The 72,089-nt window shown below is 45.5% G+C and overlaps 3 protein-coding genes across 4 annotated transcripts in view; 2 read left to right on the top strand and 1 right to left on the bottom strand.

Moving 5' to 3' along the window:
- The window catches only part of LYSMD3 (LysM domain containing 3), a 15,410-nt gene extending 9,903 nt beyond the window's left edge, over nt 1-5,507 (top strand). Inside the window, exons 2-3 of the mRNA XM_066602991.1 lie at nt 487-767; nt 3,630-5,507. Coding sequence (XP_066459088.1) covers nt 498-767; nt 3,630-4,133 — 774 coding nt within the window. The 5' untranslated portion in view covers nt 487-497 and the 3' untranslated portion in view covers nt 4,134-5,507. The remainder of the gene's footprint in view (nt 1-486; nt 768-3,629) is intronic.
- Nucleotides 5,508-14,038: 8,531 nt separating this feature from the next.
- On the bottom strand, nt 14,039-40,396 carry POLR3G (RNA polymerase III subunit G). 2 transcript variants are annotated; one of them, XM_066601899.1, is made up of 7 exons: nt 40,280-40,396; nt 38,849-38,978; nt 23,005-23,073; nt 19,787-19,840; nt 18,586-18,650; nt 16,625-16,759; nt 14,039-14,165 (listed from the first exon to the last, which is right to left on the bottom strand). In XM_066601899.1, the coding sequence occupies exons 1-7, from the start codon at nt 40,394-40,396 to the stop codon at nt 14,082-14,084; spliced, it is 654 nt and encodes a 217-aa protein (XP_066457996.1). In that variant the 3' UTR covers nt 14,039-14,081. The 2 variants fall into 2 exon arrangements, with proteins under 2 accessions (XP_066457996.1, XP_066457997.1); XM_066601900.1 differs by lacking the exons at nt 19,787-19,840; nt 23,005-23,073.
- Nucleotides 40,397-53,847: 13,451 nt separating this feature from the next.
- Nucleotides 53,848-65,104, top strand: MBLAC2 (metallo-beta-lactamase domain containing 2). Its single transcript, XM_066602990.1, has 2 exons — nt 53,848-54,354; nt 64,124-65,104. Exons 1-2 carry the CDS (start codon nt 53,904-53,906, stop codon nt 64,507-64,509), a joined length of 837 nt encoding a protein of 278 aa, XP_066459087.1. The 5' UTR covers nt 53,848-53,903; the 3' UTR covers nt 64,510-65,104.
- Nucleotides 65,105-72,089: the final 6,985 nt, after the last annotated feature.

Genomic DNA, 72,089 nt, shown 5'->3' with positions numbered 1-72,089 from the left:
GCTACTTCCCAGAAGGGATGCGGGGCGGTTTTTATATAAAAACGCCTCACATCTGCGCGGATATCACACTCGCTCGTGTTAATTTAGCTGTATAGGGATCGCAAAAGTGTGATCTAAATCTACATGTAATTACAAAGAATACAATATCTTGCACATCTTCCTACACCCAATTGTTTCTGAGATAGGAGTTATCAAAAGTTATAGTTCTCAGCGATCTTCAGAAGATGAAACCTGTTGTATTTCTTGACTACGTGAGCTGATGGGTTAGAAAATTGAGATTTTTATATAAATTTCAGTAACAAACAAATGTGCAGAGTTTCATAAAAAACTGAGATGGGTGATTATGGATGATTTGTCCTGAAATGACCCTGCATTAAAATGGTAGCATCCGCCTTTTCATCGCCATTATGATCAAGTAATCAAGCTCCATCCTAGTTATCGATGAATGATTTTGCCTCACTTGTACATTTTTCCTCTGTCCTGCAGTTGAGCTGAAGATGGCCAGCAGACATGAGTCTCGGAGTTACCTGAAACCAACGTCGGTGTCGTCTACGACATCCGGTCACAGCTATCACTTTGCATCCATGGCTAACGCTGAGAATGATGGGTCAGAGGAAGAGGCAGAGGAATATGAGCTCCGGCCACGAGGGAGAGAGAAGACGAGAAGAAGCACATCTAGAGAACGTCTTGATGATATTATATTAATAAATAGGGACATTGTAGAAGGAGACACGCTGAACTCAATAGCCCTGCAGCATTCTTGTACTGTAAGTGGTTAAACATCTGTAGTATACGGAGCTCCCTCCTTCCATGCCGCTCATTCTTGCCAATCAGACTTTTGTGGCTTATGTAATTGATGGTTATTATTTTTTTTTTCTGGGTGAACCAATTTAACACACCCTAAAGGTCATTAAAGGGTAACTAAACTTTCAGTTAGTGACATGTCAGAAGCAAACTAAGGTGAGGTCATCTAGATTTAAATCCCAGGAAACCTCTTTAATCCAATATGGCAGGAAATGCCATGAACGTCTGATTGGGGCAGGTCCTGCCTCTGGTCCCTCCCTGGCTGAATGCGGTAGCTGGAAGGGGTCAGGCATTAAAGAGATAGTGTGGAACAGCTTGCTTAGCAGTTTATGAAACTTTAATTCACTTCTATTGGCGTTAAGGAAACAGCTGAAGATGGCTTGCTTGGCTCTTTCTGTAACGGCCGACCAACCGCCTCGTACATCAAAACGTTCCCATTGCAGCCATACTTGGCCAAGATGAGAATTTTCCTTTAAGGGTAGGTTTAAGCATAGCGGAAATAGTGCGCAATCTGCATAATTTCCACTTCAAAATGTGCAAATCTGCAGCAGACGTTACCCTTTATATCGAAACGGTGAAACGGCTGCAGATCCTCTCCAAAGTCTGTCAAAATCCACATAAATAGTGCGGATTTTGATGCAGATTTTCTGCTGCGTAAAAAACACATAATTTCTGCTACTTGCACTTTGGGCTAATTCACATGACCGTATCTGTAAAATGCTGCAGGAGTCCCACAGCGTGTTACCGATCTATGTGTGCCAGCAGAGACCAGGTATGGCAGTGAGTGCCCTGCGCATGACCACGTAACTCAAGCACACGGTGTGACTTCTTTTTAAAACTTTCTCTTTCCCACTCTATTTCATAGCGGGGTTGCATATGAATCGTCGCCCATATGCAACGTGTTGCGTGTGGACAGCATTGCATACGGTGCCCATACAAAAGTCTAGGGCTCATGCTGCGCGATACTCTGAGAAATACAGCTTGCTGTGATCTATTTCTCGTGCGTATCTCCACGCTCTGTTTACATGCTAATGTGAAGGGATGAACGAAAGTCTGTTTACTTTCATTGACTCCATTCATCGTGGATTATGCAGCCGTAATATGTATTGAAATCGCAGTCGTGTGAATGAGCCCTTAGACTGCTTTCACATGAGTATTTTTTAATAGTAACTGCAGTTTTTTTTTTTGGTTTTGTTTTTTTTAAATGTACAGAATAGGTGATTCTAAGCAATTTTGCAATATGTCTTTTATTAGCCTATTTTGTACATTTTTCTTTCAGAACTCCTGTTCTGCTATGCAACTAGGAGAAGATGGGGCTGAGAAATCCATCTTCACCTCTACATAGTGGATGACTGCGCTCCAGCTCAGCCTGCACCTGTTCCTCTGGAGAGGCATCAGTAGTTAATGGACAGGCGTCTGCTGCTGAGGGCCCCCAATCCAGCAGCTGATCGACCGGCCCACTTACCAGTGCAGCGGGCCGCATGTCATCCTCAGCGGACAGGGGAAGAAGTATCAGCGTTTGCTTTAATCCCATTGAAATTAATGGGAGCACTAAGCTGATGCTGTTCTTCCTGCTTCGCTGCTGGTGAGGACTGGATGTGAAGTCATGACCAGCAGAGAAGCACAAAGTGCCATAGTAGCATGGCGCTTCCATTGATTTTAATGGGAGTAAAGCTGGTGTCAGCACTTCCTGCGGTGACCATTGATGACGACGTCCGGCCTGCTGCATTGATAGTGGGTCAGACGATCAAGTGCTGGAAGGGGTTTTGAAGCAACAGACCCCCATCCATCAACTACTGAGAGGATAGCTCATCAGTTAAATAAAAAAATCCTGAGAAATCTCGTCCACATGGCCGGCTAAGCCATGGATTAGCGGCCGCAGGCGGATTTGCCGTGGTGAAATTCCGGATGGAATTTCCGCGGCAAACCCGGCCTGTGTGAACCCAGCCTAATAGAAGCCAAGTAATCTTGTAGATATGGAACCTTTTAATGGCCAACAAAAATACATGATGTTACAGCGAGATTCCGAACCTCTCTGGGTTCTTCCTCGGGCATAATGAAACCGATCTGGATGGGGCATACATAAATACAAATGTACACACGTGAACAAGCACAAATATAGCGAGACTAATTTGCATTTAAAAGCTGCTAGACTCGTGTGAGTGCAGTTATCCCATACTACACTAATAATTATTTGAAGAAGTGCTTCATATGCAGGACGGTATAGACACAGTACAACGCATGGCAGTTATTGCAGATTCTGTGCTCCCCCATGACTGTGCTGTAAAGGATCCGTTTTTACCCTATGACCAGTGAGTAATTGGTGTTTAGGAACTAACGTTACCAGAATACAAACTACAGACATCTAGGTTCCAGTTGGCTTAGAACTCAATTAACATTAAATGAAAACTTGATAAAATTTTACCCCTTTCCCCTGATTACTTACTTTCTAGCTGTAGGGCTTCAAAGTTCCTATACTTGTCATTCTTCAGCCCATAATCACAAATCTTATTTTTTTCATGTTACATAGGCCCCTGGCACATTAACAGTTAGTGCAAGTTTCGCCCAGGAAGCTTGAGTACGACTCCCATCAGACAGCACCGGTCCGTGTGATGTCCAATTTATATAAACCGTGCACACTAGCCAGTCCTTTTTCATGTCCATAAAATGGATAGGAATAGGGAATACCATGAGATTCTTCACTCCGTTAAAAAAAATATCACACTGTATAGCCTCATAGACCTATAATGGGACCGTGTGTTGTCCATGTGGGCACCTAGTCTCAGCCTGTTTTTTAATTCCTCTTCCTATCTCTATTTCCACAGGTTGCGGACCTCAAGAGAGCCAACAACCTCATTAATGAACAAGACTTTTTTGCATTGCGGTCAATAAAAATTCCAGTAAAGAGGTTCAGCTTACTGACAGAGACACATTTCTCCCCAAAAGGAAAGCTTCCTAGGACTGCATCTACCCAGCCTCCTCCAGAAGACCATGACCACTCCCCAACTCTTCAAGCACTTTCTTCCGAAGCAGTTGACTCATTCTTACAAGAAGTAGACAGAGACATTGAACAGATTGTGAGAGTCACAGACATGAAGAAGGAAAACCTACATGAAGTGGTCTCTGCTTTTAGTCAAGAACTCCATTTTGAATTGGAGACCAAAGTGATCCGACAAAAAGATGCTTACAATGGAGCAGACTGTGGTTTGGGGTGGTGGACGGCGGTTGCGATTATGGTCATTGTAGGAATAATCACACCAGTATTTTATTTTCTTTATTATGAGGTTCTAAACAAGGAACCGGCTTCTAATTCATCCCATGGAGGTTGATGTGTGCAAAGTGATTTTGCTGTTTGAATTTAGTGCAGTGATTCTGGAGGACAGAACCATCTCCGTACTCTTGAGCGAAGAAATGAATGGCAGTTAATACACTTCATGGGCTCATGCCATGATACGGCTCTATTGAGTAGGGGTGCACAAGCCCTCTATTGTTTAGCAGTATGCCTCTGACTTTGTTTTTCTCCATTGGCCTCTGTACGCAGGTATTTCCCTTCTAGAATCATCTCTCCTTGGAGAGACTCTCTCTGTACACCTGGAGTCTAGAAAAGCCCGTACAGAAACTGTATGGCTCTCTACTAAAGGATAGTAGGCCAATATATTCACAGTGCATCAGGCTCGGCTGTGATCATTATAGGGTTCTGTCCTGATCTCATTTTGGCTCTGTACAACCTTAGGAGGTCAGGTTATTGCAATCGCAATGGGTTACTAAAATACAACCACGTTATGGTGGTCTGAAACCAGTCTAAAGGAGTAAAATACCAGTGAATGTCATTTAAGGGCATATTTATATGGCTCGATTTGTGGCCCTTGTTCTCTTCTGTATTTTTGGCATAAGCTATAAAACGAAAAAATACACTAAATGACCACTTTATTAGAGACTCCCATTGGGCCCATTTGGCTGATGAGTGGTTTATGACCACAGGATCCCTTTTCGTTGGATGTATTTCCTCGATCACACCATTCTTGGTATATTCTCCATACTGTTGTACATGAAAACCCCACAGGGATGGCAGTTTTTAAAATATATCAGCCGAGGCTAGTCTGGTACCGATGACCAGGTTTCGCTTAAAGATGCTCAGATTGTTCGATTTTGTTTTTATTTATATTTTTTTATTTATTTTTTTCCCCTATTCTAGTGTGAATTCGCTCTGAACCTGATCCTTGGAAAACTTCTCAATTGATTTTATTCTGTACTTGGGGGCACGTGTCTAATTTCCATACAGAAGCTCCCATTGAAAGGGACAGTATCTCTAATAAAGTGTCCATTTGGTGTAGACCTCGGTAACACGTTTGTATGTAGTTGAGCCCAAAGGTAATAACCTTTTGAAGATGGGATTCTTAGGCTGCCTTCCCACACAGCAAAAAAAAAAAAGCTTGCAGTTAAAACTCTACCCAACTACGTCTGCCACTAGCCGCGTGTTCTTGCTGATCATTCAGCCGTTAGCGGCTGGGAGGGGTTTTATTCGCCAGTGGTTTTTGTGGTGTGGGAACGCAGCCTGGTGTGAGGAGGTTCAGCGTTGCAGTGCAATGCTTCTTTGCGTGTGGTTGAACTTTGTACGTGCTGCCAAATTTCTACACTGTGGAAAATAACCACTTGTGTCTTATATTTCTCATCATACTAAAATCTATAATCTTCTATTTCAAGTTTGTGCTTTTGTATTCATTACTAAAATTTACAGTCTTGGGTTTGTTAACAAGTCAATGACGTTAAAGGGGTTGTTACTACTATGGCACAAGGGAGTCCTACGAAGAGCTTCTATAGTTACACCTTTAGTAAAATGACCTTTTAAGTGGAACCTGTGCTCGGGTTTATGCTGTCCTAACCATGGGCAGCATGAACCCGGGATAAGTATGCAAATTGGGCCCACGTATTCCTTTATCTGAAACACTAGCAGTTCAGGACATACGGCACTATAAAAATTTGACTCGGAACGGAGATCTGAGTCGCAGGGGAGGACTGGGCCGGTCTCTCCCTGCCCACATTATGCAGAGTGACAGTTCTCCTCCCTTTTGTGTATAGGGTGACAGCTGTCAGTCTACATCATGCGGGTGGTGGGTTCTTCTCTTGTGACTCAGTTCTGAGCCAAACTTCAAAGTACTGTATGTTCCGAACCGCCACAGCATTTCAGAATAAACCCTATATGGGCCCAATGTGTATATCTGGCCCAGGTTGATATTGCTTGTGGTTCGGGCAGCATGAACCTGAGAACAGGTTCCCTTTTAAGTTGCGTAATATAGTAAGTTTTGGTTACAACCTCCAAAATTTACTCCAACTGTATATGACAACAGTAGTCCTAAATGTCACTTTATTGTGGATCAGAAGTGTGATGGAAAAAGGTGAGTAGTGGAAAAGTTGTGGAGCAGGTCCTGACTCCTTTCCTTTCATATATCTCCTCTCTCGTAGTGAAGAGCAGTGTTTTCCAACTCCCTTGATAAAGTATCCCACAACAGGTCAAGATGTGTAGAATTTTCAAGAGACCCCAAATCCTGATGTATTAACACACACAATTATATAATCTTTACATTACAATCCTGAAATTAATGTGGTCTGGAGGTCAGAAACTGTTGGGTTACGTCCATACATTACAGATTTGCTACAGAAAATGTTGTCCCCTATCCCACACTGCTCTCATAATGATGCTTCCCTGATCCTTGCTCATCTCATCTAGCACCAGTGATGATATGTCATTGCTGGAGGTTAGTAGACAGAGACCAGGAAAGAATCAAGATGGGAATTGCCGGGGATAGTGTGGAGAGTAAACTTTTTAAGTAAGAGTAGGGATCAGCGGGGTTCCTAAGGGGCAGACCACATCAATTAACTCTTGATGACCTACCTTCAGGATAGGTCATCAATAGTAAAAACCCTGGAGAACCCCCTTTAAGCCAAAAATCCACACCAGCTTGTTGACCATGGAGATTTGTTAGTGGTGCATTGACGGCTCAAGATGTGCCTCTCAATATATTTGGTGCATCTTCCCCCAGGAGCGAGCTTCAGATTAACACCCAATTCAGATGACCGTATTTGGCATCAGCATTTGCAAGCTAAAACCAGATGTGGGTCCAACATACAGAAGAGGTGTAAATCTTTCCATTATAGTTTTTCTCTAGGTTCAGTTCTTGGTTTTCTCTAAAAAAATATGCAAAATACTGCTGTCTGAATGGGGTCTACGACTGCAGCATGAAACATCAGTGCTAATTCCTGCTATTGACTCGTGCCTGAAAGGGTTAAGCTTGACAGCTCTCTTGTTGTGTCATATGGAGATGACAAAACATACTTTTTTTTTCCCTCACTTGTGCCACCAAGTGATGTACTGCAGTATTGCAGTTTTCAGTACACAGCCTTTCTCTGTTCACTTTTTACTCTGTTTAACTGCAAAATGTCTAGAAATAGATGAGAGACCTGGGCTGCTCATTCAGGCTTGCTGGTGTAGAGTGTTGGGGGATTTTTTTTGAGCAAACAGAATATCTTGGAGTCAGTTATAGCCTACAACAGATATCCGTTTTCCCACTTTGTTTAAAACATGGACATGTTTAAAAATAAAAATGGGATAAAGGAATCTGTCACTACCTTTAAAGGGCTTTGCGGGTAAAAACTATTGATGACCTATCCTCAGGATCCCTGCAAATAAGAAGATTGTCTGGCCCACTGCACCGTCAATCATAGAGAAAGGGAGTATAAATTCTGTAGCTCGCTTTACCAGGCAGTTTTACCAGTGTAGTCAGCAGGTTTTAATTTTATAGAAACATATTACCTTCTGTTACGAATATTTTTAAAAAACTTGTTGCACAGTGTTATGTGTTGTAGGGCAAGGACATTCCAAATATCATCTGGTGAAATCTCTTGAAAGAAATGTGTAATTTGTAAAAAGACCTTCTGCATCAGATGTACAGAGAAAATTGTCAGAGAGAAATCCTGTACTTCCTTCGAGGGCAGTAGGCAAGAAGGACGTTAACCAATGTGGCTCGACAAGACTGTAAGGGGGGCAATAAATGAAAAAAATAAAGCATTTAAACTACTAAAACAACAAGGCAGTGAACAAACGCTAAAATCATACAGGAAAAAAAAAATATGTAAAGAAAAGATCAAAATTTCTAAGGAGGAGGCAGAAACACTGATTGCCAAAGAGAGCAAAAATAACCCTAAACTATTCTTCAATTATATAAACCGTAAAAGGATTTGCACTAAGAGCACTGGCCCTTTAACAAATAATGCAGGAGAAACCATAGAAGACTATGGGGGGGCGCAAATCTATTAAATAGTTTCTTTTCAAGTGTATTCACGAACGAAAAGGAAATGTCACATGGGATGCAGGGGAATAAACCCCCCCCCCCCCTCCCCCCTAAATATTGCATACCTAATGCAGGGCGAAGTGCAGAGCTGGTTAAAGAGGATTAAAAATCGATAAATCGCCAGGCCCAGATGGGATTCTAAGGGAACTTAGTGACGTGATAGACAGAGTGCTATTTCTTATATTTATAGGCACTATAAAGACCGGGGTTGTACCACTGGACTGGCGCATTGCCAATGTGGTTCCAATATACAAAAAGGGGTCCAAAAGGGAGCCTGGTAACTACAGTCCAGTAAGCTTCACTTTACGAATTGGAAAAATATTTGAGTGGTTTCTGAGAGACGCCATCCTAGAATGCCTCGAGGAAAACAAAACTATAACCCCTCACCAGCATGGATTCATGAGGGGTGGGATAATGTCAGACCAATTTGATCAGCTTCTACAATGAGGTAAGTTCTAGGCTGGACCTGGGAGAGTCTATTGATCTTGTATATCTTGATTTCTCTAAAGCATTTGACACCGTGCCGCATAATAGGCTGATATATAAAATGAGACAGCTTGGATTGGGTGAAAACGTGTGTATCTGGGTAAAGAACTGGCTTGGAGATAGAAAGCAGAGGGAGGTAAAAAATAGTTCGTTCTCTGATTAGGCCACTGTCGCTAGTGGGCTCCCCCAGGGTTTAGTATCGGGCCCCATTCTGTTCAATATATTTATCAACTACCTGATAGAGGGGCTGCACAGTAAAATATCAATATTTGCAGATGATACAAAATTATACAAGATAATCAATGCAACGGAGGACAATGTACGACTACAAACGGACCTAGATAAACTGGGGGCTTGGGCAAAAAAAATGGTAAATGAAGTTCAATATTGATAAATGTAAGGTTATGCACATGGGCAGGAGAAACGGATGTCACCAATATACACTAAATGGGGGTACTGCTAGGGAAAAGGGATATGGAAAAAGACCTGGAGGTACTAGTGGACTGTAGATTTAACTGGAGCAATCAATGCCAGTTAGCTGTTGCAAAAGCAAAAAAAGTTTTGAAGTGCATTAATAGAGGTATAGGGGCGAGAACATTATTCTCCCACTATATAAGGCACTTGTCAGGCCTCACATGGAATACTGCGTACAGTTCTGGACACCGGTGCTCAGGAAAGATGTTGCAATGGTTGAGGGGGTTCAAAGAAGGGCAACTAAATTGATAAATGGAATGGGAGGACTGGAATACCCAGAGAGGCTATCAAAGTTGGGATTATTCACCCTGGAAAAAAGACGGTTATAGGGCGATCAAATAACTACTGTCTGTATAAATTCATTAGAGGACAATACAAAGATCTCTCCCATGATTGGTTTATACCCAGGACTGTGATGGTAACAAAAGGGCATCTTCTACGTTTAGAAGAAAGTAGGTGTCATCACCAGCACAGAAGGGGGTTCTTTACTGTAAGAACAGTGAGACTGTGAAACTCTCTGCCTGAGGATGTGGTGATGACAAAATCCAAAGAGGAGTTTAAGAGGGGACTAGATGTCTTTCTAGAGCGCTATGAAATTACAGGATATAGACATTAGGTGACCAGCAGGGTGTTGAACTCAAATGTTGATCCAGGGATTACTCTGGGTACCATTATGGGGTCAGGAAAGATTTTTTCCTCCAAATGAGCTAAATGGCATTTTTTTTTTATTTTTGCTTTCCCCTGGACCAAGAAAGGGGGTGGGTGGGGGTTGAAACAGGCTGAACTAGATGGATATTGTCTTCATTCAGCCTAACAGGCTAGGTTACTCACCTCCACTGTCTCCACCCTCCCTTCCTCTTTAGTGGAAACGTGAAGTTAAGCCAGAACAGAATGAAGGTATGAAGGTAAAGTGTTTTTTTTTTAACAGAGTTTGACTCTTTCTCTGAGGCTGGATTCAGACGAACGTATATCTGTTCGGTTTTCACGCCGAGCCGATATATGGTGTCCTCATCTGCAGGGGGGTGGGGGGGATGGAAGAGCCAGGAGCAGGAACGGAGCTCCCGCCCCCTCTCTGCACTATTTGTAATGAAAGGAGGCGGGACAGGGTGGGGCTAAATTACAGGAATTAGCCCTGCCCCATTCCGCCTCTCCTCATTGCAAATAGTGCAGAGGGGCAGAGAGGAAGCAGAGAGGGGGCGGGAGCTCAGAGCACTGCTCCTGGCTCTTCCATCCTCCTCCCCCTGCGGCGAGAGACGACGTATATCGGCTGGGCGTGAAAACCCAGCCGATATATGTTCATCTGAATCCAGCCTAAGGATGGGTCTAGTTGCCCTCTCTGCTTTGCAGGAAAAAAACAAAAACATGCCCCGTCTCAAAGCCTTAAGGGCTAAAATGAAAATCAAGGATAATAGAGAACCCTCATCTGTCTAGGATCAAATGTTTCAAGCTGTGAGAAAAGGTAGAAAAAAAAAAAGCCATTTTCAAGTTACAAAAATGTCAGAAAGATAACTAAGGCCAGTTTCACACAGGCAATATAAATTGCGCGATGCGAGTGTGTGAAAACGCAGAATTATGAAACGCATGCTTTTCAATGCTTTCCTTCACATTTGCGATGTTGCGTGAAAAAAAACAAAAAAAAACGTGTGGCCTATTGTGTGGCTCTTTTTTAAAATCGCCCATGTTTCCCTATGGAGCCTTTGCTTTGTTCCATTAGAAAGTCCTGTTGTCTTTCTCGCAAGAAAATCACAAGCAGCAGCGAGGTTTTTGTGATTAAAAAAAAAAAAAAGCACTGATGCTCGGACATCTCATGCAAAATTGCAATATTGCCAATATTTTCTCACAGCGATATCGCGATCAACCACGTGAGACCATCCTACGGCGTGAAAAGATTGTAAAAGATGTTCAGCAAAGGCATTTAAAAGGAAAGATCTAAACACTTGGACAAAGAAAAAAAAAAAAAAAGAAATTCTCCTGCGGAAGAATCTGTAAGAAGGCCTCATGGCCTATTGAAGCTATGGGCTTAGTATGGGATCCTATGGGAAAAAAAGTCTTAATGGGAGGAGAGAAAAAAAAATCATTGGAGACATCTACAGCCATGCTCTGTCAAGATGTTGTTGGTCATTACTACCACCTCATGTAGTGAGGCATCTGCAGGTTCAACATCTGCACCCAACAGTCGACACTCGCTGGTAAAAAAAAACAAAAAAACAAAACTATGAGCACCGCAGTAGCTACCTATTGGTTGCTATAGAAGTGTAGTTTACATGCTGCTGTAGCAGCATGTAAACTACGCTCGTCTGAATGAGGCCCAAGGCTGTGTCCACACAGGGCTCATTTGCAGTGGAATTTCCATAGTGGGTTCCCTGTAGGGTTGTTCCAACCTCCCACTCTATAACTCTCCTCTGGGCCTTGACCCTGGTGATGGTAGTTCTTCTGGACACCTCCTTTAACTCCATTGAAGAATCTTACATCAAACAAGAATGGGACAACATTTCTCTCCCAGAGCTCCAGCAATTGGTCTCCTCACTTCTCAGACATTTACTGACTGTTGGAAAAATAAGAGGGGATGCTACACAATGGTAGACCTAGACCTGCCCCAACTTTTTTGAGATGTCTCACCGCCATCAATTTCTAAATGTTATTTTTTTTCCTTTTATAATGAAATGAGTGAAAGTTATACATTTTTCTATGTGTTCTATTGTGAATAAAATATAGAACAAAGTGGATGAGAATTTCAACATTTCATGCATATGCTGCAGAATCGATCCACACAAAGTCCATGCATAAATTAACCTGTGTTGCAAATGTGAAATCTTCAGAATGTTAATAGATGCAGCGGAGCGTTAGTGTAGATTTACAGAGCTTCCCTGCTAAAATCTGCAGTGGAAACATACCCAGAATTACTCAGCAACATGCAGTCAAATTTGCTGTCATCTAGAAGATTCTGCATATCTAGCCTGTGGGTTTTGATGAGGAATTGAAAATGGCTTCATTCTGCCAGCAATTCCACATCAAAAATCTGCATTTTGGTAGAGATTACCGCAGCAGCACAATTCCATTGACGCAATATGCATCTGAAATTTCTGCACCAAAAGCCGCACGTATATACGTGTGTTATAGAGCGGACATCTGCAGCAGATTAAGTTGCGTCTTTAGGTGCACATTGCGGAAATATTCAGTACGTGTTAAAGGTCCCTTGCAATTACTTGAAACGCCCCGACTACATCCAGCTGGTCTGCTTTCTACTTCTAAAACCCATTGATGTTGCGGAGAGGATGGAGGGGAGTCGCCATGCCCAGTAATACATGCAGCTGGCCTTTGTTGGCTAGAATGAACATAGAGGACTTTGCAGCGATTTGTTCTCACTGACATGAAAGTCTGTTGATCTGCATCAAACACACCATAATTGTATCCACTGTGATTTAATACGGCTCCACAATAAAACATCAAAAAGGCGGCAGGGAGGAATATTCTCCTATTTATAGGCAGTGGATGAAAGCCTCTGGTTCGTGGAAGGTTTGTGCACAAGGGTGAACATTTCTGCATGTTTCATAGAAACTGACACAGAGCTAAAAGTTATGTGCGGGTCATGAACAAAGGCTTTTGCACTATTTTTTGGAATAAAATGTGGGGTTTTGTGCAAAAATTTGTGACTTTCAGGCGGTTTGCTCTGGCCTCATCACTTTTGAAAAAAGTGCCTGGGGCTTTTCAGGAGGGGGCAACCAACCGATATAATGATTTACGGCAGAAACGTAGCAGGTGTCAGCCGTGCCTCTTCATGTATTAGGTACACCATGCACCAGGAAAAATTATGCCAAACTGGACTTCGGGTAGGTCTCAGTGGGGGAAACTTACTATCAGGCTCTGTGGAGGTATGCTTCGCTGGATTCTAGAAAATAATATCCATGTAGGTACAGCTCCTGACATCTTGTACGGCCAGGCATGGCTTTTATGGACCCTGTACACATTTCTTCTGTAAGTCATGTCCATAGGGCAGATTTAAAAGAACCCACAGAGAATTCTAGATGCTCAGCCAGTGAATAAGCATACTGAAATATTGCAGATCTGCACACAACTTTAGCACCATACACTGGGGCAAATACATGGGTTTATTCTGCAACAAGAATGACATGTGGGATTTTATTTTTTCTGAAATGCAGATTTTCAAATCTGCCCTGTATCAACAACTACAGCCCAAATTGCCACTGAAAACAAAACAATGGGATGTGGAAAACACACATTCACCTTGTGAACATAACCCTAGGTGGTTAAGCAGAGCACGGTGCTCTTACTAAATGACATAGTAGGTCAGGCTGGGGAAGAAAAAAAAAATATCGCACTAGGCACTAATATGAACCCCATTCTTTCGAATGGGGTCATACATATGAGCGAGGTTTTCCTGCATTGCACCACGATGCAGGAAACAATTCCCAGCATGTTCCATTTTGCTGTGTGTCACAGTGCCCATTGCTTTTATTGGGCCAACGGCAGCATTGCGGGGTCTTCTACTGAAAGCAATGGGAGAAACTCCACGCTCCTCCTGCTGCAGCTGACAGCCAGGGCAGGAGGATTGCTTCTTCCCCAAAGTGATACGAGGCTGTTTTAACATGAACACCCCTCACATCTTCAGGGAACTCACATAGTGGGGAGTGCAATATGGTGGTGGGATTCAGAGCCCCATATCACACTCCCAATGTGAAGTTAGCCCAAGTCTGTAGTGCAGCCATCAACCATGTGCACTCCCTACTCTATGGTAAAATCTGGAACACGCCAAGCATTCTGACATTAAAAAGGTGCTTCAATACATCCTTATGGTAAGTCTAAGCATTTAGTGCATTTTATTGAGCATCCCTCTGTAATATTTTGTATATATAAATGGTGGAACGAAAACTTGGCACATTTTCTTTTTAGAAAAAAACCCCCAATAATTAATGATAGAAGAGTACACACAACAGAATTGACACAGGCCTAATAAGTAGCTTCATCCATGTTGTCATCGCTGTTCCCATAATCATCTCCATCTTCAAAATAGGAGGCAATATAATCATTTTCCTATAAGGAAATAAGAATGTTGGTTTAGAAAATACAGAATTCATATGAACACAGATTTACAGCTACACAACAGAAGCCTCTTGTCTATCAAGAGAACCAAAAGCCAGAAAAATCATATTATAAGGGAATGTCCCCTGTATGTTCCCAAATGTCCTGGAAGTGCCACTTACTAAATATACAGTATAGTTACTAAGGGTTGAGCACTAATGTCCTCCTCCAACAAGAGCCACCAATTGGTTTGTACAGTCTTCTGCACTGACTGCGTGGCACTCTTGTTATGAACATGGCCGATTATGTCCATCCACAGCTTTCAGCTGAAACATAACATATGCGCAAGTTCCCCCATGTGTAAGGTTTAGAAAATAGGAGGCAAATTTTCAAAAGTGCTTAACATTGCTATACAGGTATAATGGTGAAAATGTGGCAAGATTTGGCGTAATGGGACTGAGCATGCTCACTGGACACTTGCTGGTTGGTTAATGCTCTGATATAAAAGGACAGATTTTAACTGCGTAGTGAGACGAGTGGCACAGAACTGAAGATTCAGAGCGGTGAGGGTAGGGGGAACAATGCTAACGGCAGGAAATGGGAAGAGTAATGCTTTCAACTTCAGATCAAGCAGTGAATCCATTCCAGGCAGGAGGATATCCAGTGCAAGGAACTGTAAGTGAGGTCGCCCTCTGACAAGAACTATATGTGGACATACGATGAGTTAGTGAATAATCAGCAGCATCTCTCCATTGTGCTAGGGGGAAATAGGACTGTAGAAGACCGTTTCCGTCGCACAAGCCCCTTTGGACTGAGATATTTCTTGGTGGGTGGGGGTGGGGTGAATAGAAAGATGGTTCTAGAGGCATCTGAGACAGGAAAAAGAGAAACACTTTGTTAAGCTTCATAATCTGGATTTCTATTAGCTTGTATTGGTTGTAACTGTGCTGTATTGCTGTTGTTCAAAACAGTATTACGGTGTTATATCTTACTGTAGGTACTGTCTATTAAGGTCAGAGGAAGAAAATCAAAAATTGTTTGCTCATTGCAATCCAACCTTTTACTTTTGTGTATTCTCAAATACTTTACACTATCTGCTGCATTGTATCCTGAAAAACTTACACCACCATACCCCGGAGCCAGGGGGCGTTACATAGACCTCCATCAGTGAGCACATTCATGATTGCAGCACCATGCAGTAGACTATACAAACAGGGCAGTGCTCATCACAGCCCGACATTCGCAGTGATCTAATAACTATATGCGAGTAAGTCGCCTAGAGTGCCTTAGAACTTCAAATAAAGTACTTCCACATGGATGGGGGTGAGCTGCGGTACCAGGCCCACCCACCGGTAAGGATAAGCTGCTGTGCTTGGATAAACACTAACAGGGACATGGCTATCCAGAGGGCTCCACAGACCCCCAGACTACAACTAATTAGCAGACTTCCAGCAGTTGTGCATTGATGGCCTATCTTAAGGATTAGCTATTAAGGGCCCTTTAAGACAGAACAAATTTTTGCTTAAAAAGAATATATACGTTTGATTGTACAATTGTTTATAATAACTGTTCAATGCAAACAATTTGTTTGTTATCCATTTTATGCAGACATAAAAATCATTGTTCAGTCGTTCGCAAGTTATCTGTAAAAGGTGATGGTTCAGTCATTCCCATTCTCTGGCACAGTCCCTTAAAGACCAATAATTGAGTGAACAACTGAATGATGAAAACATTTTTTTTTAAGGATTATCTGTGACAGCATCATTTTAAGGCTGAGTTCCCGCGGGATGGAAATCTCAAGGAATGTCCGCACGAGAATTCTGTGAGATTTCCACAGCAAAATCGTTGCTTCAAAACCCGGGCCATTTGGCGTCAGTTTTGAAGCAGCTTTTCAGCCTGTATTTCTTTGTGGAAATCTCTCCCTATAGAGAGAAGAGAGTCCGCAGGGGAAATGGCGACTAAAATGACATGTCAGTTTCCGCACGCCTTTTTAGCAGCGTGTGAATGAGGTTTTTGCAAATCTCATCTACTTTGCTGTTTAGTCTCAGGTTTAAAAATGTGTGTTGAATTTCCGCATGGAGGTTCGACGACAATTCCGCACCGTGTGGATTCAACCTTAAGCAAACAACTGTCACTGTTGGCTTGTTCGGACGATTTGTCGCTCCGTGTAAGAGGACCTTAAGGTGGAAGGTCCCATTAGGCTCCATTCACACAGGGCAGTTACAATTTAAAAAAAAACACACCAAAAAGTGCATTTGCAAAACTGCATGTTTTTTGCAATATTTTACTAAAAACATAGTAAACATACACATGGTTTCACCAAGGCACCTTTTGATGTGGTTCTTATTGCAACAGAACTGCCCGGTATAAATGGAGCCTTAAAGAAACATATAGAGTTACTCACTGGTAGAGGAAAGTCCAGAAGTGACCAGAAGGGCATTGTATAAAATATCCGCATATTAAGAAATTACCTCCTCATTTTCTTCATTGTCCACATCAACTTCAGCTTCCTCCTCCTCATCATCCTCCTCTCCTTTCTTCTTCTTCTTCTTCTCCTCCTCGTTTTCTTCATCAGATTTTTCACCATCACCTTTTTTCTCTAGTTCCTGTTCTCAATGAGAGAATATTTAGTGGTCAGCAAGAGGTTAAGTTCCAATAAAAAGGAGAGATACAAAACAGAGTAAAAGTCCTTTTACATTCAACAATTGCCCCAATGACTAGGGCGGATCAGTAAGTTGGCACCCACCCGCCTGGCCTTCATATAGACTCCATAAGAATATCATTGTGAACAGCACATCCAGTGTACATGGGGAATGCCGTATAAAAGATACGATGAGACATCCAGGGATTGCTCGTGCACTGGGTAATTTGGGAAATGTTTTGGTGGGCCAATTTCTGGGCAACCTAATGTTTTGGCGAACCTTTATGTCAGATAATTGGCCTGTGTAAAAGGCCCTTAAACTGCCAGACTAATATCTTATGTGCTTTTTGTGAGCAACTTTTAAAGTGCTCTCCTTAGAATAATATATCCCTCCAGATGTCCCCAGATTTAGGCCGCTTCCACACGGCCGTCAAAAATCGTGCAAGATTTGTGCGTTGCGAAACACACGAATATGAACCCCATTCTTTTTAATGGAGTCGTATACATGGAAAAAAAATTTTCTTTTTAATGGGACAGGAAACTCATTGCACGCCACACGTGAGTCTAATGCAAGGGTTCCCGGAGGATCGCTACATTACCCAGAGTGTTATGAGGAATTTTTTTTTCTAAACAAGAAAAACACTTTGCATCTGCAATTAAAGCGCACATTGGCAAGTATGATACCAGGCAGAGTCTCACAGACAGAGATCACGCTCGCCCGTGTGTACTGTAGGTAGCCTTAGTAGGTATGTCACACTGAAAAGTTTCTAATCTTTAACTCATTCTTACACAATCACATACGCAAAAGCGAGTCTCTACACAATACCACAAGCACGGAAACTGCGCCGAGCAATTAGCAATAAGCGTTGGCTGTAATATACAGGCGACATCCGCTGCAATGTCAGAAATCAGACATAACCCTCACCTTGGCAGTTTTACCCCTTGAATGCTGCAGTCAATTGCAACCAGGACCACAATCTTAGACTAATCTCTATATCTATCCATCCATCCATCCATCTAGAGCGAAAGCGCTGACTGACTTCACTCAAGCTTCTCAGTTTCGTACAAACGTGGAATTTGGCACGCCCATTCTTTAGGTACAAGGAAAAGTAAAAAGGCCACAACTTGATTATTCAATTCTAAGCGTGAAAAAAATCCATGATACATGACAGTTATTTTCTCAGAAACCATAACGCCTAGCAAAAGTATTTGTATACCGAGGAGAACCTACCTCACCGCTGTGTGCATATACCGAGGAGAACCTACCTCACTGCTGTGTGCATATACTGAAAGGCTGTAAAGTACATAAGGAAGCGGCTATGGACTGCAGGGAGGGAACATGCATTTAAGGCTAAGAAGGGGCTGCAACCTCCAGTCTAGGGGTAAATTTGAATAAAAAGGGGCGTTACCTTTAAGGGAAAAAAGTATGGAGTGTGTGTGGGGGGGGGGGGAAATGGCAGATTCTGCAGAGGGACATCGGTACATGTAGTCTGAGGAGAATCTAACGCTCCTCTATGTGTATACATGTTTCATTCCTCGGTTCCTCTGAAGTAACCACAACTTCATTGAATCTTCCATGCGAACAGGTAAACACCTTGGGCTAAGCAGAGTGGATCAGCTAGTATTGTTACATAGGAAAGAGCGTCTCCCAAAAATGCATTGCAGCACAAAGCGTTGCATTCTAAAAGCCCTGTGTCCATAAACTGTTGGTCGGTTGTAATAATTACTAATAGCAATCTACATGTAGATCTGGACTATAATACAGATTACGTAGACGAACAATAAACTCACCTCAATTTTCTTGAGGACATCCACACCAGTGCCAGGTTTAGCCATTTTGTCCTTTTTTGGACCTGCTAATATGAGAATGGAAACAGTAATAACTCCTCCAGATGGAACCCCATCCTATATAAATGTACTAATTGTCATCAAAAGGGCAATAGTGCCAGGCAGCTGTGATGTGGTCGTATGTTAGAAAGGGAATTATTGCACCTCCTATAATTCTTCTGAACCAAATTTATGTCAATACATGGTATTCTAAGTTTCGTTACACAGAGCAGAGCGGGTCAACATCCAAAGTAGACCTTAGACCTCACGAAGAAGGCAGGACTCTGTGCATAGAGGTTGGACGGATGTACATGGAGCCCCTATGACTCTGGACTGCAAGTTCCCCGCTTGCCACAGTATAGTACTCTGCACGAAAATGTACTGCTACATTATCAGCACCCAGAAACATGGCTTCCAGGGAAGAATAGGCCTGTAATGCAGAGATGGAGCACAGCACTGGCACCAAATTAAGAGACATATAGAGGTACAGTAGGGCCTGAGTTTCACAAAGTACTATTCAACTTGGGGGTTGTGCACACACTTTTAGGCTCAGTTATCACTGGCAGCAGAGGAATACATTCCAAAACTAGGAACCTATCCCACGTGATGGAACAAAAAAAGATTTCCTTTAAGGGGGTAAATTAATTTTTTTTCCAGTTTTCATCCATCCACTAGATGGGCGAAAACTGATAGATCAGTGGGGGACAGACTGCTGGGCTATGCTCGGCTATTTCCCTTAGCCACAATGAAGTGAATAGAGCTGCTACACGCAGGCAAAACTGATAGGTTCCTGGGTAAAGCAGCGCTGCAGAGGTGAGCGGAAGTAGGCCAAACAGGAAACCCATATTTTTGGTATTGGTGGAGCCTCCCCCAATCAGGCCCCTACCAGCGAATACGGCTTGCATGTAAGCACCCTAAAGTTCCAAAAATCCAGCATCCTTGAGACCACTGTGGTGCTTATTGCTTGACATTCCCAATTAGGTAGACAAAAAGGGGATAAAGCATTATCCATGACCCAGAGCACATTGTTTTCTAATACGATGTAATACTGAACTTCTCCTGCAAGCTTGAGAAATCTGAGTCTAGCAGGTCTACCCCTAACAGGAAACTTTAGACTACCTTGTATGTGTAGCACTTGCCATTTACACATACTGATTGTTTATACCTGGCTTTCTCTTCTTTTTGACAGCTTTCATTTCTCTTGGAAGTAATCGCCAATCTGTCATGACAAAAAAAACTGAATGTTTAATAAAGTCAGGCTGTATGGGGAAGCGGTCTTTTTTTCTCTAAAGTGTATATTCCTCATTTCAGAAAAGTGACAATTTTGACTTGACACATTTGCAGATATAAATTACGGTACTGCATTCTATGAAATCCCCCAATATACTGTCTGTATGTAAGAGGGTGGTTGAGATGAACCATCTGCAACTGTATTATTCCCTCCCTTAGTAAATGTCTGAACTAGACTGCAATTGCTCCAGTCATGTTGGCTGGCATTGGTTATGTAAAGTTATGCCATGCCTACATACTATAACCATTTTACTTGCTGCTGGTTACACTTGTGTAGATTTAGACACACACCTGAGTCACAGTGTTTTCTGGTCATGGGTGCAGAGTATCTATAGGGCTGCTTTATCTGCTCCTGAAATAGAATAGCAGGGTTGGAAGGGACCTCCAGGGTCATCAGGTCCAACCCCCTGCTCAGTGCAGGATTCACTAAATCATCCCAGACAGATATTTGTCCAGCCTCTGTTTGAACACTTCCATTGAAGGAGAACTCACCCCCTCCCGTGGTAAACTGTTCCACTCATTGATCACCCTCACTGTCAGAAAGCTTTTTTTAATATCTAAGTAGTGTCTCCTCCCTTTCAGCTTCAGCCCATTGCTTCTAGTCTTTCCTTCTACAAATGAGAATAGGGCTGATCGCTCTGCACTGTGACAGCCCTTCAGATATTTGTAGACAGCTATTAAAGGAGATGTCTCGAGGAAGCAGTTAATTTTTTTTTTTGCCCAGTCCCCCCCATTAAACACACATTACTAAGCCCCCCTGTAAATGACATTTCTAGCTGGTTCGTACTTACCGTTCCAGCGTTTCAGCAAGTTATAAAAGTTTCCTCAAGATGGCCGCCGGCTCTTTCCCAGTCGCTCGCTGCAGCCCGACGTGCGCGCTCCCGAGACGCCGCCAGCTGTGTCTCCATGGCAACCGGACGCATCGCAGCCGCCGACCAGACGCCCCGCAGCCGCCGACCAGACAGCAGGTAACCGGCGCTAGCCCCCGGCTCCCCAGCGCTAGTTCCCCCGGCGCAGCGACAGCCTCCCCCATCGCAGCGACAGCCCCCCCGGCCTAGCGCTAGCTCCCCCGGCCTAGCGACAGCCCCCCCGGCCTAGCGACAGCCCCCCCCATCGCAGCGACAGCCCCCCCGGCCTAGCGCTAGCTCCCCCGGCGCAGCGGCAGCCCCCCCGGCCTAGCGACAGCCCCCCCGGCGCAGCCCGGCGCAGCGGCAGCCCCCCCCGGCGCAGCGGCAGCCCCCCCCCCGACCCATCACTTACCTGGGAGGCTTCTCGGGGCTGCTGGGCTGGTCTTCTCCGCTGGGCAGCTCCAGTTTCTGCACCTTCCTCTAACAGAGGATGGTGCAGAATGGCCGCTTCAGCGCGCTCCCGAGCAGTGACAGCTCGTCTGCGCATGCGCAGAAGAGCTGTAGCGGGGAGCACACTGAAGCGGCTCGTGCTGAATGGAGAAGACCGGACTGCGCAAGCGCGTCTAAAAAAGCAAGCTGCCGGCGAATTTAGACGGAACCATGGAGACGAGGACGCTAGCAACGGAGCAGGTAAGTGGAATAACTTCTGTATGGCTCATATTTAATGCACAATGTACATTACAAAGTGCATTAATATGGCCATACGGAAGTGTATAACCCCACTTGGTTTCGCGAGACCACCCCTTTAAGTCCCCTCTCAGCCTTCTTTTTTGCAAGCTAAACATTCCCAGATCCTTTAACCGTTCCTCATAGGACATGATTTGCAGACAGTTCACCTTCTTATTATCTCTTCTCTGAACTTACTACAGTTTTTCAATGCCTTTTTTATGTTGGGGTGCACAGAACTGGACAGCATTCCAGAGAGGTTTGACCGAGGAAGAGTAGAGGGGGGGGGTGGGGGTGGGGGGGTGGGGGTGGGGGGGGGACAATTACTTCACATAGTTTAGATTCTATGCTTTTTTTAATAGATCCCAGAATTGTGTTCACCTCTTTTGCTACTGCATCACACTGTTGACTCATATTCAGCCTATGATCTATTATTACACGCAAGCCTTTTTCACATGTGCTGCTTAGACCAATTCCTCCCATTCTCTATGTGCCTTTTTCATTTTTCTTGCCCAAATGTAGGACCTTGCATTTCTCCTTGTTAAATACCATTCTGTTAGTCGCCGCCCACTGTTCAAGCTTTTCTAGATATTTTTTAATCCTCTCTTCTCTGGTGTTAGCCATTCCTTCAAGCTTTGTGTTGATGGCCAATTTGAAAGTCAAGTGGTTCAGCCGTTACATCTGATACTTCCTTTAATACCCTGGGATGTAATTCATCTGGGCATGGAGACTTGAATTAATTCCCCTTACCATCTCTCTGCTTATAGAGAATGGCCTGCATTCCTTCAGCAGATATTAAATAAAAGTTCAGCCTTTTCAACATCATGCTTAATCAGATAGGTCGCCGAGCTCAGTTATTGGCTGCAGAAACTGTGACGCCCCATAAACAGGCTAGGGCAACCTGTAAACATGACGTCAGATGGGAGATCCGGGGCAGTGGTGGGGGATACAGCTGGAGCCAGGAGAGGTGAGTATATGCCAGTTTATTAGGTTAGTGGACAAGCCCTTTAAGTTTACTGCTACATGCATGCCTCTTCACTGCACCATCCCCAAGTAGGGTTCCATGTTATAGTCAAGGGCTACACAAGGATCTGATCACATTACAGTATCTCTTAGGCTGCTTTCAGAAGGGCTTATTTTAACTCCATATTTGGTCTGTCTTTTGTGGAGTGCAATATGGAGCTAATGTAAGTCTATGTATCTATTCACATGGCTGTATTTTTCATGGCCAAATTTTAAAAACGCAGCATCAGCAATTTTTGCCTCTGTATGTGCATTTATTTAATGTAACCCCAACAATCTCTTACCACGAGTCATATCACATATAGTGTATAAGTGAAATCTATGTCATGATATATATTGAAATCTGCATTCAAAAGCTATGGCTCCCATTGTGATTTTCTGAATTTTATCCTAAAACCTGAACTCAATGCAGCCTGCTCTTCCTAGACAAACCATAGAACATGATCAATTCAATTCTTGAAGGGGTCTTTGATGTTAATTCCTAATCCAGCATTACCTGGTGTCCAGACTTCAGTGCGTTTCTTCTCTGCTTCCTGCAGATATTTTATACTGTATCGTTCAATGCCTGAAACGCAAGTTAACATGTTTGTACGAGTCAAAGACTATATTCAGTGGACGCCAAGAATTTTATGCAGGAAAGATCCTAAGTGACAAGGACTGTAGTGAACTTTGACCCAGTCTGATCATCTCTCTCTTGAGGGAGATGTAATCGAAGCTGGTGAACATGAGATATGGGAGCGGCGTCCAGCACTTTCATTCCATGCTAAAAAGTTCACAGTAACTCGCACTCTCATATTCATTCCTCCAATGTCACCAAGTTTGCTACTAGAGATGAGCGAACGTACTCGTCCGAGCTTGATACTCGTTCGAGTATTAGCGTGTTCAAGATGCTCGTTACTAGAGGCGAGCACCACGCGATGTTCGAGTTACTTTCACTTTCATCTCTGAGACGTTAGCGCGCTTTTCTGGCCAATAGAAAGACAGGGAAGACATTACAACTTCCCCCTGCAACGTTCAAGCCCTATACTACCGCCCTGCAGTGAGTGGCTGGCGAGATCAGGTGTCACCCGAGTATATAAATCGTCCCCTCCCGCGGCTCGCCACAGATGCATTCTGACAGAGATCAGGGAAAGTGCTGCTGATGCCAGAGCTGCTATAGGGAGAGCGTTAGGAGTGATTTTAGGCTTCAATAACCCCAACGGTCCTTCTTAGGGCCACATCTGACCGTGTGCAGTACTGTTGAGGCTGCTTTTTGCAGTGTTGCACATTTTTTTTTTTTTTTTTGGTATATCGGCCGTGCAGAGCATTGCGTCCTCAGTCTGCAGTCATTGTACAGAGTATAGGGCCAGTACTGGTGAGGCAGGGAAAGAGATATTCAGGCTATATAGGCAGTGGGCTTTTTCCAAAAAATTGGGGAAAAAAAAATACTATATTTGGGCTGCCTGTGACAGTCTTCAGTTTACTGCGTGTCTGCTGGGGGTAGTAGTCCTAATTAATACGCAGCTAAGCGTTACAGCAGGCTTGCGCAAAATTGTTTCCTGGATCTGCTGTCTCTGTTACATCAGCGCCGTCATCCCGCCAGAGGGAAACAGTATACATAATATTATACGCTGCCTACAGTATCTATCTGCTGGGCATAGTAGTCCTAATTAATACACAGCTAAGCGTTACAGCAGGCTGGCGCAAAATTGCTTCCTGGATCTGCTGTCTGTTACATCAGCGCCGTCATCCTGCCAGAGGGAAACAGTATACATAATATTATATGCTGCCTACAGTATCTATCTGCTGGGGGTAGTAGTCCTAATTAATACGCAGCTAAGCGTTACAGCAGGCTAGCGCAAAATTGTTTCCTGGATCTGCTGTGCGCTCCGTAAGCGAAGTCAGCCTCCAACCACAGGCCAATAAGCGGCACATTTAATTACAGCGTTCTGTTTCTGCACTACTGGTAATACAGCATGCTGAGGGGTAGGGGTAGGCCTAGAGGACGTAGAGGCCCAAGTCAGGGTGTGGGCACAGGCCGAGCTCCTGATCCAGGTGTATCGCAGCCGACTGCTGCGGGATCAGGAGAGAGGCACGTTTCTGGCGTCCCCACATTCATCTCACAATTAATGGGTCCACGCGGTAGACCTTTATTAGAAAATGAGCAGGTCCTGTCGTGGATGGCAGAAAGTGCCTCCAGCAATCTATCGACCACCCAGAATTCTGCGCCGTCCACTGCTGCAACTCTGAATCCTCTGGCTGCTGCTCCTCCTTCCTCCCAGCCTCCTCACTCCATTACAATGACACATTCTGAGGAGCAGGCAGACTCCCACGAACTGTTCTCGGGCCCCTGCCCAGAATGGGCAGCAATGGTTCCGAATCCTCTCCCACTGGAGGAGTTTGTCGTGACCGATGCCCAACCTTTGGAAAGTTCCCGGGGTCCGGGGGATGAGGCTGGGGACTTCCGCCAACTGTCTCAAGAGCTTTCAGTGGGTGAGGAGGACGATGACGATGAGACACAGTTGTCTATCACTCAGGTAGTAGTAATTGGAGTAAGTCCGAGGGAGGAGCGCACAGAGGATTCGGAGGAAGAGCAGCAGGACGATGAGGTGACTGACCCCTCCTGGTTTGCTACGCCTACTGAGGACAGGTCTTCAGAGGGGGAGGCAAGTGCAGCAGCAGGGCAGGTTGGAAGAGGCAGTGCGGTGGCCAGGGGTAAAGGCAGGGCCAGACCGAATAATCCACCAACTGTTTCCCAAAGCGCCCCCTCATGCCATGCCACCCTGCAGAGGCCGAGGTGCTCAAAGGTCTGGCAGTTTTTCACTGAGAGTGCAGACGACCGACGAACAGTGGTGTGCAACCTTTGTTGCGCCAAGATCAGCCGGGGAGCCACCACCACCAGCCTCACCACCACCAGCATGCGCAGACATATGATGGCCAAGCACCCCACAAGGTGGGACGAAGGCCGTTCACCGCCTCCGGTTTGCACCGCTGCCTCTCCCCCTGTGCCCCAACCTGCCACTGAGATCCAACCCCCCCTCTGAGGACACAGGCACTACCGTCTCCTGGCCTGCGCCCACACCCTCACCTCCGCTGTGCTCGGCCCCATCCACCAATGTCTCTCAGCGCACCGTCCAGCCGTCGCTAGCGCAAGTGTTAGAGCGCAAGCGCAAGTGTTAGAGAGCAAGCGCAAGTACGCCGCCACGCACCCGCACGCTCAAGCGTTAAACGTGCACATAGCCAAATTTATCAGCTTGGAGATGCTGCCGTATAGGGTTGTGGAAACGGAGGCTTTCAAAGGTATGATGGCGGCAGCCCCGCACTACTCAGTTCCCAGTCGCCACTACTTTTCCCGATGTGCCGTCCCAGCCCTGCACGACCACGTCTCCTGCAACATTGTACGCGCCCTCACCAACACGGTTACTGGCAAGGTCCACTTAACAACGGACACGTGGACAAGCACAGGCAGGCAGGGCCACTATATCTCCCTGACGGCACATTGGGTGAATTTAGTGGAGGCTGGGACAGAGTCAGAGCCTGGGACCGCTCACGTCCTACCCACCCCCAGAATTGCGGGCCCCAGCTCGGTGGTGGTATCTGCGGCAGTGTATGCTTCCTCCACTAAACCACCCTCCTCCTCCTACGCAACCTCTGTCTCGCAATCAAGATGTGTCAGCAGCAGCACGTCGCCAGCAGTCGGTGTCGCGCGTCGTGGCAGCACAGCGGTGGGCAAGCGTCAGCAGGCCGTGCTGAAACTACTCAGCTTGGAGAGAAGAGGCACATGGCCCACGAACTGCTGCAGGGTCTGACAGAGCAGACCGACCGCTGGCTTGCGCCGCTGAGCCTCCAACCGGGCATGGTCGTGTGTGACAACGGCCGTAACCTGGTGGCGGCTCTGCAGCTCGGCAGCCTCACGCACGTGCCATGCCTGGCCCACGTCTTTAATTTGGTGGTTCAGCGCTTTCTGAAAAGCTACCCACGCTTCTCAGACCTGCTCGGAAAGGTGCGCCGTCTCTGCAAGTCCCACACGGACGCTGCCGCCCTGCAACATCGGTTTCATCTGCCAGTGCACCGACTGCTGTGCGTCGTGCCCACACAGTGGAACTCTACGCTCCACATGTTGGCCAGGCTCTATGAGCAGCGTAGAGCTATAGTGGAATACCAACTCCAACATGGGTGGCGCAGTGGGAGTCAGCCTCCTCAATTCTTTACAGAAGAGTGGGCCTGGTTGGCAGACATCTGCCAGGTCCTTGGAAACTTTGAGGAGTCTACCCAGATGGTGAGCGGCGATGCTGCAATCATTAGCGTCACCATTCCTCTGCTATGCCTCTTGAGAAGTTCCCTGCAAAGCATAAAGGCAGACGCTTTGCGCTCGGAAACAGAGGCGGGCGAAGACAGTATGTCGCTGGATAGTCAGAGCACCCTCCTGTCTATATCTCAGCGCGTTGAGGAGGAGGAGGAGGAGCATGAGGAGGAGGGGGAAGAGACAGCTTGGCCCACTGCTGAGGGTACCCATGCTGCTTGCCTGTCATCCTTTCAGCGTGTATGGCCTGAGGAGGAGGAGGAGGATCCTGAAAGTAATCTTCCTAGTGAGGACAGCCATGTGTTGCGTACAGGTACCCTGGCACACATGGCTGACTTCATGTTAGGATGCCTTTCTCGTGACCCTCGCGTTACACGCATTCTGGCCACTACAGATTACTGGGTGTACACACTGCTTGACCCACGGTATAAGGAGAACCTTTCCACTCTCATACCCGAAGTGGAAAGGGGTTCGAGAGTGATGCTATACCACAGGACCCTGGTGGACAAACTGATGGTAAACTTCCCATCCGACAGCGCTAGTGGCCGAAGGCGCAGTTCCGAGGGCCAGGTAGCAGGGGAGGCGCAGAGATCAGGCAGCATGTAGAGCACAGGCAGGGGTACACTCTCTAAGGCCTTTGACAGCTTTCTGGCTCCCCAGCAAGACTGTGTCACTGCTCCCCAGTCAAGGCTGAGTCGGTGGGAGCACTGTAAAAGGATGGTGAGGGAGTACGTAGCCGATCGCACGACCGTCCTCCGTGACGCCTCTGCCCCTTACAACTACTGGGTGTTGAAGCTGAACACGTGGCCTGAACTCGCGCTGTATGCCCTGGAGGTGCTTGCTTGTCCTGCGGCTAGCATCTTGTCAGAGAGGGTGTTTAGTGCGGCTGGGGGAATCATCACAGATAAGCGTACCCGCCTGTCAACCGACAGTGCCGACAGGCTTACACTCATCAAGATGAACAAAGCCTGGATTTCCCCAGACTTCTCTTCTCCACCAGCGGACAGCAGCGATACCTAAACAATACGTAGGCTGCACCCGCGGATGGATGCATTGTTCTCTATCACCATCAAAAACGGGGACCTTTTAGCTTCATCAATCTGTGTATAATATTCCTCCTCCTCCTCCTGCTCCTCCTCCTGAAACCTCACGTAATCACGCCGAACTGGCAATTTTTCTTAGGCCCACAAGGCTCAGTCATATAATTTTTGTAAACAATTTTTATACGTTTCAATGCTCATTAAAGCGTTGAAACTTGCACCTGAACCAATTTTTATTTTAACTGGGCTGCCTCCAGACCTAGTTACCAATTAAGCCACATTAACCAAAGCGATTAATGGGTTTCACCTGCCCTCTTGGTTGGGCATGGGCAATTTTTCTGAGGTACATTAGTACTGTTGGTACACCAATTTTTGGGGGCCCTCGCCTACAGTGTAATCCAATTAATTTTTTGCCCACCTGCATTAAAGCTGACGTTATATTAGCTGTGATGGGCACTGCAATGGGATATATTTATGTACAGCCGGTGGGTTCCAGGGAGCCACCCATGCTGTCGGTCCACACGGAGTTGAAACTGCATATGTCCACTTCTAAAGAACCCCAGTCTGACTGGGGCATGCAGTGTGGGCCAAAGCCCACCTGCATTTAATCGGATGTTACCTCAGCTGTGATGGGCACTGCAATGGGATACATTTATGTACAGCCGGTGGGTTCCAGGCAGCCACCCATACTGTGGGTGCACACGGAATTCCCATTGCGGAGTTGGGGATTCCCAGTTGTACCTGCCTGTGACTATTTATAAAAAAACGCGGTCTGACTGGGGCATGCAGACACCTTGACAGAATGAATAGTGTGTGGCACATAGCAATGGGGAACCTATGCCCACGTGTGCAGCTCCTGATGGCGATGGCACAGGATTATATTTCTCATTGCTTCTATAACAGCATTGTGGGCTATCGGCCCGCCCCTTTTAAAGAGGGTCGCTGCCTAGCCGTGCCACCCCTCTGCAGTGTGTGCCTGCGGTTCCTCCTCATGGCAGACGCACTTATAAATAGACATGAGGGTGGTGTGGCATGAGGGCAGCTGAAGGCTGCGCAGGGACAATTTGGTGTGCGCTGTGGACACTGGGTCGTGCAGGGGGGGGGGGGTGATGGGCAGCATGTAACCCAGGAGAAGTGGCAGCGGAGTGTCATGCAGGCAGTGATTGTACTTTGTTGGAGGTAGTGTAGTGCTTAGCTAAGGTATGCATTGCTAATGAGGGCTTTTCAGAAGTAAAAATTGTTGGGAGGGGGGCACTCTTGCCGCTATTGTGGCTTAATAGTGGGACCTGGGAACTTGAGATGCAGCCCAACATGTAGCCCCTCGCCTACCCTATCCGTTGCTGTGTCGTTCCCATCACTTTCTTGAATTTCCCAGATTTTCACAAATGGAAACCTTAGCGAGCATCGGCGATATACAAAAATGCTCGGGTCGCCCATTGACTTCAATGGGGTTCGTTACTCGAAACGAACCCTCGAGCATCGCGAAAATTTCGTCCCGAGTAACGAGCACCCAAGCATTTTGGTGCTCGCTCATCTCTATTTGCTACATATAAAGCATATTTTCTGGTAAAATTTGCTCCAATATACACAAAATATCATTTTCTGAATTTCTTTCCAGTGTATCACCTTCTACAGCATAAACAGTTTTAATGCTGACTGCACATAGTAATCCTTGAGTTGTCCTCTTCTCATAAATACACCATCTGGGTCACCCAACTTGTAAAGACAAAATATGATACTTGTAAGCTTTTGAGAAGGGACATATAAGGCACAGAGCAAGTTTTTGTTTTTACGATAGGCCCCACCCATTCATAAAGAGCATCTTGCATTACCCACAAGTTACAGAATTTGAATCACAAATAGTGCATATGAATTCACCACATCCCAAAATTAAATACAAACCAGACTCCATGATTCATAAAGACCCAAGACATACAAATACTGAAGGATCCTTTTACATGTAGCGATTTGCTGTGGTAGATGAGCGCCAACCAATGAGATCAGTGCTCGTCTATCAGGCCTTTACAGGCTATGTGGGATGTGTGGATGGGCACTGGGGACAAGCTTGGTCACATCTTTATATTCTGGAAGAGAGTGGCAGAAGGATGGTACAATCAGGGGCATCTTCAGAACGAGACCCAACTCTTGTAGGGTCACCATTATTCCCCAATCCATGTATAAGGGAGCTAGTGTCAGCAATACTTTATGGCCCTATCCTGGCCACACTGGTTCGCTAGAAGTCCCTATTTTTTTAAATTAGGCCCAGGGGGCTGCAGTAGCCCGAGGTTGCTAGGAGAATCTCTTTGAGGGGAAACTCTTTTAAGGCCTAGTGCCCACAGTCGTGACAGGCTCCGCAAGCGGAATTCCGCAGCGGAGTCCTTCACGGCACCCCCCCCCCCCCCCCAGAGACCCCATACTCATCTCCGGATCGGTTGCCCGATGTCCCACATCCAGTGCCGTACAGCGCATGACGCGCCGGCAGTGTCATGTGACACGCCGGCAGCATCATATGACACACCCACAGCGTCACATGACATGACGGCTGCATCACATGACAGCGGAAGATAGCGTGATTGACGGCTTCCATTGACTGCAATAGAAGCCGTCCACGCGTACGCCCGCGGCAAATGGAATATGCCGCGGGTGATTCAACGGGTTGGAATTCCGCACCATGAGCATTGCGCTATTAGGTTCAATAGAACCTAACAGCTGCGGGGCAACGCCGCGGATTTCCACCACGTGATATGCGGCGGAAATCCGCCCGTGGGAATTAGGCCTAAACTTTTAGACTCCATAACCAATGCTGCAGAACTTTTATTAAAACAACATAACTGTAGCGAACTGTAACAAATATCGGCCCAGAGTTCAACAATAGATGGTTCATGTGATAGTTTGTCCCCATAGAGAAGCATCACTGTCAGCTACTACACAGAAGATGCAATCAGCCGATGAACAAGCAAATTGTGTGCCGCTTCACATGAGCTGACAATCAGGTATAGGAATTAGAGATGAGCCAACGTACTCGTCCAAGCTTGATACTCGTTCGAGTATTAGCGTGTTTGAGATGCTTGTTACGAGTACCACGCGATGTTCGAGTTACTTTCACTTTCATCTCTGAGACGTTAGCACGCTTTTCTGGCCAATAGAAAGACAGTGCAGGCATTACAACTTCCCCCTGCGACGTTCAAGCCCTATACCACCCCCCTGCAGTGAGTGGCTGGTGAGATCAGGTGTGGAGGCTGCTTTTTGCAGAGTTGCACGGCCGATATACTTTTTTTGTATATCGGCCGTGCAGAGCATTGCGCCCTGCAGTAATTATACATAGTCCAGGGCCAGTAGTGGTGGTGAGGCAGGGACAGAAGACATATTTATTGAATATGGGCAGTGGGCCTTTCCAAAAACATTTGGGAAAAAAAATCTATTTGGGCTGCCTGTGACTGTCCTCAGTGTACTGGGTCTGTGCTGGGGGTAGTTGTCCTAATTCATACGCAGCCAGCTAAGTGTTACAGCAGGCTTGCGCAAAATTATTTCCTGGCTCTGCTGTGCGTTCCGTAAGCGAAGTCAGCCTCAAACCACAGGCCAATAAGTGGCACATTTAATTACAGCGTTCTGTTTCTGCGCTACTGGTAATACAGCATGCTGAGGGGTAAGGGTAGGCCTAGAGGACGTGGACGCGGGCGAGGACGCGGAGGCCCAAGTCAGGGTGTGGGCACAGGCCGAGCCACTGCGGTGGCCAGGGGTAGAGGCAGGGCCAGACCGAATAATCCACCAACTGTTTCCCAAAGCGCCCCCTCTCGCGCCATGCCACCCTGCACAGGTCAAGGTGCTCTACGGTGTGGCAGTTTTTCACAGAGACGCCTGACGACCGACGAACAGTGGTGTGCAACCTTTGTCGCGCCAAGATCAGCTGGGGAGCCACCACCACCAGCATGCGCAGGCATATGATGGCCAAGCACCCCACAAGGTGGGACGATGCCCGTTCACCGCCTCCCGTTTGCACGACTGCCTCTCCCCCTGTTCCCCAACCTGCCACTGAGATCCAACCCCCCCTCTGAGGACACAGGCACTACCGTCTCCTGGCCTGCACCCGCACCCACACCCTCACCTCCGCTGTCCTCGGCCCCATCCAGCAATGTCTCTCAGCGCAGCGTCCAGACGTCGCTAGCGCTACTGTTAGAGCACAAGCGCAAGTACGCCGCCACGCACCCTCACGCTCAAGTGATAAACGTGCACATTGCCAAATTGATCAGCCTGGAGATGCTGCCGTATAGGCTTGTGGAAATGGAGGCTTTCAAAAGCATGATTGCGGCGGCGGCCCCGCGATACTCGGTTCCCAGTTGCCACTACTTTTCCCGATGTGCCGTCCCAGCCCTGCACGACCACGTCTCCCACAACATTGTACGCGCCCTCACCAACGCGGTTACTGCCAAGGTCCACTTAACGGACACGTGGACAAGCACAGGCGGGCAGGGCCACTATATCTCCCTGATGGCACATTGGGTGAATTTAGTGGAGGCTGGGACCGAGTCAGAGCCTGGGACCGCTCACGTCCTACCCACCCCCAGAATTGCGGGCCCCAGCTCGGTGCCGGTATCGGCGGCGGTGTATGCTTCCTCCACTAAACCACCCTCCTCCTCCAACGCAACCTCTGTCTCGCAATCAAGATGTGTCAGCAGCAGCACGTCGCCAGCTGTCGCGTGGCGTGGCAGCACAGCAGTGGGCAAGCGTCAGCAGGCCGTGCTGAAACTACTCAGCTTAGGAGAGAAGAGGCACACGGCCCACGAACTGCTGCAGGGTCTGACAGAGCAGACCGACTGCTGGCTTGCGCCGCTGAGCCTCCAACCGGGCATGGTCGTGTGTGACAACGGCCGAAACCTGGTGGCGGCTCTGCAGCTTGGCAGCCTCACGCGCGTGCCATGCCTGGCCCATATCTTTAATTTGGTGGTTCAGCGCTTTCTGAAAAGCTACCCACACTTGTCATACCTGCTCGGAAAGGTGCGCCGGACGCTACCACCCTGCGGACCCTGCAACATCGGTTTAATCTTCCAGTGCACCGACTGCTGTGCGACGTGCCCACACGGTGGAACTCTACGCTCCACATGTTGGCCAGGCTCTATGAGCAGCGTAGAGCTATAGTGGAATACCAACTCCAACATGGGCGGCGTAGTGGGAGTCAGCCTCCTCAATTCTTTACAGAAGAGTTAGCCTGGTTGGCAGACATCTGCCAGGTCCTTGGAAACTTTGAGGAGTCTACCCAGATGGTGAGCGGCGATGCTGCAATCATTAGCGTCACCATTCCTCTGCTATGCCTCTTGAGAAGTTCCCTGCAAAGCATAAAGGCAGACGCTTTGCGCTCGGAAACAGAGGCAGGGGAAGACAGTATGTCGCTGGATAGTCAGAGCACCCTGATGTCTATATCTCAGCGCATTGAGGAGGAGGAGGAGGGGAGGAGCATGAGGAGGAGGGGGGGGGGGGGAAGAGACAGCTTGACCCACTGCTGAGGGTACCCATGCTGCTTGCTTGCAATCCTTTCAGTGTGTATGGCCGGAGGAGGAGGAGGAGGATCCTGAAAGTGATCTTCCTAGTGAGGACAGCCATGTGTTGCATACAGGTACCCTCGCACACATGGCTGACTTCATGTTAGGATGCCTTTCTTGTGACCCTCGCGTTACACGCATTCTGGCCACTACGGATTACTGGGTGTACATACTGCTCGACCCACGGTATAAGGAGAACCTTTCCACTCTCATTCCCGAAGAGGAAAGGGGTTCGAGAATGATGCTATACCACAGGGCGCTGGTGGACAAACTGATGGTAAACTTTCCATCCGACAGCGCTAGTGGCAGAAGGCGCAGTTCCGAGGGTCAGGTAGCAGGGGAGGCGCAGAGATCATGGAGCATGTACAGCACAGGCAGGGGACCATTCTCCAAGGCCTTTGCCAGCTTTATGGCTCCCCAGCAAGACTGTGTCACCGCTCCCCAGTCAAGGCTGAGTTGGCGGGAGCACTGTAAAAGGATGGTGAGGGAGTACGTAGCCGATCGCACGACCGTCCTCGGTGACGCCTCTGCCCCCTACAACTACTGGGTGTCGAAGCTGGACACGTGGCCTGAACTCGCTCTGTATGCCCTGGAGGTGCTTGCTTGTCCTGCGGCTAGTGTCTTGTCATAGAGGGTGTTTAGTGCGGCTGGGGGAATCATCACGGATAAGCGTACCCGCCTGTCAACCGACAGTGCCGACAGGCTTACACTCATCAAGATGAACAAAGCCTGGATTTTCCCAGACTTCTCTTCTTCACCAGCGGACAGCAGCGATACCTAAGCAATACGTAGGCTGCACCCGCGGATGGAAGCATCGTTCTCTATCACCATCAAAAACGGGGACATTTTTGCTTCATCAATCTGTGTATAATATTCCTACTCCTCCTGCTCCTCCTCCTGAAACCTCACGTAATCACGCTGAACGGGCAATTTTTCTTAGGGCCACAAGGCTCAGTCATATAATTTTTGTAAACAATTTTTATACGTTTCAATGCTCATTAAAGCATTGAAACTTGCACCTGAACCAATTTTTATTGTAACTGGGCTGCCTCCAAGCCTAGTTACCAATTAAGCCACATTAACCAAAGCGATTAATGGGTTTCACCTGCCCTCTTGGTTGGGCATGGGCAATTTTTCTGAGGTACATTAGTACTGTTGGTACACCAATTTTTTGGGGCCCTCGCCTACAGTGTAATCCAATTAATTTTTTGCCCACCTGCATTACAGCTGACGTTACATCAGCTGTGCTGGGCACTGCAATGGGATATATTTATGTACCGCCGGTGGGTTCCAGGGAGCCACCCATGCTGTCGGTCCACACGGAGTTGTAACTACATGTGTCCACTTCTAAAGAACCCCAGTCTGACTGGGGCATGCAGTGTGGGCCGAAGCCCACCTGCATTAAACATGACATTACCTCAGCTGTGATGGGCAATGCAATGGGATATATTTATGTACCGCCGATGGCTTCCTGGCACCCACCCATGCCGTCGGTCCACAGGGACTTCACAATAGGGAGTTGTACCTGCCTGTGTCTATGAATTAAAAAGCCCGGTCAGGTTGGAGCATGCAGTGTGGGCCGAAGCCCACCTGTATTTAATCTGACGTTAGCTCTGCTGTCCAGGGCACTGCAATGGGATACATTTGTGTACAGCCGATGGGTTCCAGGGAGCCACCCATGCTGTGGGTGCACACGGAATTCCCATTGCGGAGTTGGGGATTCCCAGTTGTACCTGCCTGTGACTATTTATAAAAAAACGCGGTCTGACTGGGGCATGCAGACACCTTGACAGAATAAATAGTGTGTGGCACATAGGTTCCCCATTGCTATGCCCACGTGCGCAGCTCCTGATGGCGGTGGCACGGGATTATATTTCTCATTGCTTCTGTAACAGCATTGTGGGCTATCGGCCCGCCCCTTTTAAAGAGGGTCGCTGCCTAGCCGTGCCACCCCTCTGCAGTGTGTGCCTGTGGTTCCTCCTCATGGCAGACGCACTTATAAATAGACATGAGGGTGGTGTGGCATGAGGGCAGCTGAAGGCTGCGCAGGGACAATTTGGTGTGCGCTGTGGACACTGGGTCGTGCATGGGGGGGGGGGGTTGGGCAGCATGTAACCCAGGAGAAGTGGCAGTGGAGTGTCATGCAGGCAGTGATTGTGCTTTGTTGGAGGTAGTGTGGTGCTTAGCTAAGGTATGCATTGCTAATGAGGGCTTTTCAGAAGTAAAAATTGTTGGGAGGTGGGGGGGGGGGCACTCTTGCCGCTATTGTGGCTTAATAGTGGGACCTGGGAACTTGAGATGCAGCCCAACATGTAGCCCCTCGCCTACCCTATCCGTTGCTGTGTCGTTCCCATCACTTTCTTGAATTTCCCAGATTTTCACAAATGGAAACCTTAGCGAGCATCGGCGATATACAAAAATGCTCGGGTCGCCCATTGACTTCAATGGGGTTCGTTACTCGAAACGAACCCTCGAGCATCGCGGAAATTTCATCCCGAGTAACGAGCACCCGAGCACTTTGGTGCTCGCTCATGTCTAATAGGAATATTCCTATGAACGTTCATGCCCACTTTTCCAGTGTAAAAAGGCCTCATTTTTTGTTCCTGAACCTCTCTTCACTCCCAGGAGTTGGTGCAGAAGTCCTGATGCCAGGGCTAGCCCCATAATGCCGTCTGCAACAGCACCTGGGATTAAACAGGACAGCAGAAATGGTATACTTTTAGGCCTCATGTCCACGGGGAAAATCAGGCCCGCTACGGATTCTCCATGGAGAATCCGTAGCGGGTCCCTCCTGCCCCGCGGACATGAGCGCTGAAAATCAGAATAAATGAGAATAAACTCACCTCCCATCCGCTCCGTTTCTTCTCTTCGCGGCGGCGCCATCTTCTCTGCGTCGCGGCCGGATCTTCTTTCTTCGGCTCGGCGGATGCACATGATGACGTCGGTGACGTGCCCCGCGCATGCGCCGTCTCGAAGAAAAAAGATCCGGCCGCGACGGAGAGAAGATGGCGCCGCTGCGAAGAGAAGAAACGGAGCGTGTGAGTAAATTCCTATTTTAGGTCTCCCGCGGATCCGGACGGCTTCCATAGAAGCCCGCGGGAGACCCGCATGAAAATGGAGCATGGTCCAGATTTTTTCATGCTCCATTTTTTTTAAAATCCCTTTTATTGACCATCCGCGGGTATTTATCTACCCTGCGGGTGGTCAATGCATCCCTATGGGGTGCGGATCCGCGGGCAGGAGAAGAGTTAAAATCCGCTGCGGATTTTAATTCTTATTTTGCCCGTAGACATGAGCCCTTAAGGAGATGTGGTGCCCAGTCTTCTCAATTCCAGTAAAGAGAGGAGATCTCCTGAAGAACTGCAGTATATCCACCATTACAATTTCCACATGGGTTTTCATCTTGTTGGCATATACTGTACTAGCTGATATACTCTGCTTCGCCCGAGTTAATTTGGTACTGGTGTTTATCTGGTGTTCACACGGAAAATCTTCTGAAGTCGTGGTTACTTTAGAGATACCGGAAAAACATATGTTCACCATTTTGCATAGTTCTCTGCGTTACCCAGGAAACACCACGGGGAGGTAATCATGCGATGTTTCCTTTATAAAAAAATGACATCAGGAAGTGAGAGAATTAGATTCCATACATTAAATTTGGACACTAATTCTTTTGCGCATAGAATTGAATAATCGAGTTGGAACCCATTAGCTTTTCCTATTTATGACCTAATCAATGCCCGTGCCAAATTTTAAGTTTCTATGTGAGAAAATTACATTCTGTACGTAAAATTTGGATGCTAATTCTTTTGTGCATAGAATTGAATAATCGAGTTGGGACGCATTAGCTTTTCCTATTTATGATAATCAATGCGCGTGCCAAATTTCATGTTTCTATGACATTGGGAAGTGAGAGATTTAGATTATGTATGTAAAATTTCGACGCTAAATTCTTTTGCGCTAGAATTAAATAATCGAGTTGGGACCCATTAGCTTTTCCTATTTATGACATAATCAATGCTCCTGCCAAATTTCGAGTTTCTATGACACTGGAAAGTGAGAGAATTAGATTCCGTACGTAAAATTTGGACGCTAATTCTTTTGCACACAGAATTGACTAATTGAGTTGGGACCCATTAACTTTTCCTATTTATGACATATTCAATGCGCGTGCCAAATTTTAAGTTTCTATGTGAGAAAATTACATTCCGTACGTAAAATTTGGACGCTAATTCTTTTGCGCATAGAATTGAATAATTGAGTTGAGACCCATTAACTTTTCCTATTTATGACATATTCAATGCCTGTGCCAAATTTTAAGTTTCTATGACATTGGGAAGTGAGAGATTTAGATTATGTACGTTAAATTTCGACGCTAATTCTTTTGTGCTAGAATTGAATAATCGAGTTGGGACCCAATTACTTTCCTATTTTGGAGATAATCTATGCTCGTGCCAAAATTCATGTTTCTATGACATCGGGAAGTTGGAGAACTTTTGGCGAGTCAGTGAGTGCTTTCGTCTAATTATATATACACATACATACACACTAGCTGATATACCCGGCTTCGCCCGAGTTTTTTTGGTACTGGTGTTTATCTGGTGGTCACACAGAAATCTTATGAAGTCATGGTTACTTTAGAGATACCGGAAAAACATATGTTCACCATTTTGCATAGTTCTCTGCGTTACCCAGGAAACACCACGGGAGGTAACCATGCAATGTTTCCTTTATATAAAATGACATCAGGAAGTGAGAGAATTAGATTCCATACGTAAAATGTGGACGCTAATTCTTTTGCGCTTAGAATTGAACAATCGAGGTGGGACCCATTAGCTTTTCCTATTTATGACATAATCAATGCCCGTGCCAAGTTTTAGGTTTCTATGACATTGGGAAGTGAGAGATTTAGATTATGTACGTTAAATTTTAACGCCAATTCTTTTGCGCTAGAATTGAATAATCGAGTTGGGGCCCAATTACTTTTCCTATTTTGGAGATAATCTTTGCTCGTGCCAAAATTCATGTTTCTACGACATCGGGAAGTTGGAGAACTTTCGGTCGGTCGTATATATATATATCATCTTAGAGACTAGGTGGCTATAACCATCCAGAACTCACTGGGCAAAAAACACTATGCGAGTTTTATTAGCATCCACATTGGTTTTCATTCTCATTTTTTTTCCCCTGAAACTGAAGCAGGTCTCACACACACACACACACACACACATATATAATATATTATATATATATAAAATATATTATATATAAAAAATATAATATAATATAATATATATATATATATATATATATATATATATATATATATATATATATATATATATATATATATAGTGCAGGGCACATCTATAAACACCTAGCATATGATGGGGTGCAACAAACTAATTGTACAGTGACCAGGAATTAACTGCACTCTAAACATCAATGAAAGGAAATCATACAGTAATTAATGTACCATACTTGAATTTTCATTGTTGCTTGCCATGTAGTACGGCAAGTATTTCATGTTTCCTCGTAGTTCTTGTTTTAACGCCAATAAGTAGTCCTGTGCTTCACCTTCTAGTAATGGAGCCGGTTTGTATTCTATATGCTAGTACATGTAGGAGAGAATATGAAACAGAAGTTAAGCGATGCAATTCTACATAAGATATGTAAATACAAAGATCCCATTATATATAGTAAGGGTAGTTTCACAGTCAAAATGAAAGCTGCATTGTGATTGGTTGCTATAAGCAACAAAGATTTTCTTTTAGACGACCTTCACACAAGTGTGGTGCCAGGCTACTTTTACATGGCCCACTATGTAGATGGTTATGTGAGGGAGTAGAGGAGCTCGCCATCAGTTCATGAGATGTAAAATTTAGTTCTTCCAGCAATTAGCGTTCCCCTCGCCTGTTGTACGGTGGATGACTGGTTTCTCAAGGTTCGCACTGCAGTGACTCTCAGAGGGGATTTAGTAAACCATGTCCTAAGAAATATGGTGCTAGACTAGAGCGTTTTGGCCCGAGACACTATAGTGGTTGGTAGACTGACCGTACATTTAGGCTACTTGAGTGTGTAACTACGTTGTGCACGCTCACAAGCATTAATAATCTATTTAAGGGCATGGCTTAGGAGGAGTCAGGCGAGTAATGCTACAGAGACGCAGCAGATAGCGAGACAAGTAGGGGATTGCCACAGCCATCTAGGGTGTATGCCCATGTTGTGTGCGTATAAACCCTTCAGGAACCGCCAGCATGGAGCTGGGTCAGGCTGACACTGATCATCAGAAGAAGCTGGAACGGTAACTACAGAAGGTCTATGGACCTACAGGGAGGGCACAACAAGGACTTGGCTTTATTGGTAAAAGCTATCTTCTCACTCTTCCCCTGTCCCAATAGGAAACAGAATTGTAACGTTCCCTCATCTTTAACCTTTTTGAGGGCCCTTTTAGACGAGCCGATCATTTGAATGAGCGAGTGACGTCACCACTACCTTATTTGCTCTCACGCAGCCTGTGTATACAGGCAAATATTGTGTTGGCTCAGTCAAACGAGAAATTGTTCAGTCTTTCGCCTTTTGCTGTATAAGTGACAGAGGGACTGAAAGAGCGCTGTGTAAACAAACGATTAGTGAACGAGCCAACGATTGTTCATTTATGCAAGCGTAAAAATTAGGAAAGAAAAGTGTATGATCAAGGGAGAGGGACTAAGAAAAAAAAAAAAAAAAAAAGCTCGGGACCCAGTGTTCCACATACAAAAATGCTCGAGTCTCCCATTGTAGTCAATGGGGTTTGTTACTCGAGTAGAGCTTTCGAATTTTACGAAAAGCTGGACTCGAATAACGTGGACCCGAGCATTTGGGTGTTAGCTCATCTCTACACAGCATCAAAACTGCTATTGCTTCACTTACTGGGTACAAGGCTGTCGGCCCTGCTTGAGTCTCTGGAAGAGCATCACCCCTCGAAAAGCCAATTGCTTGCAGATCAAATGTAAAGTTTGCCCCTCGCCCCCTTCCTTTTCCAGCCATACCTGATAGAAAATGATAAAATCACTGACAATGATGATTAAGAGGACTACTTTTCTTATTACCATTATATATTGTATCACTATTGACTCATTTGTAACATGCAGCACATTGGCAGTGTGTATATACAAAATATATTACACCATTAGATTCCATGGGGGGTGGTGGGCGGCGAGGGAGAGTGAGAAGATGGAGATTGCAAGTATGAAACTCACATCACTGGACTCCACAGATCACCTACTTTCAGCCCATAAGCTTAACTTACAGGGTTGAAGATAGTTGAGACTTTCTTTAAAAATACGATGACTTGTCACAAAAGGTCATCACACAAGTTAAACTTTGCCAACTCAGTATTACCAGCTAGCATTCATGTACCAATACCGCGAAGGAGTGTTAACGGCAATCACAATAGCCTTTACAAACACCCCAAAGGTGCTTTTACACGTTCTTGAATTCTCTTCCCAACGTAACAAGCCCTGGTTGACATGCACATTGATCAACGGCCATTTCATTTACATGGCCAGCTGAAAGATGGCCATTATGCTAGTTTGCTCCTGTAGGCCAGCTCTATATCTGCCTATTCATTTTTATGCAAGCATTTTTTGTTCACTGGCTGATCGTTGGTCTCTTTACACGGACTGACTGTCTGGTGAACGAGCGTCCGGAGGAACATTTATTCCGGATACACATAGTGTTTGGGTGTACGCTCAACTTTTCCATTCCAGGGCTTTGTTTAAGTAACCAAAACCAGTATTCAAAAAAAAAAAAACAATCTAGTATGGTACTATTGACTCAGTAACGCAAACAGACACCAAAGGTTGAACCTTCATCTCCGTTTGACCTAGATTCTATTCATTTCCATCTTATAGAGGACACAATAGTGTAGTCAATCCTTCGGATCTGTGCACAGAGTATTCCAAGAGGCGGGAAAACATTTTGCCTAAATGACAAGACATTGACTTGGACCACAAAGATGAGGAGGGCACCAGGTTTGTTAACTATACATTCAACAATGCAAAGTTTTTATGGCGAACTGGAGGATCTTATGGACACAGGACTAAGTTCCCCGATTTTTACAAACTGTCCGTGAATTCACATTTGATTGCCAAACCTGCCCTTAGACCTACATACTATGGCACGGGCACGTGGCTGTTTGTTTGCTTGGAGGAATGGTAGCTCCCTGATAAGATTCACCATGCCTTTTATCGCAGTCTTTGACAGGGTGTCGAGCTTACGAAATTAACCAGAACTCATACATAATCTATTTAGGTCAGGCTCACACAACCAGATTAGAATTGCGGATTCCACAACCGTTTGATCCGCGGTAATACACTGTTCAATCAAGTGCATTGGATTAGCTAGTTGGAATTGTGTAATCCGCTTGTGAAAACTAGAACTCAGGATGTTTTATTTTACTCCCGATATCTGCGACACGGCACAATGTGCTGTATCGTCGCGGATATACCCACAAACCATACGCAATGGTCTGCGGATATTGGTGTCATCATTAAGCGACGATGTGAGAAGTACAAAAAGTAGTACTGCGCATGACCGCCTGTGTGAGTACACGGTCATACATAGAAGTATACGCAGCCGTATGCAGAATCACAGCTGAAATCCGCTGCGAGCCTCAGATCCCGCATATGGCTGTGTGAGCCCGGCATTACTAGTGAAAGGGTGACTTATCATATAATGTCAAGGACTGAACAGTAAAAAGGGGGGGTGTTCCCATCTTGGCATTTTTTACATTTGAGTTGGGGTACCACTGCTATGGTTAACCCTTTGCAATCCAATTTTGGATTCAGGGTTTTCATGTGGAAAGAACTGAACATTGCTCATTAAAGCAAATAGGGACTACGGACAGTGCGTCGCGCAGCACGCTCAGCTGAAGTGCTAGGCTCAAAGCACTGGGTTTTGCCATCTAAGCCATGGGACCAGCTACAATACCAGGCACAACTGCTATGAAATTAACAGAGCTGTGCCTGGTATACGGCGGACTGGCTGCAGCACTGCAGATTGCCGGCGCTCCTGGGATTTGGACAGTTTTTGTACTATGCTTTTGTTAGGATCCAAAACCCACTGCCAAATAGTTTGTGTACAAGAAGAAAGGAAACGTTCCAGAACTATGTAAGGGGACACTTTAGATGTCAGCACCATCTGGTAACAGTGTTGGGGCTCAGAGGAGAACGTATGCAAAAAGATGGATAGAGTCAACTGATGCTTTACAAGACCCTCGTGCAGCAAGGCCGCTGACACGTGCGGCTCTTCCTCCTGGAGCGGGCGGCAGAATCCATTGTGACCATTTAGGGCTTATTTAGACGACTGCATGCACAAAAAACACCTGCTGCAGCACAACATAGCTCAGCATGAACGAGGTAGATGTGCACACGAGTCTGCGCATAGTACTGTACTTTTTGCGCATGCAGGGCCAGTTCACATGCACCACGCCCTTTCCGTGAATTAAAATGCTATTTAGCTTAAAGAGGTCCAGATGTGTTCCCTTCCCTGCATTTTGCGCTTCCCCTTGTGTATTTGCGTACCTCCCATAGACGTCCATGGGGGCCTTTGCTGTGAAAGACGCAGAAAGATAGAGTAGGTCCTACTGTTTATGTGCATGTGAAATGCACGTGCAAGACGCGCTCATGAGGCCGAACCCATTGAAATCAATGAGCCCTATTCTCGGTATGAGTAAATATCCACGGAGACAGTCGCTTCCTACTCTGTAGACTCCATGGCTCTGCCTGAACACCAGGACTATAGTGCAATACTTATGCTCAGGCCTCATGTACACATCAATGCTCCTACAGGAAACCGCTCCACACTGAGGCATATATAGGTGCTCTATGGGCCCATACACTCCTAGCTGCGGGACGCAGATCCCAAATACAGCAGTGTGTTAGATTTCTACTAGGATTGTGATTGTTTCCTGCCAGTAAGAGGCAAAAGGAAGGGATGAAATAATAGCGTACAATAGGGCTGTTGCTGCATCAAATATATTTTTGAGGAAAATCAGCAACATCCCATTACTTTTAAGGCCGGCCGCACACGAACGGGTCGAATTTTGCATGCAGGGTCCTGCAGCGGAATCTAACCCTGTTCCTAGCCGATGACCCCGCGTACCAGTCCGGATTCTTCTTATTCTCTGCTGTGAACGTGCCAGTCAGTGCAATACAGATAATGCCACGCCATTGCTAGCCAATGACGCAGATCCCACCGCCTTTCCACAATGAGGATTGCGGAAGGGTTGCATGGCTTCCATTGACTTTTCCATAGTACGATATGAAAGGCATTTGCTGCTGAATCCAAAAGGTGGACCCGCTTCGGATTCTGCAATGCAAATCCGGCCATTTGCAGGTAAACTTATACTGATAGAACAGGTCACAGGTACGTTGCTGGGGACTCATGGGGCAGAAGATCTATAGCAGGGATATTACACACATCTAAGAACAGTATCAGAATAAACGTACAGATAACCAACTGTATTGTCAGTTAACAGGATAATAAGATACCTGGGGCACATTTTACAGAAAATGCAGAATATTCCTTTTTTTATCGGCACCAACTATTATTTACCTGCAGAACGTAACAATTCCCAGATGAAATCTCCATTTAGATCTCCGGAGGCCCCCTCAGCGGAGTATAACACACTGCATCCCCAGGGCTCATTGCCAACAGGTGAGCTAATCAACAGGCAACTTTTTAAAGGAACAGTGACTTTTTTCTCCACCTGATCTTTTATTCACGGCAACTTTACATTCCGCACGCTTCAGTGCAATGCATTTGCACTTTGAATGAGGCACTTTTGCACATGTTTTGGCGCATTTTACATGCAGGGTCTGTTCACATGGGCAATCAACACCCCCTGCCATTTTTAAAAGGCTATTTAGCCTAATGAGGTCCAGATGTGTTATTTTTCCTGTGGTTTTGCACTGTATTGTGTGCATCCCGTTGTGCATTGTGTGCACAGACCTCAATGGGGCCCTATGGTGCACAAATGGGCACACAATAGAGTGTGTTCTGAACCCATTGACATCAGTGGGTTCTATTCTTTGAGTATTGTGTGTGCAAATTTTGCATGTGCAACTACGAGCGCAAATACAGCCGTGTGCATTTGCCTTTATACTTGCGTATTTTGTTAAATATTTTGCATCAGTACTTGTTAGCGAACAGCAAGGAGTGCGTAACACACAACAGAAGTAGAAAGCCTTCTGTTATACTTTATCTCTGCTTATGTTCTACTCCAGGCTTTAGCTTACAAATACTGATTAATATATGGAAGTGTGAATTAGACCTTGAGGCTGGATTCAGATGAACGTATATCGGCTCGGTTTTCCGTCCAGCCAATATACATCGTCTCTCTCTGTGGGGGGGAGCCTGGAAGAGCCAGGAGCAGTGCTCTGAGCTCCCGCCCCCTCTTTGCCTCCTCTCCGCCCCTCTGCACTATTTGCAATGGGGAGAGGCGGGCGGGGGCGGGACTAATTCTCGGCACTTAGCCCAGCCCCGCCTCTTTTCATTGCAAATAGTGTAGAGGGCGGAGAAGGGGCGGAGAGGGGCGGGAGCTCAGTTCCTGCTCCTGGCTCTTCCATCCTCCCCCCTTGCAGATGAGGACACCGTATATCGGCTCGGCGTGAAAACCGAGCCGATATACGGTCGTCTGAATCCACCCTGAAGGGAATGTGTCAGAAAATGACCAATCTATAAATCACATTTTTGTGTTAATCATATTTTTTAAAACTTTTTTTAAATTTCTGGTCTCGGCCTTTATTTAAAAAGAAAAATCTTACAATCCTGCATTTCTCGCACTGACCACTAGGCTGTTACCTACTGATCTGTAAAGAAAATTTAAAGCCCTCATCTCACTAAAATCGTAGACAGAATAAGGGTGGATTCAGATGACCATTTTCACGCCGAGTCGATATATGGTGTGCTTGTCTGCAAGGGGGGGGGGAGAGGATGGAAGAGCCAGGAGCAGGAACTGAGTTCCCGCCCCTTCCCCGCCCCCTGCCACTATTTGCAATGGGAGGGCCGGGATGGGGGCAGAGCTAAGCGTCCCCGTCTCTCCCCCCCTATTGCAAATAGTGGTAAGGGGCGGAGAGGGGGCGGGAGCTCAGTTCCTGCTTCTGGCTCTTCCATCCTCCCCCCCCCCTGCAGACAAGCACACCGTATATCGGCTCGGCATGAAAACAGAGCCGATATACGATCGTCTGTATCCACCCTTACACTGAGAGGTAACCCGTACATGTAGATAACACAGAATCTACTATTCACAAGAGGTATAAGCTGTGAGCATCTACTGCCCCTTCCTGCAAAATGACCTCTACACAGGCCACAGAGCATGTCTAAAACAGTCTCCCATAGAAGTCAATGGGTCCCCTCCTGTTCATTGTGTGAATAGCCCATGAGGCTCCTGTAAAGCATATCTGTAATGGACCTTTCACATGGGATGGAATATTCCAGAATGGCGTTGCGGAATATGCTATCCCTGAATTCCACAGAGCAATCCATACAGCTAAGGCCGGACTCACATGAAAGTATTTGCGTGTGTAAATTTTGCATGCGCAATATGCAGAAAATAGAATCAATTGATTTCAATTAGTCTGTTCGAGTGCATGTATTTTTCGTGCCTATTTTGGTTGCATAAAATAATATGCAGCATGCTTTATTTTCCTGCACATTTGCGCAGGGAAGGAGCACATATTGAACTCATTAAAGAAATTTGCCATTTCAATGGCTGTGAGCATCGGTGCCTGTTTTTTTGCATGTGCAAATGTGTATGATTTGCATGCACAAAAAGTACACTTAAAGCGCAATTGCGTGCGCAAATATCCAATACCCATTCTGCAAAAATGCAGTGCAAATGTGCGGCAAACAAGTGTCATGCGATGTTTTTAAAGGTCCCATTGAAAAGCATTGCAATGAAACGCTACAAGATAGACTATGCTATGATTTTTCATCATTGCAGCATCACTGCATGGGGAAAAAAATCGCTTATGTAAATAAATCCATTCAAGAGAATGGAGTTCGTATTCGTGCAAATTTTGTACATGCAAGTATGAGCGCAAATACGCCCATGTGAAGTCGCCCTTAAACTTTTGCATTCTGTTAAATCTTTTGCATCACTACTTGTTAGCGAACAGCAAGGAGTGCATAAAACAGATTGTGAATAGCAATCACGGCTGCATAACGGTATGAAGCGAAACCATTGATTTCAATGGTTTCGTTTTCACTAGCGGTATTTTCGCCCATTAATAGTACAAGCAAGAAAAAATAGGGCAAGTCCTATCTTTTCTCACCCGTACTATTAACGAATAAAAGTACAGCAGTGAAAACGAAACCATTGAAATCAATCAGTTAATACTATCTGTGAGGAAAACTGGGCAGGACCTATCTTCCCGCTATTTCTTTCAATAGTGTTTACAAAATCTGAGAAGAAAATGTTTGTGCGCAACTACGCTCCGTAGCGGCGATCATAGTTGCGTATACCTATGTATGCGCAAAAACACGCATGTATGCAGGTCTGTGCATTCCCTTCAATGGAGCCACAGCTGCTGCCAGTGGCTCCATTGAAGACAATGGTCTACTGGCACCACTGAATTATTTTTCAGGTAAGAGCTTTACATATAAGCCCTTCCCTGAAAAACAAGAATTTTATTGTAAAAAAAAAACCTTACATGTCCGCCGCTGCCGTGTCCCCACGGGGATGAAGAATTGTTTCCTTTATCCCTGCGAGGAAAAAGAATTCCCTGCTGCACCTGCCACATCTGTGACAGATGCAGCAAGGGAATTCTTCATCCCTGCGGGAAATAAAGAATTCCCTGCACAGCTGTCACAGATGACAGCTTAGGTAGGGGATCCAGCTGCCGGCATCCTGTAATTGTCTTTCAGGGAAGGGCTTTAAATATAAGCCCTTCCCTGGAAAACAAGAAAAAATGGTGATAGAAATAAAAAAAAAATACTCACCTATCTTCAGCTCCTGGGGCCAATCAGAGGCAGCTCTCAGCTGTGATTCAATAGCTGAGAGCTGCCTGTGATTAATCACAGTGCTCAGCCAATCAGAGGCAGCCCATTTAGCAGCCGCGGATTTTAAATTCCCATCTGCTGAATACTACTGAGAGCAATGCAGGGAGAAGAGCAGGCTGGACGCGGCTGAGCCCGCCAGCTAAAGAAAGGTGAGTATTTAGTTTTTTTAAAATTTTTATCACCATTTTTTCTTGTTTTTCACGGAAAGGCTTATATTTAATAATTGAATGGCTTATATTTAAAGCCCTTCCCTGAAAAACAATTGAGGGGTGCTGGCAGACCATTGCCTTCAATGGAGCCGCTGGCAGCAGCCGCGGCTTCATTGAAGGCAATGTATGCATTCCCTATGGTACACGCATGTCCTATCTTTACAGGCATGCACCTGTAAAACACGGACATGTGAACACACCATAGGGAATGCATTGGTTCTAGTAGAAGCGTGTTTTGGTGCGCACGTATGCATGCACAAAATACACGCTCATGTGAAGCCACCCTGGGCCTTAGAAAGTTGAATGTGATTGTTCTCAGTAAGAGAAACCAAATAATCTTGTAGATATGATGCTTTTTCATAGCTAACAAAAATACATGATGTTAATGCGAGCTTTCGAACCTACTTGGGGTTCTTCTTCAGGCTTAAAGGGGTTGTCTCGCGAAATCAAGTGGGGTTATACACTTCTGTATGGCCATATTAATGCACTTTGTAATATACATCGTGCATTAAATATGAGCCATACAGAAGTTATTCACTTACCTGCTCCGTTGCTAGCGTCCCCGTCGCCATGGTTCCGTCTAATTTCGGTGTCTTCTTGCTTTTTTAGACGCTCTTGCGCAGATCCGTCTTCTCCCTTCGGCTCCGCTCGGCAGCATCTGCGTTTTGGCTCCGCCCCCTTGTACGCGTTATCGCGTAGCTCCGCCCCCATCACGTGCCGATTCCAGCCAATCAGGAGGCTGGAACCGGCACACGTCATGGGGCAGAGCTACGCGATGACGCGTACAAGGGGGCGGAGCCAAAACGCCGATGCTGCCGAGCGGAGCCGAAGGGAGAAGACGGATCTGCGCAAGCGCGTCTAAAAAAGCAAGAAGACACCGAAATTAGACGGAACCATGGCGACGGGGACGCTAGCAACGGAGCAGGTAAGTGAATAACTTCTGTATGGCTCATATTTAATGCACGATGTATATTACAAAGTGCATTAATATGGCCATACAGAAGTGTATAACCCCACTTGATTTCGCGAGACAACCCCTTTAATGAATAGATCCAAAGAGGCATACATATATATATTATGAGAAAGCACAGACATGGATGTGGTTAATTTTCACTTCAAAAGATACTACAACAAGATGGGTAGAGAAATAAAGGCATACTTAAATAGTCGCCTGATAAAGATGTGAAGGTTTTATGATCCCTGAATTAGTGTTAGGGGGTCACCAGGCCAGCAGTGTTCTCTGTGCTACAGATGTCTCATACTTCCCAGTCACGCATGAATCCTCTTGAGGAATTTAGACCTCTGTTACTAGAAAAGTGCTCGGCCACAGGTAATTCTGTCTTTCTCTCTTTAATATTGTGGCAATGAGATCTCATCCTTGCCTTCAGTTTTTGTCCTGTTCCTCCAAAATAAGAAAGTTGAAAGCTACCGTTTAACCACTGCAAATTCCTTGGGCACATCGAATACTATTGGTGCCATATCTGGGATCCATGTGAGAGCTTTCTGCTTGTACACAGAACAGTGGCTGCAGAAACCTTTCAAATGGGCTCCATTAATGGCTATGACCCCGAGGTAGTCTACATGTACAGAGTTAAACAGCTGTATGCATATAATTTCCACTTACTGAGTACTTTTGTTCCCATGGATACAGTATCTCAGATTATATCTAACACCCACGTTACAATTATACTGGATAAGTATGTTGTAAGTAGGAGAAAGTCCATGTTTTGTGCAGACAGCAGCCAAAATGCCTTCTTCACATAGCAGGTTTTTACCAGCGAATTTGCCACGGAATCTGTACGGATCGTGCATCAAATCATCTCCTAAGTACCCCATTACTGTCAATGTGAATCCGCACCATAGTCTATACAGTGCAGATTTTCCAAAAGTCTATTGAAATCCACGTGCGGAAAAAAGTAATTAAAATGTCACTCCTCGATGCAGAATCCACGTGTGTATCCCTGGGTATATAAGTGCTAGAGATGAGCGAGCGTACTCGGATAAGCACTACTCGCTCGAGTAATTGGCTTTATCCGAGTATCGCTGTGCTCGGGGCTAAAGATTCGGGTGCTGCTGCGGCTGACAGGTGAGTCGCAGCGGGAAGCAGGGGAGAGCGGGCGGGAGAGAGGGAGAGAAAGATCTTACCTCCGTTCCTCCCCGCTCTCCCCTGCAGCTCCCCGCTCCGTGCCGGCACCCGAATCTTTAGCCCCGAGCACAGCGATACTCGGATAAAGCAAATTACTCGAGCGAGTAGTGCTTATCCGAGTACGCTCGCTCATCTCTAATAAGTGCATGTCCATGGCTGAAATCCATGGCTCAAGCACTGATCTGGGCATGGTTTATGCGGTAGAATTCATGCATGGCTTCGTGGTGGCCAAATCCGCACCTAAACGGATGCATTATGGAATTTCCACTAGTGGAATCGCAGAGTTTACAGTACAAGCCATGTGGAGGGGATTTAAAAAATTGATATTCTCCATTAAGAATCCACAGCATTTTTGACAAAGGCTGCATGTCTGTTTATGCGGCGGGTATAGCAGTTCTATACCCTTGAGGTACAAGGGTATAGAACTGCTAGGAGTATAATCACAGGGTGGCTTTGTTGTAAGAATAGGTATTTCAGTTTGGACAACCCCTCTAGCTATGATTCACAGAGTCAGGAAATGTTACTTACTAATATTACCATCACAGCAATCAGCTATTATGTCCTTCTCATAGGACAATCAGTTCTTACTGAGCCAAGAAACTGTAAGGCTTCAGGAGCAGGGGATGATCTCATTTAGGGCTCCCACACACTTCTGTTTTTTTAACTCTGCGTTAATGCTGCATTTTTTTTAACGTGAATGTCAATGGGACTTTCTATTGTTAAAACGCATCGCACAAAAATCGCAAAGCACAAAAATCGCAAAGCATTTTTAATATTAGAAAGCCCCATTGACAATCGTGTTAAAAAAGCAGCGTTAAAAAAACGCAAGTGTGCGGGAGCCCTGAGGGTGCTTTCAAACGGGCGAGAAAATCGTGCGATTTTCGTGTGATGCGAGTAAAAAAGCAGCTTATGAAACCAATGATTTTCAATGATTTCCTTCCTGTTTGTGATGTTTTCACTGATGCGCTGTTGAGAGAACCAAAATCGCATCCTGCTCTAGCTTTCTGTGATGTGCGATTTTTTTTAGCTCCCATGTTTCCCTATGGAGCCTGCTTTTTGGCACATTGCAACGCATTGTGATGCGATTTTAACATTAGAAAGTCCTATTAACTTTCGCAATAAAAATGTTTTCGTTTTTATCACACGATTTTATCACGGGCGGCAGCAGTGCAATGTGAGATTATTCTGAAAAAAAAGCATCGCTGACGGCCAAAAATCACTGCAACAAAGATGCGATTGTGGTGCAATTTTTCTCGCGGCAAAATCGCTAACTCACATTTGAAACTAGCCTTAGGGCTCCTTCACACTGGCGATCACTATTTTGCCATGAGAAAATTGCGGCAAAATCGTGTCTTTTTTTTGCCCGCTAAAACATTGCCGCCATTCGCGATTTTCTTGCATTAGGGGGCCTTTACACTGGCGATAAAATTGCGTGATTTTTGCACAATGCGAGAGTGAGTGAAACCGCAGAATTATGAAACCAATGATTTTCAATGCTTTCCTAGATATTTGTGATGTTTTCACTCCTTTGATGTTGCGATAAAAAACAAATCGTGGCATGTCTTATCTCTCTGCATTTTGCGGTTTTTAAAAAAAAAATCTCCCATGTTTCCCTATGGAGCCTCCTTTTTATCGCATCGCAAAGCAGGAATTTGCGAATTTGGGCAATGTGACGCATTTTTAACATTAGAAAATCCTATTGACTCTTGCGCTAACGAAACACGGCAAAATCGCGTGAAAAAAGTGTGAGAAAATCGCAACTGATAGTGATGTTTTTAGAAGAAAAAGCAGCTCTGACGCTCAAAAATCGTGGGAAGAAAGTCGTGATTTTGCCGGAATTTTCTGCAGTGATATCGCAATCGCCAGTGTGAAGGAGGCTTTATAGTGGGACCCATAATCCAATCCATGAGCAGTCATATCTGCGGTGTAAGAAACAAAGGATACACCATCCTCTACTTGGTTCAATGCCCTCATAGGTGTAGCGAAAGGCTTGCGGGCCAGGAAGCAGAAGTTCAGCATAGGGGCCCTTCCACAACTTTTCTCGGCATTGTTGGGTTTCTTAAGATGCCCATCAATTCAGCAGTAGCAGGCAGGCAGGATGGGGCAGCTTCAGTAGTCAAATAAATAGGCAAGTGTCGCACATATATTCTGCTAAGGACAATATGTCCTGTGTAGATACACCCTAAGGGTGCGTACCCACTAGTGATATGTTTTTCTTGCAATGCGTGAGCCTTGCACAACGCAGCACAGAGAAAACTCTACAATATCGCTCATTGTTTTCAATGGGGCCGGCGGCAACAGCGCCAACCCTATTGAAAACATAGGGAGTACATCGGTGACTTCTGCCACAGATGTCACAGCAGTGGCAGAAGTCTGTGATGCTATCCCATTGCTTTCAATGGGGTCGGCACATTCCCTGAAAATCATCCCTAGCTGTGAAAAAAAAATTATACTCAGAAGAGCCATCCGGCTCTTCTCTCTGCATGGCAGTCTTCTTCTGTGTTCTGGAAGCGGGAGATAGAAAAATCCCCGCCCCCAAAAAGCGCTGGTCTCATTGGCTCAGTGCTCAGCCAATCATAGGCAGCTCTCAGCCATTGAATGACAGCTGAGCGCTGCCTGTGATTGGTCACAGTGCTCAGCCAATCACAGGCAGCGCTCAACGATTCATTGAAAGCAATGGGGTCAGCAGTGCCGACCCAATTGAAAGCAATGGGGATAGTATCACGGTCTTTTGCCACAGCTGTGACAGAGGATTTCTTCATCCCCGCAGTCCCCGCAGGGATGAAGGAATTCTTTGCCATAGCTGTCACAGCTGTGGCAGAAGTCCGCAATGTACTCCCTATATTTTCACTGGTGCTGGCGCTGCTGTCGTTGGCCCCATTGAGAACACTGAGTGATATCGAAGATTTCTCTGCACTGCAAGACTTAAGAATAAAAATGGCAAATGGGTATGGAACCATTGAAAATCATTGGTTGCATAATCACCGCTCTTGCATTGCAAGAAAAAATATCGCAAGTGGGTAGGCACCCTATAGGCTCCTGCCCACTTGCGTTTTCTTAATGCTGCAATATCACTGCGTTTTTTTATGCGAATGTCAATGGGACTTTCTGTTAAAAACGCATCAAACAAAAATCCCAAAGCACAAACTTGCTATGCGTTTTTAACATTAGAACGCCCCATAGACATTCATGTTAAAAAAAAACGCAGCGATATCGCAGTGTTAAAAACCGCAAGTGGGCAGGATCCCTTAGGCTGGGTTCACACAGGGCGGATTTGCCGAGCCTTTGCCGCACGGCATTTGGCTGCGGCAAATCCGCCCGCGGCCGCTAATCTCGGGATTAGCCAGCCATGTGGACGAGATTTCTCAGAAACCTCGTCCACACGGGACGGCAAATCCGCTGTGGTAAGTCCAGCTGAAGCTGCGGCGGCCGCAGCCGCGGTTTCTGGAGGTGCAGCATGTCTATTTACCTTTCCTTTTTTGTTTATTTTCGTCGCGGCTGCGCTCCCCTCTATGGGAGCGCCGGCCGCAACGGAAAAGCAAGCGGCCGGGCCGCTTCAAAGCCGCCGCGGTTCTCCCGGCGGAAATCTTGCGGTTTTTGCTGCGGCCAAACCGCGAGATTTCCGACGGGAATCCGCCCTGTGTGAACCCACCCATACAATCACAGAGGGGGAGTTTCAGTCCAACAACTTCTAGGGGAGGGATTGTTTTTGACCAGAGTGTAGATGTAAATACATATTCCTGCTACATTGCAGCTTGCTTGTCTTCCTTGCCTGTTGCTGTTACTGCACAGGCTGTGGGGATCGGGCGGAGTACAAGGGAAGTACTACATCGCACTACAGATGTACCCGACTCTTCATCTACACTAATTCCGTATATTGAATGGAATGCTGGAGGTTCCCTTTAAATAAGGCGTCCCACAATACACAGGCGCCGCTCGCCAGCGTTCCAGGAACGGCCCCACATCGAACGAGCCTCCCCAGCGCTCCCTGCTCATTGGCTCGCTCCCCAGTGACGTCTCCAAGCCTCGCATCTCATTGGTGGACGCGCGTTCGGAACTCCACTTGGGTGACAAGTGTGTGGGCGCTGCCCGAGGTGCTGACTGCAACAGGCGCCGTGCCCGGGAGAGTCCCGCCATGGCCGCGCTGGACTGGTACGCACACAAGGCGCTGGGGGACGGCGTCTTCTGGATCCAGGAGCGCTTCTATGAGTCGGGGAACCGGGCGAATATCTGGCTGGTGCGCGGCTCCCACCAGGACCTGGTCATAGACACCGGACTCGGGCTACGCAGCCTCCCGGACTATCTGTGCGCTGCCGGGCTGCTCCCGCACGGCAAGGAGGGCGGGAATGGGCGCCGGCCGCTCATGGCTGTGGCCACTCACGTCCACTTCGATCACGCCGGTGGCCTGCACCAGTTTGAGCAGGTGGCGGTGCATCGGGACGAGGCGGACGCGCTCATCCGGGGGGACAACTTCGAGACGGTCACCTGGTTGTCGGACAGCGAAGTGGTGAAGCCCCCCGCACCCGGCTGGAGCGCCAGTCAGTTCAAGGTGCAAGCGGTGACCCCCACCCACATCCTGGAAGATGGTAAACCTGGGCACTCTGTACATAGCAGTGGGTGATCCATGCCCAGTGTGTGGGCACCGGGGGGAATGTGCTAACGCTGGCAGACTTCATCTAATGTCCATCTGCCTTATCCTGCATTCAGGGCCATTACCACCCAGTATAGTGCCCACCTGCTCTGCCCGATCCATGCTAGGCAGGAAAGCCTTCAGGACCAGAGATTTCGTTTTTTTCATTCTCACCTTTTAAGAGCTTTAACTTTTTAATTTTTCGGTACTTGTGGATTATCTGTCACCACTTCAAAAAATTAATTCAATAAAAAACGACTATTTGTTTTTTTGTAACTCTTTTTATTTCTCCAAAACATAAATATTTATAATATTAATCTATATTTAAAAAGTGCTGCTGGCAGATCACCCGCAGGGACCGGCTGAGGCTTGTTCATTGCAGGCCGGGTGGTATTCTTAATGGCACCATTTAATGTACCATATAGTGTAGTGGGCGGGAGGGGGGGGGGGGCTCATTTTTCGTGGGGTGAGCTGTAGTTTTCATTTGCACTATTTTGAGAAACATAAGCCTTTTCAATCACTTTTTGGGAGCCAGGATACCAAAAACGCCCACAGTCCTGGCCTTTCTTCACTGTGTGGGATGAATATTGTGATATTTTAATAGTTCAGATTTCTACATACACAACAATACCCAATATGGTATAAAAGTTTTTCAAGAACTTTTAATATATATATATATATATATATATATATATATATATTTTTTTTTTTATTTATTTATTTATTTTTTTAAATTTTTTACTGTTAAAAATACTTTATTAAAACTTTTTTTTACACTTTTATTTCGTCCTTACAGGGAACTTAAACTTGTGAATAATAATCTTTATTTGTATAGGACTTCTACAGGACTTATCTTAATCACTAGTACTAATTCATGATTGCAGTATATAGTAATCTTTAGTGTTTGCCATCTGTGTTGCCACAGGCATGACTTCATAGGCATCTATGCATAGCAGCCCTGGGAGCTTTCCGTTGGCTCTGGGTTGCCATGCTAGCCCATCGACACTCCCGAATCGCATTGTGGGATGCTAATGGTGCGCAGGAAAGCGTCCCGTCTCTTGCTGACTGTTTAGACACACGGCCTTGACCACGGCATCTGAATAGTTAACTACTGTGATCTGAGCTAATTCAGATCATAGCATTTGCCGACAGTTGTCCACTGTCAAGAACGGCTGATATCTACAAGGTATGTAGTGGACTCGGCTCTTGACCTCGTTCCATACACCCTTCACGATCACATGACATTTACATTAAGCAGTTGGGAAGGGGTAAAGAGGATATCCAAGATTTATGAGAACCTTGAATTCTCCTGTGTCCCTGGCCTTTAAAGCCACTTACCTATTTATGGATGGAAATTATGGGTTGACACATTTCAGAAATAAGGTGAATGGTTTTTATTGAGTGTAAATAACCCATAATGTTTAGGAAGTCCCCAAATATTCCTCAGTGTTCAAGATCAAGAACATGGGAATGCATGTACACATGTAGCAAAGTTTAACATGACCATGAAAACCTTTTCTTATCTTAAAGGGGTTATCCAGCCAATAAAAAATCATGGCCTATCCTCAGGATAGGCGATCAGTATGTGATCGGTGTGGGTTCGCTGCTCAGTATCCCCACTGACCCGTTGATTGAAGCAGTCACAGCCTTCAGTGTTTACATGTGAGCACAATAGTCTTTATACTCAGTATGCCATATTATTTATACTGCTCGTTGGGAGTATTAGGCCTCCTGCTCGCGGGGATAAACAAAAAAGTCCCCGCTGGCGATCGCATAAAAACACGTTTTTTTACAACGTTTTTCCAGGGTCTCCTCTAATACTATATTAATGGAGATCTCCTGCCACGGAAAAATTGAACATTTACGCCTCAATTGTTTTCCTGTGGCAGAATCCCACATGAGAACTGGGCCATTAGGTTCAATAGCTGCATTATTCCGTCGCGGATTTACACAGCGGGAAACACGGCATAAATCCGGCCGTGGGCATTAGACCTTACAGGCTTGTCTCATTGAAGTTAACGAGTGGCAGACCCTCACTAATCAGGTATTGATGGCCTATCCTGAAGGTAGGCTATCATTTTTTTAAAGGTTGGATAACCCATCTAAGCCAAACAAAGCTATTGTTCTCTTATCTTAACACAACAAAACTAATTGTAAAGTGACTGTAATGGTAGCCAACTGCTGCACAGAAAGTTAGAAGGATTGAAAAATCAAGTTTAACTTTGCTACATCCGTACCCATTAGTCTATTCAGTCTAGCCAGAAGAAGTCTTGTTTCAACTCCATTGAAAATCACTGGGGCATATTTACTTAGAATGGCGTTTCACATGCCGGTATAAGTAAATTGTGTGCCCTCCTACCAGCGACAAATGTATGAAGAGGCGCAAGCTAGGAGCTGGAGTAGGTTTTTTTTTGTACAATCTATGCCAATTTGTGTTGTAGATTGTAGTGAAAGAGACAGGCAGTGCGTGCCCACACGCTCTAAAGCTGGGCCTTGCGCATGGACGTGCTTCCCCATAGACTTTTATGGTAGAGTGCATGATGGGAATCAGAAAAGTCAAATTTTCGTGTGCTGCGCAATCTTCAGAGGGGAACAGTGCGGGAATCATGGAGTGGGTGATAAAAAAATACATCACTCGGCTCCCTGTCACCTCCACTAACAGCACCATAACTTGGATTAAGGTCAGTGGGGAGGTGACAGGTTCTCTTTTAAGTGGTTGTCCCTGGAAATGAAGTTATATACAGGGTAGGGTATAAGTAGCTGATCATTTGGTTTATCCCAATGTTCCCTCCTAAGGTTTCCCTAGTCCTCCTGGTCACCCGGCTGTACAGGGGACTGCAGATGGCCCCATTCATTGAAACCTTCACATTAGATGATTGGCTGGTCCGGCTGAACTTGGCTGGTTCTGCTAGTCTTAGTCTAATGTGCATGGCCTTATTATTTATCATCTATCCAGTGGATTTAGTATCTTATTTGGGTCAGGGTGTAGAGCTGCTAACAAAATGTGTCCTGCTCTAGCAGACCTGGCACCTCCATGTGTTACCAGGTTGGCCGATCACTGGAACAGCTGGCTTGTAATGCTACATTTGCCCCGTATGGCCAGATGGAACGCCCCCTGGCGATATCCGCTTTAGACTCTGGAGTTGCAGTCATGAGTTGTGTAGCTGGGATGAAGTGGGGTGATGTGCTGAATGTTTTGTCTTGATGTAACAACTCAATGAAGGGAATGGGCAAGCTGTAACTTGGGATGGGTCGGGGTGTGTGTAGATATAATATTAATTACCTTTATGTGTATAGACCCAACTTATTCTGCAGTGCTTTCAAAGTACGGGGAACACAAACAATTGGGAACAAACTGGGTGGGGGTAATACAGGAGGTGCAGGGGCAGGAGATGAGGCATGGCGGAACACAAACCATACGACAATTACACGTGGCATTCAATTAAGGAGGTACAGGGGCAGGAAGGGTACATGATAGGCAAAGTGGAAAGCAATAAGGAGGGGAAGGGGGCATGTTGTGGGGACAGTGGATTAGGTCAGGAGATTTGGTATGCTTCTTTGAAGAGGTGCGTTTTTAAGGCACGTCTGAAGTTCCGTGTGTCGGAGATTGTTCGTATGCCTTGGGGTAGAGCATTCCAGAGGATCGGTGCTGCTCTGGTAAAGCCCTGGAGGCGAGCATGTGAGGTTCGTATTAGAAGGATGTTTTGTCTGAGTGTGTTAGCAGATCAGGGTGTGCAGGCTGGGTGATGTAAGGACAGGAGGGAAGTGATTATGGTGGTGCAGTGCCATGGAGAGCTTTGTGGGTGAGGAGTTTGAATTTAGTTCTGTAGTGTATGGGCAGCCAGTGCAGCGACTGGCATAGTGCAGAGACCTCTGAGAAGCGGCTGGATAGGAAGATGAGCCAAGCTGCCACTTTTAGTATCGATTGGAGATGGGAGAGTCTGGTGTGGGGAAGGCCAATGAGACGCGAGTTGCAGTAGTCGAGTCGGGAGTTGATGAGGGCGACAATGAGTGTCTTTAGCATATTTGTGGTGAGAAACGGATGGATTTTAGCAATATTCCTGAGGTGTAGGTGGCATGTTCGGGCCAGAGATTGGAGGTGGGGGGTAAAGGAGAGGTCAGAGTCCAGTGTGACCCCAAGACAGTGGGCATGCTGTCTGGGGGTTATGGTGGATGATTTAATGGATCATTAAAAGTAGCCTATAACTGCTACACATCATTAGTATATTAGAGATATAGGCCATAATGTTCCTGTAGAGTGTAACATAACCCGTTCACATTGATCCTATTCAAGAAAGCACATCCAGATCTGCAGATACTCCATTGTACTCGCACCGCGGAAGCATTTACTTGTTACAATCGATTTTTCCATAATACAGAGTGAGGTGATCACCCCTTTTAGCGGCATACTTAAGTGGGTAGCGGAGACATAAAGGTACATCTACGGGAGTACCAGCGCGTTCCTCATGTAATAGCTGCTGAAGGCTTGTTCACGCTGAAATGATCATGGAAAAGTAATCATACATAATGTATGTGATGTTGTGCGGAGCCCGCTCTGCATATTAGATTATGACCCATAATTACTTGCAAGGGATGGAAGGATGATCTCAGGAGTTCCTGGAAGTAGTGCTTGTAGCTCCTTCACTGGGGACTACTTACTGGTCATTGTACAACACAGCTAGAATACCCACTAGTGTCATAAAAGCCTTCGGAAAATGTAGTTATCTACCTGCTACATTAATGCGGTGGAAATAAGAGCATTATTACATTAGATGGGGACTTTTGCTGTGGATATCATTTGTTTGGTGCTATATTATAGACTGTTAGATGTTGATGTTTGCTCTACACGTACACTATAGAAAACCAAAGGGAATGTATCACATATATATATATATATATATATATATATATATATATATATATATATTTTACGAATTATAACCCTATAGTGAAGCATATTCTATTTTCTAACCTGCTTTTTATTTCCTGATTGTACTTGTTTTAAATTCTATTTTCTGTACATGGCTATAGGGCGGCCATCTTGCCTGAAATGCCATTGTCAAGAGGTGCTTTACAGCAGCCTCATGGGCCATAATGAACAAGAGCTGACCCATTGACTTGTATACAAGAGTGTTCTAGGCATGCTCTGTGATCGGTGCAGAGGCCATCGATCAGGGATGACGTGAGCGGAGTCCATCACTATATGGAGGTGTTACCTTGCATTGTAGTCCTGCCTGTGATGTTAATGAGATGACTCTACAGAACAGGAAGTGTCAGCCTATTATTAGTCGTAGTGGTCAGCGTGAAAAATGTAGGATAAAATAATTTAAAATAACATTGAAAATAAAAAAAAAATACCAAAAATTCTCAATGTTTTGAAGGGTTGGCTGGTTGCCGGGCAGATGTGTAAAAAAAAAAATAAAAATAACAAAAGCAGCGGTATTTAGTCGTCCTCTGTCCCGGCCATCCAGCGCTGCAGCCCCATGGTGATCCCAGGCTTTGTTTAGGAATAGCTATCACCTGACCACAGTAGCCAATTAGAGACCGCAGCAGTCGAGGATGCTAGGAACTATGAGACCAGAAGAACGGCACCTCACCGCTGTTGCTTTTTGATTGGCTCCAGCAGTCAGGTGGTAGTCCCATTCCTAAACAAAGAGTGGGAAGACCGTGGGGCTGCAGCGTTAGATTACCGGAGAAGAGGACGGGTAAAGGCATCTGCTTTTGTTATTTTAACATATCTGCAGGTATAGTTAAAAAATCAAACGAAAACCAGACAACCCCTTTAACATAAAAACGTGACTGATACAATAGGTCATTTTCTGATGCCTGCCTTATAAGTGGTTAATTAGTTTTAGCTTGGTTAGTTCTACTTCAGTATAATTGGTTTACAACATACTCAGTTTGAGCTTTGCCTTAAGGGTGACTACCCACTACTATTTTGCGCGATTGCGATTTTAACATTACAAGTCCCATAGATCCCTGCAGAAAAAAAAATGCTGCGAATTTCGCAGTGAAAAAAAAAACTGTAGTGGGTGGGCGCCCTTACTCAGTGCAGGGAAGTACGTGGAGGTACCAGGAACAGGCCACGTACCAAGGAGTGGTATCTCCGAACCTGTGCACAACTCCTGTACCTGTTGTTCACACTTTGATGTGGTTTGGGCTCATCTGGAGTTTTTAAGAGTCTCAATAGAGCTACATTAACCCCTTCCCGCTCCATCACGTACCGGTACGTCATGGAGCCGCGGGGTATGTATGAAGAGAGGTTGCGTGGCAACCTCTCTTCATACAGTGCGGCCGTCAGCTGTTTATAACAGCTGACACCCGCGGGCAATAGCCGCGATTGGCCGCGTGGCCGATCGCAGCTATTAACCATTTAAATGCCGCTGTCAATTCTGACAGCGGCATTTAAATCCCCCGAACGATGTACGGGGGTCCTGCACGCCCCTCCCCCCCCCGCGGTGAGATCGAGGGAGCCGTGCAGGTATCACGGCAGCTGGGGGCCTAATGAAAGACCCCAGGGCTGCCTTACCAGACTGCCTATCAAGCCCATCCCCGTGGGGTGGCTTGATAGACTGCCTGTGAAAAAGCAGCATTATAGCATTACGTCATACTGCAGGAGCGATCAAAGCCCTGCATGTTAAAGTCCCCCAGGGGGACTTCAAAGTAATGTAAAATAAAAATCAATAAAGTTTTTTTTTAATTGTAAAAAAAAAAAAAGTTGTAAAAGTTTAAATCACCCCCCTTTTGCCATATCTATTATTAAAAAATCTAAATCATACAATAAAAATATGTATTTGGTATCGCCGCGTTAGTTAAAGTCCAAACGTCGTCCGAAAAATAATCAAAAAGCCCTACGTATTCCAAATTGGTACTATCAGAAACTACAGAACATCCCGCAAAAAATGAGCCCTTGCTCAACTACGTCGACGGAAAAATAAAAAAGTTATTGCGCGTACAAAATGACAGCAGAAAATAATTGAAAAAACTTAAATGTCTTTGAAAAAAAAAAAGAGTAGAATAGTAAAAAAAAAACTATACAAGTTTGGTATCGGAGTAATCGTACCGACCCAGAGAATAAAGTTATCATGTAGTCTCCTTTTCTGAGATTTTTTACAGATGAATGGGAATTTCCTAACTAAATGTCCTGTGGGTTAGTGATTCTGTGTGACAACTTCCTTCCTATGTGAGGAAGGATCACGTACCGACCCGAAACGCGTTGTTCTGTTTTCTGTCCTATTGACTGTAAACAAATCCGTTCTACACGTATTGATCTGGATTTGATGGCAAGTGCCGCTTGCTAATGTGGTTTTTAGCAGCTGGTTAGTTATATTGGTTGTCACTTACAGTTTCAGATGCCTTCTTTAGCTGTGGGCGATGTACGGCACTATTACAATATGTCCACGTGCACCAGATTAGCTGCAGAAAATTTCCATATCAAAGGATATCCGCACCAAATTTAGTGGACTTTTTTCAGATTTCCTAAAGCAAAACAGCTGAACATGTAAAGTGAAGACGAGGCGCCATAACTGTATCCTCCCCTCCCTGCTCTGTCATGGCGATGCTGCTCCGTATATACAGCCTGCAGCGATGACCTGCCATCACATGCGACAGCTGCAGATTTTGGTAACTTGGGCTTTGTTGGCTGTTACCTCCTAAGGGGCTTGTTTATAGATGAGTACTGCATTATAATAGGTGGCTGTAGATGGACTTGTGTCCTTTTCATAGAATTATGTGCTGTATGTAACAAGTATAGATTGTTAATCAGTCCTCTTCGGCAGTGGTGTATATTATAATGGCCATTTTTGCCACCCCACCCAGAACAGGAGGGTCTAGTGTTTGTTTTTCTGATTCCATGCCCTTTAACTCTTTCCAATCCACTGTCTGACGTCTAAAGACTTTATGATTTAAGGCTGTACAGCTCCGATGTTGGAAGTCGTCTGTCTGGGTTCTCTTACTGTATATTGCCAGCCTCTCTGCTGTTGGAGCCTATCCAACGTGTCACCTCATGCAGTACTGGCTTTAGCCAGCATATAGCGCCGTTCTATAATGGCAGAAAAAGAGTAAGCCCCCTAGGAAAACCAGGATACAAATTGGATTGGAAAGGGTTAAAATGAGCCTTGGGCCAGTTCTCTACCTCCTTGTTTGCTAACAATGAGGTTCTACTCTTGAGTAAAGGTCCTGGTCTTATATATGTTCTCCCTACACAGTAGCAAAAGGGATGCTGCAATAAGACCTGGGGCCCCCTCTTTCCACGGACCCCATAGCAGTTGCATGGTCTGCCTCTGATACGTACACCTCTGCTCTTAGGATATGGCCTGTTTCACATCTGTGTCGCAGCTTCCGGCTGTTGGTTCTACTGCAGATCCAGTTCAAAATGCCAGAAGAAAAAGCATTGCATGCAGCCCTTTTTCGTCCATCCAAAAGTTGGGAAGCTGGGTAGAAAGCAGACGGACCCCATTATAGTCAATGGTGTCTGTTCGGTTCCGTTCAGCCGTGGGGATTCCCCTTTCCTGCTCCCTGAACGGGGCAGGAGAGCGGAACCCCGAGCACAGATGTTAGAGCACCCTAACATTCTGCCACATTACCATGCCAAACTGCATGCAATACTGCAATACAACTAGCAAACAGCGTGATTGTATTTACATGGGGTTCTACTACGTGGCAGTTTTCACTATTACCCCCCATCTCATATGAATGTAGAGGCTTTATGTCCCATCAGCCAAGGAGGGCGCTAAGGATTACAAAATATGCTTTACTGAATGAACTAGTTAACTGTTCACTCCCTGGGAGAGTACTATACTTTTAATCCCTTAAGGACCAGGGTGTTGTCCTAAAGGACCAGATTTTACCCGTGTGTTGGTTTTACAGCTACCAGCATTATTTTTGCTGTTTTTCCTTCTTTTTTTTACGTGACATATAGGACTATTCTTTTATATCCTTTTTCACAGAATTTTTTTCATTAAGTGCTATGTAGTCTGCAAAAGAGAAGGCAGAAGAGGTTAAAAACCACTTCTGCCTTCTCCTCTGGATCCTCGGCTGTGACTAATAGCCGAGGACCAAACCTTTAATCCCATGCCATATTTTTACTATGGCGTAGGATTTAAGCCCAGAACCAGGCACCGTAATTTTACAGCACTTGGTCTTTATGGGGTAAACATTGCATACTAACTCAGCATTAATTCTGTTAAAGTAACAGTAACCCCTTAAACTAATGGAAATGCACCTTTCATCACTCGGAGTGCCTCACCAACATATCCATTGCCGTAACAGAGGTTTACATCGGCAGGACAGGGCAGTTTGTACACCATCATTACTATCCAGCACCCCTGTACTACTCCATAATCATCATTGCACTCCATATTAGCAAAGCTTCGCGGCATGCAAGAGTACTTTACTAACCTTTAGAGCTCCACGCCACTGTGGACTCAGGTGCAAATCACTAGTGAGAAAAAGATAAATATCAAGAAAGGCTGGTTTCACATCTGTGTTGTAGCCTCTGGTCGGAGGTTCCACCGCAGATCCAGCTCAAAATACCAGAAGAAAAAGCCAGGCAGAAGAACGGAAACTGAATGGACCCCATTAGAGTCAACGGGGTCGGTTTGGCGCTGTTCGATTCTAATATACTATGTTATAGTAATACTGATTGGTTGCCAAGCTTTGGAATTTACCTATTTATCATATTTTCCGATAATGTCATTAAACAAGACATATGTTCTACTTCTCAGGTGACATCATCAGCCTTGGTGACAGACAGCTGACCGTGATGCATATGCCGGGACACTCCCGAGGCAGTATCTGCTTACACGATAGAGATCGCAAGATCCTGTTCAGTGGGGATGTCGCATATGATGGATCAATGATAGACTGGCTTCCTTACAGTAATATCCCAGAGTATGTCAGATCTTGTGAACGTCTCCAGGTTTTGGTGGACAGAGGTCTGGTAGATAAAGTGCTCCCCGGGCATTTCAACACATTTGGGGCAGAAAGACTTTATCGCTTGGCCTCCAATTATATATCAAATGCTGGAGTTTGCCACAAAGTGTCCACCTATGCAGTGCGGTCTTTTGCTGGATTGGCCCTTCGCGTAACCAATTCTAGGAGAACAACTTAGAAGACTTTGGTAGCGCCAATGAGGAACGAGATCCGAAGAACTTCTATGCAAGCATCTGAAACCAAACAAGATAACAAGGTGTTCAATATGTAGATACCTTTCTTACCTCCCATGTCAGCTTGTAATATTATCCAAATGGCGAGTAGATATTCTGTGGATGGATCTGGTTTAGATTGTAGGAGGAATTTATGGACAGAACGAGGTGAATAATATGTATTTCTAGTAATGTCACTTGTGCTCATATAATCTCAAAATATGGCCTGAAATGGAATGTAGTAAATATACAATATAAGTAAGGCATTTTTTGTGCACTTTGTAATATGGTTGCACGTAGGGGAATACTAGCTCTGCCATGGGGTCCGGCATGGTACAAATGGTGTCACTCTGGCCAATCCCACTGGTCAGTGTCAGCTTCAGGCATCAATCTGGGTCTTATTGGTAGTATGGATGGAAGAGGGGTCTTGTGGCCCCTTAGGCTGTTGCGAGTCTCCTCCGTCTACCCCTGGTGTCAAGTATATGCTGGAGATTATAATTCTTTGGCTGTTAATGTGTTAGACGTTATGTGTGTCAAGAGGGGTGTCGTCTGTACTTAAGGAGAGCACCTAAAAAGTGTGTGGAGACACCTACGGGGCGAGTGTGTCAAGGAGGGCGCTCCCCCAACCCACTCACCCAGTAGGTGTCTCCACACCCTTTTTAGGTGCTCTCCTTAAGTACAGACGACACCCCTCTTGACCCACATCATAGCCTCTCACCTGCCAAGCCAGAAACCTACTCCACACTGATGAGGAGCAAACACCCCGAAACAGCTGTCTGTGCATGGTTTTCTGGCTTGGTTTCCTATTTTCAATCATTATTTTACAAACTTGTTAACGAGTCATACATTGATTTGAAGGAATGCTGCCATCCAATAGGTGGCGCTAGAGAGGTATTGTTCTATCTTCCTTATTTGCAGCCATTATGTAAAATGGCTTAGTCCAGCAAAGTAAGCAACAGCATAAGGGTATGTCCACACACCACATTGTCGATATTGCAAAAACCTTTGCACATTTTGCTGCGATTCCACAAGTGTTCTATTTGGATTTGCTGAGGATTTTCTGTGGATCTGTCATTTACTTCACTCCCTCATGTGAAAGTATGAAATCCTCAATGAAAATGCACAAAATAAATTGACATAGTTAGTTTTAACTATGGATTTTTTCCCGCAGCGTACGGATGAGCTTTCTTGGCTAGTACTGTAACACGCTGCATAGTTTCTGCATGCAAATCTCTGTTGGAAAACACGCAGCATGTACACCACATGTGCATATGCCCTTATTCTGGATTCACACTCAGCAGGAATTTTATTGGGACCGACATTTCAAACGCTGGTCTTAATATTATTTTCCCTGGCGCACGCCTCTTCATATATTAGACACATCTCTGCACCTATGTGCGCCCAAATAGAAATCTAGGCCAGCTCCTACCTAGAATACATTTCTGGTATAGTTTACACCAATTTCGGCCATTACCCCTCCTGACAAGCCCTGCCACTTTTTACAAAAGTCACAAGGCCTATGCAAAAAGCTAAAAAGTTGTACATTTTTGTGCAAATGAGACTTGCGCAAAAATTTGTGACTTTTTTATGCCAGAATTTTGCACCGACCTCGCAACTTTTGTAAAAAGTGCGCAGGTATTGGCAAGAGGGGTTGTGACATACCAGAAATGCACTCCAGGTAGGACCTAAGTAGGTGCACGGAGATTTTGTAAATGTCCTCCATAGTGTTTTGTGGTATTTTTTTTTTTTTACTACTTTAAAGGTAATCCGTTGGCTCGAACATGCTGTCCAATCTGTAGGCAGCATGTTATAGGGCAGGAGAAGCTGAGCAGATTGATATATAGTTTTATGGAGAGAGATTCAGTCTAACTTCTATTTTATTCATTTATATCTCTGCACATCCTGAGCTGAACAGTCCAGTGGGCGGAGCCATCAGGGATTGACAGCTATTTCTCTATGCACAGTCCTACAGGGAAGGCCTCCAGTCACAGATAGGACCGCCCATTGGGCCAGGCAGCTGCATAATGATTGTATGAAATAAGGATTCCGTGTGGGCTCCTTTACCCCTTAATGACCTGTAACGATATATAGCATGAGCAAGTATAACCGGAGAAGAGCTGCGGGAGTGATCTAATGGCTGTATATAGGACACTGTTACTAACCGGCTGGGCGGGAAATATGATGGAGCTGTCAGAAACCAGGAGATGAGTATATGTCATGTTGGCACGGCTTCATAGACCTTTCCTTTGTTTTGCCTGGAATCCCAATTGTTACTAGTTATAATTGTTAATGGTTTATGATATGGTGTCTAAAGAGTGTTTTAAAGAGAATCTAATTGCACAACTGCTGACAGATCTCTGTAGGGTCAGGGAGCCGGAGGTCATCATACTCATCATAGGCTGTTAGTGGCCTCATCAGTGATAACTCCAACTTTAATCCCCACCACGCGCCCCCACAAGTGCTCTCCGGGTGAGACTTTTTCTTAAAGGGATTTTCCAGGCAAAGACTATTGATGACCTGTCCTCAGCATAAGTCCTCAATAGTTGATTGGCTGCGATCAGCCGCTTGGGACCCCGGCTGATCAGACACCTGCTGTCAGCACCACAACACACAGGGAAATGGAGTGGAAGCAGTTACAGGCTGGCAATCGTAATTGAAGATGCAGCTATGTGCCGCCAATACACGGGTCAGAGCCAACTGCTTCTGCTCCGTACCCATGTGTGATGTTGCACTTTTGCAGGCTCCTGATGAACTGATTGGCCAGAGTCCCAAGTAGCGGACCCCAGCCAATCAACTATTAATGATCTAACCTGAGGTCATCAATAGTATTTGAAAAATAGCATTATTCAAATACTATTAATAGTTTTGCCCGGAAAACCCCTTTAAATGCTGTGTCTCCACATTGGACGCTACAGCTGTCAATCAGAGACAGCTCACTGGACACTTGAGAAAGGAATCCTGCCCGCTAAGAATGTGCGGCGGTGTGTGGTGGGGATTACAAATTGGATTTATGCTGCTACTAACAGCTTAATTATGATGACTCCCTGTGTCCCTGGGTGCTGGTTAACCTCTGCATGGTGGAGTTCCAGACTGGTCTGTGCCCTCCTGGTGCCAACTCCCTGGCAGATAAGTCCCTGCTCTTTAGACTTGGTATTATAACCTCTGCTTCCTAGTGCTGTTGTAATATTGTTATTTCCATCTGTCAGTTGTCACCCCCTTGCTACCACCTAAAGACAGTCTAGTTAGTCCTCAGGTTCCGTAAGTGGGGTTACCCTCTTCAGGGTGATCTCCCGGTTTTCGGAAGGGTTTTGCTAGATTAGTATGACAGGCTTAGATTTCTCTTTGTTTAGTTTCATCACCACTAGTTTTGTTCTCAGAGTTTGCAAAGTGTGCATATACCCGTCCCTTTGGACTACTATTCCGTCCGATCCGGACCAGTTGTTTTGGGGTCTGCCTCAGACGTAACACTAGTGACTAACAAGCCAATACAACTACACAACCTTCTCCTTCATCCCTATAATGTGTCTATGTTGTAGGAGGAAAGGAGAAGACGCAACCAGAAGAGTCACACATGCTGCCATCCAGAGGTGACAGCAGTAGGGAGATCAATATGAACCTGTCCTTATACTCCATCATGTGTCCTATTCAGCTACAGCTCTTCTTTACTGCCACCTAGTGGCCAAAGTGATAGTAACCGCAAGCCTGTATAATCTACAACTACTGAGTGTGCAATATATGGACTGTAGTGCAATTGTACAAACATACAAATGGTTAATTGAAAATGTTTTATATTAATATTAATTCTATACAAATATCTATCTATATTCTTGGACTTATGAAGTGTGATATTTACTGTGAGTTAAAGTTTATTTTTGGAGCATATACAGTAATATTATGCTTGGCAGATAGTATTTGCAGTCATGAACTATATCTGATGCCGGTTCTGAATGTATTTTCTACAGATGCAGAGAACATTGCATTTATGTGATGTGCAGTCCTTTTGTAATGCATTTATTGTTTTGCTACAATATAAATGGCTCTATATGCAAATAAAATGCTGGAACTAAACAGTTGTGTTCTCTTTCCATATGTTCCAATAGTCTGCGCTTCTTATGTGTGGTGGCATTTTTAGAAGTTCTTGAAGGATTGTCCCACCATCGAAGAACGAAGGTTCCCTGCCCCCATTACATCAGGGGAAGTTGTTGGTGCAACCAGTCGGAGATTAAATAGAGGGGTGGCTGCAAACTCCGCTTTCCCCAAGTCCCATAATGCCCTGCACAGGTGTAGCCATCTTTCAGTTCAATGTCCACTTGGATCTTCAGCCACCCCACCTGGCAGAACTTGGGTCTGGGGACAACCGTTGTCCCAGCAAGGAGGCAGTGCCAGCCTGTTGTTAGATGGCAGATTTTTTTTGCTCCCCCTTCATAAGAAAAAATATTAATCTATATATTGCATTGATAGAATCTGCCTGTATTCTGCAGGATAGCAGCATACCCACACCAGAAAAACTCAGAGAATAAATACGGTAGTAGAACCCAGCTCATAACATGAATATACCTGAACCGAGCTCAGCACATAAATACAGCACCAGAAGCAAACTCCTGATACAATATCAGAAGAAAGCTCATGATGCAAATATTGCACGGACCAACCTCAGGAAGTAGATATAATACTAGAACTAAGCTCAGGAAATAAATACAGCATGTACCAACCTCCGTACATAGATACAATACCAGAAACAAGCTCATGACACAAATGTAGCACATACTAACCTTAGTAAGTAGAGACAATACTAGAACCAAGCTCAGGACATAAATACAGCACCAGAAGCAAACTCATGATACAATATCAGAAGCAAGCTCATGACGCAAATATTGCAAGGACCAACCTCAGTAAGTAAATATAATACTAGAACCAAGCTCAGGACATAAATACAGCATGTACCAACCTTCGTACATAGATACAATACCAGTACCAAGCTCATGACACAAATATAGCACAAACTAACCTTAGTAAGTAAAGACAATAATAGAACCAAGCTCAGGACATAAATACAGCATGCACCAACCTCCGTACATACATACAATACCAGAACCAAGCTCATGACACAAATGTAGCGCAGACTAACCTTAGTAAGTAGAGACAATACTAGAACCAAGCTCAAGACATAAATACAGCACCAGAAGCAAACTCATGATACAATATCAGAAGCAAGCTCATGACGCAAATATTGCACGGACCTACCTCAGTAAGTAGACATAATACTAGAACCAAGCTCAGGACATAAATACAGCGTGAACCAACCTCAGTACATAGATACAATACCAGAACCAAGCTCATGACACAAATGTAGCACAGACTAACCTTAGTAAGTAGAGACAATAATAGAACCAAACTCAGGACATAAATACAGCATGTACCAACCTCCGTACATAGATACAATACCAGAACCAAGCTCATGACACAAATATAGCACAAACTAACCTTAGTAAGTAGAGACAATAATAGCACCAAGCTCAGGACATAAATGCAGCATGTACCAACCTCCGTACATACATATGATACCAGAAGCAAGCTCATGACACAAATATAGCACAGACTAACCTTAGTAAGTAGAGACAATAATAGAACCAAGCTCAGGACATAAATACAGCATACACCAACCTCCGTACATACATACAATACCAGAACCAAGCCGTAGCATTAGTATAGCAGAACCAAGCGTTGACCGTAGTGCCATGAAACATTAAACGAGAGGAGCCAGAGCCAGGGGAAGGATGTAACTTCATGAGATGTTGCCACATGGAGGAAGATCATCTGGCCAGGCAGATGTATCGTGGATGATTGCTCCCAGCCTACATCCACCTGGTACCCACTTTACAAGCTGGCAGCCAGTAACCTATGCGACTGCATAGGTCCTACGTAGCCAAGGCCAGCCATTGGTGGAGGTCCCAGTTATGGAACATCCACCTGCTGCTCATGTGTTTTGAGAGCAGCAAAACCCTTTCACACCTGAGTTAGGAAGAGAAAGCTGGAACTCTATCAGACTCTTGGAACAATTTGTGCACTTGGGCTAGACTATTACTGAGCAGTGCTGGGGACCTGGGGTAGTGTGCTGATCCCTTGGGCTGAGCAATTCCTTCCGACATTCCTAAAAAAAAGGCTGACACGTTAATTACGCTGTGCAACATAACCAAAAGTAATTGATATGTTTCTGTTAGATTAAAACCTGCTGATTCCACTGGTAAAACTGAATAATAGCAGCACATCTCATTTTCAAGTTATTTAACCCCATAGTGACGGCCCAATAGTGTTTTTACGTCCTGTTGTTGCAGGACGTATATGGAGGGAGATAGCGCCGCTATCTCCCTCCATACAGCGCGGGTGTCAGCTGTTTATTACAGCTAACACCCGCGGGCATTAGGTGTGTAGGCAAGTGCTGTGATTGGATTGAGCGACGGCCAATCACAGCTGGTGCTCAATCATTCACAGCCATTCAGTGGATGACATCACTGAATGTCTGTGATTGGTTTATTGAGTGCTGGCTGTGATTGGCTGGCGCTCGATCCAATCACAGCGCTTACTTACACAGCGCTGACAGCGGGGGAATTCAAAGCCGAGCAGAGAGATGACAGCTCTGGGAGGGAGAAGTCTCAAGCAGCTTGCCGCACCGCCGGGGATACCATCGCGCCGGAGACACAGACGCTGGCTGGGAGGTGAGTATTGCATTTTTTTCTTTACCTAGTATATGCTCGCGTATAGCCAGGTTTATACTCGAGTCAATAAGTTTTATCAGTTTTTTGTGGTAAAACTTACTGACTTGGCTTATACTCAGGTCGGCTAATACTCGAGTATATACAGTATTTTTTTTTTTGCCGTACTACTTTTATTTTTTTTCAAAGACATTTAATTTGTGAGCCCCGCACATAAATAGAGCACGCTGCGATTTGTTTGCCATGCGAGATTTTGCGTGGCCAAATCGCCACCGTCTGCATAGGATTGCGTTTGTTAACGCAATCCTATGGCAGCTTCCACAGTGGAATTTCCGCTCGTGGGCAGGCGCCCTTACTAGTGCATGATCTGCACTGCTTACGCCACGTGGAAGCATACCCTATATGTTACATAAACCTACCCTTGTAGTGTTCAGTCAGCGCGTGGTGTGTAACAGCAATTGCGAAATGGTTGCGCAATCACTTTTGTTCATTTTATTAAGTAAGGCTAATGGCGAGCCGACTGGATTAATTGTATAGGCATATTTTAAAAAAATACAATACAACGGCAATTGGATTACATTATTCCCCATAACTGGAAAACCCTATGTGGCAGAAAAAAAACAGATATCATATTTGAATTCCGTACACTAAAGTTACTATAGGCTGCCTATCTGCTTATCTGTTACAAAAATTCTGTTGCACGGTGTTATCTTCATATAAAACTAACCTTGAGTGAGTCTTCAATAGGGAAATTAGACTGTGAGCTCCACTAGGACATGGACTGATGAGAATACTTACCCAAAAGACCAAAGCAGGTCAATAATCTCCATGAG

This window comes from Eleutherodactylus coqui, chromosome 5 (assembly GCF_035609145.1).
Source record: "Eleutherodactylus coqui strain aEleCoq1 chromosome 5, aEleCoq1.hap1, whole genome shotgun sequence".
NCBI lineage: Eukaryota > Metazoa > Chordata > Amphibia > Anura > Eleutherodactylidae > Eleutherodactylus > Eleutherodactylus coqui.
This window is presented reverse-complemented; position numbering and strand designations above follow the sequence as displayed.

Coding starts and splice junctions, on each gene's coding strand:
- MBLAC2 (XM_066602990.1), top strand. CDS start 53,904: ATGGCCGCGCTGGACTGGTACGCACACAAGGCGCTGGGGGACGGCGTC. Junction 54,355..64,123: donor CACCCACATCCTGGAAGATG/GTAAACCTGGGC, acceptor TCTACTTCTCAG/GTGACATCATCAGCCTTGGT.
- POLR3G (XM_066601899.1), bottom strand. CDS start 40,396: ATGGCTGGAAAAGGAAGGGGGCGAGGGGCAAACTTTACATTTGATCTG. Junction 18,651..19,786: donor CAAAAAGAAGAGAAAGCCAG/GTATAAACAATC, acceptor TTCTCATATTAG/CAGGTCCAAAAAAGGACAAA. Junction 14,166..16,624: donor ACAATGAAGAAAATGAGGAG/GTAATTTCTTAA, acceptor ATTTCCTTATAG/GAAAATGATTATATTGCCTC.